This window comes from Rhinichthys klamathensis, unplaced genomic scaffold, assembly GCF_029890125.1.
Source record: "Rhinichthys klamathensis goyatoka isolate OS25496 unplaced genomic scaffold, OSU_Roscu_1.1 h1tg000030l_1, whole genome shotgun sequence".
Taxonomy (NCBI): Eukaryota; Metazoa; Chordata; class Actinopteri; order Cypriniformes; family Leuciscidae; genus Rhinichthys; species Rhinichthys klamathensis.
Genome location: NW_026606580.1, coordinates 2,472,293 through 2,536,464, shown reverse-complemented (window position 1 = coordinate 2,536,464; position 64,172 = coordinate 2,472,293). Strand labels below are relative to the sequence as shown.

Here is a 64,172-nt window from a genome sequence, read left to right as displayed (position 1 = left end):
AGAACTGCATTCTGACATTGATCCATCTTATTGCAGACTTCTGAATAATTGACCACTTTTAGGGTTTTCTCTTGAAGGCAGCCAGGGTGTCTCTTACCATAGCATTACCAACAGTGTTGCTTTCCAAGAAAGGACTGCATTTAGCTTATTGTGATCAGGGTGTAAAATACATTTCTAAAAAACACGACATCTACCTCCTAACATGCCTCATATGGGGGAAATAGCATAATTGTGTTAAAGCAACCCAAAATGTATTTAATTCTTATTTAGATGGATGTCTTTAAGAAGCCATATAATATAGTCCCTTTTTGCAGTAATGACTTTTTTTTTCCAGCAAGATGTGATGCAGTTAAAAATCAGATGTTTATAAATTCTTATTTACATATATACGAATACACTACTGTTCAAAAGTCTGGGGTCAGGAAGTAAAAAAAAAAAAACCCTAATAATTCAAAGTGACAATGATACAATTGATCACACGTAACCCTAAATAATGTTGTAAAGTGGGCTATTTCTAGTTCAAAAACTTTGTATTCATCAAATAATCCTTAAAGAAACGTTTCACCGTCAGCACATCTGATTTCAACATTGATAATAAGAAGAAATGTTTCTTTAACAGAACAACAGCATATTAGGATGATTTCTGAAGGATCATGTGACACTGCTGACAATTTAGCTTTCCCATCACAAGAAAAATTTACATTTTAAACTAGTGCTGCACGATTAATCATATCGCAATCGTAATCGCGATGTCAAGCCTATGCGATTATATGACGCAAAATACTGCGATTTTATATGAAATAAACAAATTAGGGCTGTTAACGCAGCATCTGTTATTTTTTGTCATCCTTTGGCTAGTTAGGCTACATGATCCCGCTCTTATTCATGCGAATGCTTTAAGCCATTCAGCGAGACAAGTCAAAAGAGAGCGCGCTGCATGTGAATGTCCTGACTCAAAGACGCGCGCCAGTATCATGCACGTGCACAGACCGTGCGCCAGAATACAGTTCTCTTTCCGCTTGAAGTGAACGAACAATAACACACACAATTATGCCCAAAATATCATTTGTCGAGTGACAATAAGAGCAGTCTTATGATGGTCGTAAAGAGTTGTGAGAGAATAAGGCTCGTGTGAGATCCGCGTCTCTGTCAGCAACTCTTAAAGGGCCAGCATCCAATAATGCTTTTAGTCAGTAAAGTTAATCAAAGAACAAAGGGAACAGAGAAAAACACTCACTGCTCTTGACCAAAGAACTTCTGTAGCTTTAAATAGGATTTTAGTCCATATAATTTATAATTTATGCAGCACAGACTGTTTGATAACTTGATTCAATTTCTGTATATGTCCTACCTGTAGACAGGAAGAGCACAGGTAAATATGACATTTATTATGGGTTTATGTGAGGATTGTTTGAAGTTCACTTAAATTAAAATTAAATTATTTTTTATCCAGACATCAATGGCTTATTGATCATTATAGGTGTTATCAATAATTTAGTTGTTGTTGCTAGTTTGAGTTGAGAAATACACATTTCAGAATTATCACTAATCTGTGTGTGCATTTTGCTTTAGAACCAAGCAAGTTGACTCATGAAACCATTTGTTTATTATATCGCAATCGCATATCGCAATATTGACCTCAATAATCGCAATATGACATTTTCCCCAAATCGTGCAGCCCTATTTTAAACTATATTAAAATGGAAAACATTTAAATGAATCATATTTCACAATATTACTATTTCACTGTGTTTTTGATCAAATAAATGCATTATCAATAATATAATATATAAAATATGATTATTACAATTGATTCCTGTTGTTCGTCATTGTAGGACATAGTCTGGTAGACTAACTTGATTTGCTTGAAATTTGTCTTCTCATCTACATTTTATAGAGAATGTGTGCAGAAATGTCTTTTACTATGAATGAATAAATTGTGCACTACCATACCGACAGAAATGAAGTTCCTGGTGATGATGCTATTGTAGAGAGTGATTACATCATGTATCCTTATTTAAAAAAAGATTTAGTATTTACAGCACCCAAGGGAGGACCCTTCTCTGCAGGGGGCAGTAAATTGCTTTCTGTAGTCATCCAATGAAGCCAAAATGTGTTAGATATTAAGGCAGCCCTTACTTGACCCCACTTGTTGTGTAAAACTCTCTCGCATGCAGAAAATAATATTCTCTTGCTGCAAATGAAATTCTGTGGTGCAAAATTCTCCTTATGAAAATTATGATTTTATTAAAGCCTTTCAGATTTCATAATAAAGCTTGTAACATTCAATATGCGTTTCTTTATATTGTTGTGGAATAATTTGCCGTAAGCTACAGCCTGCTTGTTGAATTTAAAATGGTGGCATCTTTAATAAAAATGGTGAGATTAGTACCTAATATAGTTTTTGTGCTGGTTTCTAATGTCCACATTTGTTGTTAACACATCTGTTTGGTTTTCAAAATGGTGTATGTCACAATCAATTATGCTAAGTGCTGAATAAAAGATTTTGAATCACATGGAGACAGAGCACTTAGTCTAACTGCGGCAGTGTGTTGTGGAAGTGAAGATGTCAGGGTAGATCTTGAGTAACAGGTTGAGGACTCCCCCCTTTGGTAGCCCTTTGCCTTGCTCGAATTCTGCCAAACAAATCATGCATCTTTGAATTGGTACGCCTCCTAGTATCTTCCTATGCTTGGAGAAGAATATAATCGAAAAACAATACAATTTCATTCTAGAGTTTAAAGAGGACCTATTATGCTCTTTTGCAAAGTCTTGATTTTGTTTTTGGAGTCTACCAGAAAAGGGTTTCAGGCTTGAATAAAAAAAAAAAAAAAAAAAAATGTTTCCACAAATTTTACATTGTTTCTGCACCTCTCTTCTAGAGGTCGACACGACCGATAGTTGATTTTTCCGATAACGATAACTAGGTTGGACCATGGTGGCTGATAACAGATTAATCAACTGCTAGTTTTTAAAATGGATGCTGAATGAAAATAAACATAACATATACAATAGTGCTGAACTTTATTGCAAACATTAAAAATCAGTACTGAACCATGAAAATGTATTGTACTTTTTAAATATAAAAAAATATTAATTATGCCTTGATCATACATGTTAGTTCATAGTGCTTTAACTAATGTAAAGAGAACTTTAAAGTGAAAATGTTTTTAGTAAATGTTGAAATTAACAATGAATACTTTTATTAGCCTTAGTTAATGTTAAAAATGGACTCTTATTGTAAAGTGTTGCCATTTTTTATAAATCCAAACAGTCTTGCCAAAGATGGCCATCTTTAAATATCTAAAAGGCCATAGCTTTGGAATGAGAGGCATATGTATATTGTATGTGTATATTCTTACACTTTATTTGCTTCTATTTTAGAACACTTGATTATCTAATCAGAATAGCTAAATATGTATTACAGTGACGATAAAAACAACAACAACTGAAATCGAATGCATTTCTGATTTGTTTGTTTCTGTTGGCTGCATGATGATACAGTTTGCTTTCTCATGTCACTAGCTTTAAATATGCAACTTCGCTGCATAACGAATACATAAAAACGACCAGTTGGATATAAACTAATGCAAATAGATGGTAACAATCGTTACATTACACATTTGGGTCGGGCTCGCGTATGTTTTTGTCACATTGTTTTAACCGCTTGAGGTATTAATGTTAGTCCTCTTAGCCTCGACGGCAAACATACTGCTGTTCTCCACTAATGCAGCATCTACTCAACAAATTAATTACTTTATAATGATAGGAAAACGCATACGGTTGTGTACTGTATAACATACTGTTTCATTGGCTGTTTTAAATCCGCATCTAAAGTGTCCCGCTCTGTGCAGCGCACTGCCTCGTGTGTTAAAATAAACACCAAGAGTGATAGTTTTTATTTCGCCTGTAGAGGCTGCTTTCGTACTGTGTAATGACAGCACATTCTCTCCAGCAAAGGACGCAACCCAGAAAAACTATCTGTATGGATTTTTGCCGATAATAACTGATTGCTAGCAAAACCGATAAATCATTCGACACCTTCCCAGTCTGCCAGTAACACTGTTTAGTTCCTGTCTCTCTGAAGCCCCTCCTTCCGAAAAGTGCAATGTGCTCTGATTGGTCGGCTAGATCAGTGTGATGTGAAATTATCAACCGCTTTGATTGTTTCTTAAATGCCATCCCGCTTACTATAACCGCGAGTTTTAACACACACTAACAGAACTCAACCAGGCCTCACCCCTTTTTTCGTGTATGCCTTGGGCGGGAATTATTTAAATGAGGAATATTGTGATGTGTAGCCTACTTTCCCTGAAGTTAACTCAATACTACAATTGAGGCGTTTCAGGGAGTTCACAAACAGTGCTGCTTATGCCTGGTTCAGATTACACGATTTTAGCCCGATCTTGGCACGATCCGTTTGACGTAAGGTGTCGTGGGGATTCGTAAACAACAACGGGCGTCGGGACGCAAGATTCGATCGTATCATCTCGTATAGTGTTAGGGCCGTTACATAGTCAACGCGAGCAAGCAACGCGAGCGACGCGAGCTACGCGCTCCTTTTCATAGTACACAAGCGTCACCGGCGATGCGTGAAATGCAATACACCGATCGCGCAGCAGGGGGTAGTAGAGTCTAGAGTCGGGTCACGTAATATTCAGATCAAAATGGCACTGAAGTGCATATTGCTGATTTTACATCGGCGGCAACAAAGGATGTATACGAACAAGCTCGCATAACTTTTCCTCTTCGCCCGCCATTGTATTCAAAGCTTCTTCTTCTGTAAACATAATAATATACCTTTTTATGTACATTACATGCAATGTCGCCCCCACCGACAACGCATAGTATTGCGTGTATCGGCGCGTCGCGTATCAAAAACTAGGATGACACATTTGGCTACGCATCGACGCATAATGGCGGCCGAAGCGTAGCGATGTGTAGCCTTGCGTATGCGTACCGATGCGTTGACTATGTAAGGGCCCTTATAGTGGGCGACAACCTACGTCGCGTCTGCGATGCTTCACGACGACATCACGACAAAAAGACTAGCATGTTTAATTTTTTAAAACGGTCGTCTACGACGGGTTCCATCACATGTATGAGGTTGACCAATAGGAGCACAGAAGCTTTTCCGTACACAACTTTCAAAAATGGCGAAACGAAAGAGAGACGATGGTGCTACTAGGTGGAGTTATGACATGGAGAAAAGATTCGTGGAGCTGTGGCAACTGTACTCCTGCTTATATGATGTGTAATCTGATTTCTTACCTACAGCCGGTGAGGTCCAAACAAAAGCTGCTTCCCTCCAAACACTGTATGGGAATTAAGAACGTGTCCATTGCCGGGTTTTCTTTCTTTTGTTTTTACGTTTTTCTGAACACAGGACAGCCAATACAACACTCACAGCTTCATCCATTGTTTACGTTCGTTTCCGGAAGTCACTCGCTAGTCGCTACTACCGTATTTTCCGCACTATAGGGCGCACTTAAAAGCCTTTAATTTTCTCAAAAAACGACAGTGCGCCTTATAATCCGGAGCGCCTTATATATGGATGGTGAACACACGTTCACCAAGACGGGGAGACAGCGCCGGGCGACTTACGCCACTATCTGCCAATGGATCGTGGATGCCTGGGCTAATATATCAGTCTCAACTGTGATCCGAGCTTTCACGAAGGCAGGAATAATCTCTTTATTTAGCCAGCTCACATACCTGTATTTACTTCCTGTTTTCGGTCGAAGTCCACAGTAGTTGATTGTCGAGTTCGCGCGCGCGCGCGCGATCAAACCTCCTCTGTGTGTTCAACATCTGATTCGGATGAACTATCCATTTGAGCAGATATTCTCAGCACACCACACAGCACCGTCATCGGCTGGCAGCTGACAGTCTGAGTCTCCACTGTTGCTTAGTTACCAATGATCGCGTGTGCGCACTAGACAATCGCCTACTGTGGACTTCGACCGAAAACAGGAAGAAAATACGGGTATGTGAGCTGGCTGAATAAACATAATTTTTATTTATATCTTTCACATTTACTGGAGTCAGATTCACCGTGTTCACTCACATGGCTTTGCACTTCTAATGACACATTAAGGTTGTTAAGAGGCTAAAAGCAGGTTTAAAACTTGTCCCGTTTAAGTCAACAGGGTGCAAATTTTAAAAAGAGGATAACACTGTGTAGGCAACACCGGTTTTTGTCGTTATCATCTGTACTGACAGCACTCCACATTTACAAAAAATGAGCTCAATGTTAAAATTGACCACCGGAGTTTTCCTTTAACGTTTGAACGTTACCATGGGAGTGATAGGAGTTGTCAGAACGCTTAATAAAGTTTGACTTTATCTGACTGTTTTGTTGACATCTAGTGGATGCATAACGCAAACCCAGTCAAACGTTTGACTGCAGTATCTTATGCGCCTTATAATCCGGTGCGCCCTATATATGAAAAATGTTCTAAAATAGGTCATTCATTGAAGGTGCGCCTTATAATCCGGTGCGCCGTATAGTGCGGAAAATACGCTAGTTTCGCCTTCTCGATGACATCAAGCGCGTAGTTAAAGACGGCACGCGATGACTGGTCTGGAAGCAACGTGTAGTCTGACATGTTTCTTGTCCACGACACAAGATTTTAGGAGTCAAAACCCCGTAATCTGACACAGTGACTATCGTAACAGACAAAAAAAAAAGTGTAATCTGAACCAGGCATTACTGATATAGAGAATAACTCCCTTTGGAGTGGCTGAATGCTTTGTAACTTTGCAGACCTTTCACGCTGAAATGGCAACATTACTCGCTAAAGAAAGTTAAAAATATAAAAAAAATGCCTGCCTTTGACAGATTTGTAATATATTGCAGTTAAAGGTAAATTTATATGATGCGACTGCGAACATCAACAAATGGACCTACAAAAATAACTGTTTTCAAACAGGTTTGATTATTAAGCCAATGTTGCTCTCTTGAGCTGGTCTTCTATCCCAAGCTGCATCTATCTGGTTGATGCATATGCACACTTTCGTTCAGACAAGTGTCTAGAAGTGTACAAGTGTAATGGCACCGTGCATATGCTGTTAAAGCAAACTGTTTTGTTAAATGGAATTACCCTTTGCTTGACTTTGAATTTATAACATTCGCAGTTACAGTAATATATCAGTAAAAAGTTATGCACTGTGGAAAACATTTCTCAACAAGCAGTTTCTCAGAGCTCACACGGCAACTACACAAAGCTGTATGATCTACGTTAAAGCATTTCGTTGTGCTCCCAATTGAGCTTGTGCAGTTTCCACTCCAGCTCGCGCTGTGGTCCCTGCCATTCAAATGCATATTTTACATAGAAATGTGTTTTTAACATTGTTTTTTTTCAGTACTGTGAAGTCACTCTTTGAGGTTTTCAGTGCTTCTGCAGCAGCACACATCCAAAGAATAAATGAAATTGATTAAATAAATCTTTGTTGATTGATTTTTCTTATTTAAAGGCCAACTACTAGAATTGTACGTTTTATTTGACCTTTTATGCAACCTTTAAAGGTGCATTGTGTAATATTTAGGAGGATCTGTAGACAGAAATGCAATATAATATACATAACTATGTTTTCAGTGGTGTATGAAGACCTTACATAATGAACCGTTATGTTTTTATTACCTTAGAATGAGCCATTTCTATCTACATACACCTCGGGTCCCCTTACATTGAAATAGACATTTTGCGCGGACATGTTCTTTCTACAGTGGCCCTAAACGGACAAACTACTACAGAGCGTGTTTCGTCACTATGTTATTCTTCTTGCAAAGAAGCTAGCTAAAGTCAGCGTGCAAAGAAGCTAGCTAAAACACTGACACAATGATGAACAAGTAACAATAATATTCACAATAACATATCGTTTTACTGCATAATAAAGTAAACCTCATTTCTTAATTTATCTTTGTAAAGAAACCTCATTGCTTAACTGGGTACTCTCTGCTGTCTCAGACGATGACATCTTTTCCTGTCGGCCACCCACCACTAAATGCTGCTAAAAATCACAAACTGCACCTTTAAAGGGGCTATACGTAGAATTCAGAAACCTTTATTAGCGACACCGGTGGCCGTTAAGTGAACTGCAGCCAGCAACTTACTGCTCGTGCTTCCATTCCTGCACACATAACGTACAAGAGACTGAACATGATTCATGATTCCATTCTCTATCTCTGAAGATGACATAGCGTTCCTGGACTGTCTCTGTCAGGACAGCAAAGGATGCAGTGAGAAGCAGTGACGACATTCGTTCTAAAGCAGTGTCCCCAGCTGCTGGAACCCAAAGGGTCTGCCATCATTGGAAGTATAATGTGTCTTACAAACTGCCAGTGCGGTCAGAGGGGCCGGCAGCCCAAGAGAAGTTATTTTCATCTCTCTCTTTCTAATTCACCGGCCCTCCTCCGGGTCCCTGAAATTCCAGTAAAACCCTTGGGATTGTTGAAATTCTGTATGTGAGTGGGATAGTGAAGGACTAGAACTGGTTGACTTGGGGTTTTTTGGACTGCAGACACAGTCCTGGACAGATGACAACCAGTCAAGCAAGCTACATCAAGGGGGTCAGGTCAGTCAAGTTCATGTTACACCACAGTGGGGAAACACGGCGGATTGTCCCCGATTCGCATTGCTGAGTCCAAACCCTCTGTGTTGCGAATGAGACAGGAATTAGGCATTTGATTTATTCAAACGTGTTTTGAAAGCTTCTATGCAGGCATGTCTGACATACCTGTACACCGTGTGCTTTTTATTACATTAGAAGGCTGAGTTTAAAGTCCCCGTGAACCGGAAGTTGCAAACGACTTTTCTCCAGTGTTGTGACGTATTTCTGAGAGAAACGGAATACTAAATGAGGCAAAATAGTGGGCGTGGCTTTTTTACAACTAGCACCTGATTGGATCTAGAAAAGTAGGTGTTTTCATTCAGCCTGTCTCCTGTCAGTTGGAGGGGCGTGGTTACGGATGTTAAGCAGACACCCAAACTGTAAAGCCTACGTCATCAAGGAAGGTCCTCCAATGCAGAGGGGAGGGGAAATTTCAGATTTTGATTAAAGATTACGAAGCCAAAAAATTTTTTTGTGTGGATTGACTTGCATGGATGAATTGTTCACCACAAAACGATCAATTTAGGCAAACAAAGTAATTATGGTCAATTTTGAATTCATGGGGACTTTAAAAGGATACTCCACTTTTTTTGGAAATAGGCTCATTTTACAACTCCCCCAGAGTTAAACTGTTGAGTTTTACCGTTTTCGAATCCATTCAGCCGATCTCCGGGTGTGACGGTACCACTTTTAGCATAGCTTAGGATAGATCATTGAAGTGGACAAGACCATTAGCATCTCTCTCAAAAAAATGACTAAAGAGTTTCGATATTTTTCCTATTTAAAACTTGACTCTTCTGTAGTTACATCGTGCACTAAGACCGACGGAAAATGTAAAGTTGCGATTTTCTAGGCTGATATGGCTAGGAACTATTCTCTCATTCCTGCGTAATAATCAAGAAACTTTACTGCCGTACCATGTAGGGGTGGGAATCTTTTACCATCTCACGATTCAATTCGATTCCGATTCTTGAGGCCACGATTCGATTCAAAATCGATTTTCGATTCAAAAAGATTTTCGATTTAAAACGATTCGATTTTATCCATAATGATTTCTAATCGGGTTTCTGATCATGATCTACTCACATCTGCTTTGCTATACAGAATGACAAACGGAGACCAGTGTTTCCTCTAGGATTTTTTCCAGCTGTGGTGGCAGGCCCATTTCGCCAGGGGGAGGGGGCGTGGCCCATGAGTGATATTCCCATTGGCCACGCTCCCTCATCCCAGGTGTTTAAACCTCCCCTAAGTATTATAACATTATAACATGAAAGGCTCGAATAAGAGCGGCAAAGCGATTATGCGCATCCTGTGCGCAGAATGATGCACTTGAAGCAACGCGAAGTCACAGCGCGCAGCGCTCCGGATTGAAAAGTTCAAAGCACAAAGCGAATAGATTATATCTATCTATCTATGCTTAATGTATTATATATATGCAACAGTTTATTGAGCATTTTCTTTTAACAGTTTTAAATTTCAGTTACAGTGCGCATGAAGAACAATTCATAGCGCTCTCCAGTGCTGTAATCTAACAGACACCCGGGAGAAAGGATTATGATTTAGAAAACGCTATAACGCGACGCGCTGTGTGAATGCTGAATGGAGAATGACTGAGGAGAGATGAGTTTCCATTAACTTTAACTAACGACTTAAATATTTATTTTTACCTCACATTATGCTCTTGAATGACTTTAGAAGTCTTGGAATATAGTGCGAACACTTTATGGTGCTTTACAATGTTTATTATGCCTTTAGCTTAACAATAACACAATCACATTAATATCGGACCTCACTGAGAAGCTGCAGCCGTGGCGGGATTATTTTAGGTGTGGCGGCCGGCCACGGCAGAATGAATGTAGAAGCATCAGAAGCTTCATAGAAGCATCCATATTTGCTTCCTCTGATTTGCCGATCACGTTCAAAAACCGGCTGCGTGCATGACGTCCGGACGTCCCGTATAGGCTATAGTTACAAAAATGGAGGCGAACAGCCAGCTGATTTTATTTATTTATTAAATCGATTCTTGGACATTTCGGATCGATTCTGAATCGTTGCAAATGAGAATCTAGATTCTTCTGTGAATCGATTTTTTGGCACACCCCTAGTACCATGAGTGCAGCAGGCGTAATGATATTGACTTCTTTATATTGATATTGACATACAATATAGTCATCAATTTTAAACGCTTAGAAAAACACAACGTTTTATTTTGTGTCACCAGCCTAGGTCGAGTTACACTACTCGAGTAACTGTGTTTAAATAGGGAAAAACGAGGAAGTGTTTGGTCGCTTCTCTTTTTGGCCCATATTTAATGCACTGGGCTAAGCTAAGTGCTAACATAGTTTTGCGGCAATACAGAGCGATATAGTGCACGCACTGAGACGAGAGAGGTATGTATCAACTCGTCTTAGTTAAAGGAGCTGTATGTAAGAAATGTATTTCAATTTATCATAAAATGGCCCTGAAATGTCACTAGACATTAAGAAATCATGTACATTTCAAATACTTATATCACTGACAACAGTAGTCTGGCCAGGATATTGTCATTTAAAAAGTGCAGTTGCAGCCCTCAACTGATGTTGATGTTGTCATGTTGTGTTTTGGTCTGATGCTCCACCCTCCACCTATCTACCAATCACGAAGTCAGTAGTGTTGCGGCATCCGGGTTGCCAGCTCTGCTCTAGTTACCACAGCTGCAGCTCGTCACGTTCCTGCTGGATCCTGCAGCTAGATCTGGCAACCTCGAGTTAGGGAGGAGGGGATACTGGATACTACAGTAATTTGACAGTGATTGCGGTACTAGTTTTGGCCACAATCTTACATACAGCTCCTTTAAGGGAATAACATAGTTTAATATGAAAAACCGGTGGAGTAACCCTTTAAAGGCAGACTGAAGTGCCTTGAAACGCACAGAATTATTCAATGTGTTGACGTAATTTCCACTGAAACAGGAAGACAGGGTGGGACATATCGAACAGCTCCTCCCCCTTTTTACAATAGCCAATAGTGTTTTGTTTAGATCAGTTTCCTCTTAATCGCTTACTGTTTCTCCTCCTAATCTCCTCCATATCGTTTAAAAATATAGCATTCTGTGCGGTATTCAAATGGGGCCGATACGTTTGCTGGTATGCACCGACTCGCGCAAATGATCCGCTCTGTCCTATCGTGTCTCTGGACCGGAACAGACTGTTTGCGTTGCGGTGGTTCACGTTAGGCCTACATTAACGTGAAACTAGACTTCATTCGCCTCAATGAAAAGCATATTTACACTGTCTGAATCGTCCCTATCCCCTATATTGTGCAATGTGCCATTCACCATAAGAAAATAATGATGTGAAGCTTAAGTGCATAGTCAAGTCATTGATCCATATTGGCGACAGAATTTTTAAATTCTTATCTTGTAAATGCAAATTTTGTAATTCTTTGGAGCACGCCACACAAGCTAATAGATAACAGTAAGGCTAACATTCATACTCAAATCCCCAAAACTTCAATTTTGATTTCATGGGAACTTTCAAAAAATTTCGTTAATTGAAAAAAGCTCAAATAAAATACAAATATTAAACAAATCAAATATAAATTCACACTAGATTATATTCAATACGTCTATATACATTTACTTGTATGTGTTTAATGCAAGTAAATTTAATTCAAATTTAAAAATATGCAACGGTTATATAGGAACAAATGGCAATGTTCGTTTTATTTTATTTTCTTCATAATATATGAAAACATTTCTTAATGTTGAATTGTTCAATCAGAGTTTTGATTCAATTCAATGAATCCAACTTTTGTTTTGCATTTTTTCTGCACAATAAGCAATACATTATTTATACAATTTGCAATAGCTTAATTTAATATTGCTAGCAAAATCATATCAAATATATTGTGATGAATAGTCAATGTTGACCAGCCCTAGTTTGAACTTCACATGGTATTTTAGTTGAATGTATACTGGTTCTGTTGAATAAGAAGCCTTATTTATCTCTGTTATGCAAGCAATAATTGACAACCACTTCAAGAGCAGAATTTATTTACAAACAGAGTTTGTTGATGCAACCAAAATAAATGCAATATGTGTTTATCTGCGATTCTGCATGCATGTTTAGTTGTTCTTGATGATGCTGCTGATGGCTTCAGCATGGATGAAAGAGCTTCTCCAGACTGTTGAACACGTCTGTACATGTTCCAGCAGATCGAGCCGCCTCTGCATCTCCCTTTACATTCTCTGTACATCGAATTGCTGTGGGTTGTCGAATCTCTATTGTGCCAGACTGTTTACCATTTTACTCTGCTCAACTTTGTCATGTCGCCAACGTTGGTTCATGCTGCCTCCCTCATTAATTGCCAACTCTTGATAAGAAAGAATGACTTCCAGTTGCTTTATGGCTTTAATTTCAGTACTCGATACCAGGAACTAGGAACCTTTCACTGGGAGTGTTGTGACATGGAAGGGCACTTATTATATTTGAAGTGCTTGAAGTGGCTGTTTTTAATGCTTATGCAACAGTTTTCATAAAGTTACCAAAGTCACACGGAGGTCCAGTAACTGAGAACAGCCTTTTCCCTACATCGCTGATGTGATCAGTCTGAAGAAAGCTATCGGGTGTCGGCCTGTGATGTGTCAGCATGTGTGATTTTAAGGATTAGGGCTTTCACCATGGAACATTGCTTGAGTGTTGCTAGGGAGTGATTTCCAGTTGGGGCATAGTTATTTTGGCAGTCCTGATCAGTGATGTACTTTCTGCAGGAGGCACACAATCATTTTGTGGTTTTGTACCCTTCACTTTAAAAGGGATCGGACTATCGGAGTGCTTGGTGAGTTTTTTTTTTTTTTTTTTTTTTTTTTGAGTGTCAGCTTTCTGTTGCTATTGTTGTGCATGTAAAAGCAGGTGGGAGAGGTTCAGAACAACCTTTCTGGTGTTAACAATGGTGTAACGGGCACACAACAGGACACAACCCTCTTCTCACGCTGCACTGGCAAATAGCTGCTCATATTTTGTGTATAATTGTGACAATATGGGAAGTGTCTGCATTTGTTTCCTGTCTGTGGGCTCGTGGTTTGGTCGGGACCATTCTGAAGCCACACCTTTCTCATGTAGTGATTGGTGTAGCCTTTGAATATTTGTTAAAGCTGATTTGTGGATTTTTATTTTTTGTGGTGTTAAAATACTTTCTCCTATTTCAGCTTAATATGCAGAGGTCAACTATAATTAAGACATTTGTGTGTTGATTTATCTTGAAAACTGTAAACATCATGGCTCTGTCAGGCTGTCAAACTTTGCTCTGTTGTGGCTCAACCAATGATGAGAGTTTGGGGTTGGACTATCTGTTTGTCTGACCAATTGCAGTTTGGAAAGTGTTCTGGAAACTTATTTTATTAGGTTTATTTTATTTAATTTTTTGTATTTTAATTTTAAATGTATTGTTTGTTTTTATTGTATTTTTTTTTTATGTTATATATATTTTTTTTTACTGTTATATTTTATATTTAATTATATATATATATATATATATATGTATATGTATATGTATGTATGTATGTGTGTGTGTGTATACATTTATATGTGAGTAATATAATATTTTTTATTTCATTTAGCTATACCTTTTGGTAGTATTGGCACAGTAATGGGATATTTCCGCTTAACTTCAATGACTGAAAATCGTATTTTCAGTCAATGCCAATTTCAGTATCAGTGTATCAAATTTCTCACTACCAATTTTGATGCAAAAGCATAAACTAATATACTTTGAACTTTATTTGAAAAGCTAAATATTAATATAAAATATAATTTTTTTAAATTCAATCCTTCATTTATTGATTAATTTTAAAGCTACTTTTTCTACTGTAACTCTTTATTGTTCAAAATGTACAAAATGTATATGATGAGTATGTACATCATGAATCCATCTTCAAGTGTTTATATTCAGACTATTTTAGACCGAGCAGGACGCCAACGGCTGCGGAGTAGCCCAGTACCTGTGACTCGTCATATACATAAACAGAGAAGTAGCTCTGGCTACAATGTTCTTTCGCAAGACGCATGCAGTTTTGTTTATTAACTGCTAGAGTGCCAAAACTTCCATAGTGTACTCTTTAATTAAAATGAAAATTGAATTACAAATAAATTAAAGCTTTAATTTTTCAAATAGCTCATCAGAAATTGAAGTTTTTACGAAGTGCACTTGAATGTTTTCAGAGTGTGCGCAGACACCTGCATGTGTGTCAGTCAGTAGCAGAGACATTGACTTGATACCGGCGTACTGCATTAATATTCAGACAAACTGTTGATATGAATTGTAGCATCACCTTCAGGGCACGTTTTACTTATTGTTTGCCTTTAGCAGACTGGAATCAGTTAGTCAGGTGGGTGTGGACAGTTCATGTGCCATCCGGTATGTGGATTGCCCCGCTCTGGTGTCACTCACGATGGGTAACACCCGTGACGGTAGCGCCTCCGACCTGCTCCACATGGAGAGAATGCACCTGACCCTGCCATCTCGCCTCCCTCTTTCACACTTGCACTCTCTCTCCTCGCACTCTCTCGCTCTGTCGCGTTTACTCAGCCAGGATCTGGAGCCGCTTGCGCTGTCTGACTGTAAGTGCTCATCCGATAGGGAATCTCGGAGTTCCATGGGGAGCAGAAATAAAGGAAAGGGCTCTATATCCCTCAGGACAGTTTCAGAATGCCTCTTTTGTTTAGACAGGCCTTTTTTGTTATCTCGCATAACGCTTTTTTTCTCTCTTAAAAGGAACTTTTCTGACAAATGCAATTCTGAAGGTCTTTAATGACTTGGGCATAATAATGATGATTTTCTTTTATTTTTTTCTTCCCTCTGCAGGTAAAAAGAAGCTACCACTCAAGCTTCCAAAAGAGGCGTTTGACAAAACCCCACCTGCTCCTACGTAAGATTTTGTGCAGATTTCATTGAATTGATTAAATTGAAAGATAAATAGACTTTTATTGATGTCACATTTATATTCATAAACTGTGCTAAAAACTGAGGTTTTTTTTTTTTAGTCTGTGTTTTTGAGGTTCACTCTGGGTGTGCAAGTACAATAGATTTCATAATTAAGGCTGGCTTTAGTTAGTGAGTCAATTACCGTGTCAGACAAGGACACTCAATGGGATTTCTTTGTTCCACAGACCCCCAAGAGACCTGGACTCCAAAGCCTGTGTTACCATTGGAGATAAGGTGCGTTTCATCATCCTTTCTTTTCTTTAATTAAGATGGATAATCTTATGTAACTGTATCTTCATCTTTTACTTTTTTAATTGAATCAACCCTGTTTGTCTTCTGTCTTGTATTTTTTATGTTTTTTCCCCTTTTCATTTTGGTAATTTTTTTTTGTTTTTTTTTCAGAAAAATTATTTGCAGGGTCTTCTGCATATCTGTTATACATAAATCTGTGCATTGCAAAAAAAAAAAAAGCCCCTATGGGAAATTGTATTTAATGCTGCAAGGTTTCTCTTCACCTGCATCTCTCACTCGTCTGTATTTTAAAGCACTATGAGAGGAACTGTCCTTGGGTCACCTGTATGCAAAGCATTGTGACTTGTAATTTGCATTCCCGTGCTAAGGGGATTCGACTTATCTTTTTGAAATGTCATATTTTGCATTGCTTTTATGGTGATGTAACCCTGTCCCGGGCTCGATACGAAAGCTTGGCTTGGTGAAAGACCAGCGGGTTGTAAAGAATGGCCCAGTGCACATTACAGCCCTTTTGAATACGTCTGATTGTAGGCAGCCTGGAATGCACTTTACTGCCTCTCAGGCTATAAAAATATTTATTTTAAACTCATCAAATAAGTGAAATTTTCCATTGGCAAAGATTAAAGCTTTTAGTCTTGCAACCCAAGAGTAAGTAACATCAGTTTTTTGATAAAGTCAGGTTTGGGTGTAGGAGCTTTTGTGAAGAATATCTGAAGAACCAGGTTTGTTGCCTCCAGGTTGAAGGCGTTTGTTGTGATTGCTAGTGATAGGACAGGGATTGGAAGCATGCATTCCTGGAGATAACATTTTCCTTTCTTCATACCTCATAGGAAACAATCAGCTTATGCACATTTGTGCCATTTTCTTTTTAGATGTCTTTGTCTGTCTGTTTGGAATATAGGCTCCAGTCTGTTAGTGTTACTGTCTGTCTCTGTTTGTCTCTCTTTTTTCTTGGTTTCCTTTTATCTGCCATTCTGTGTGCATCAATTTCGGTAATATACCAACATTTGGTATATACCAACACTTTTAACACTCGTGTTTGTGTTCTAAGCAGAACTTTGTGGTGAAGGCAGATGATTTGGAGCAGATCGGAGAGTTGGGGCGAGGGGCGTATGGAGTGGTGGACAAGATGAGACACGTCCCCAGTGGTGTAATAATGGCAGTAAAGGTGAGTTCACACAGGCCCATGCTAGCTAAACCCATGTGAGGAATATTTTTGTTAGTAACTGTCCAAAGTTTCTTAAACTTTGGACATTGTCATAGTGGTCAAGATTTAGCTTTCCTACGTGTAGCATTTACCTAGCATTGCTTAAAATGATTCAAATATATCTACAATTAATACGAAAACAAATTTAAAGTAATTTTCTGGCTGAGTGCTAAGCAACCTGGCAACTTGCCCCATTTAGATGTGCGTTTATTAGCCTTTTAAAATAATGTCTCATTCATTCCATCATAACTATCAGTTTTATAGTATTATATTTTATATATATATATATATATATATATATATATATATAAAAATATGAAATGAAAAATATAATATTTATATATATATATATATATATATATATATATATATATAGTATACTAATATATAAATATATATATATATATATATATATATATATATAGTATACTGTATATAAATATTATATTTTTCATTTCATATTATTTATATATATATATATCATATATCATATATATCATATCTTATATCATATATATAATATCATATATCATATCATATTATTAATCATATATCATTAATCATATATCATATTATTAAACATATATTATTAATCATATATCATATTATTAATCATATATCATATCATTAATCATATATCATATCATAAATTAAACACTTTGTTAATCTTCTTTAAGTTAACCTTTTTTCTTTTTCAAAAGTGTTTCTTGATATTTTTATATTCATAAAAACATTAAGCAACACCATAAGTGCACTTCTGCTAGAAAAGTGATTGTTGTGAGAAGTCTCATTTGTTCATTAAGGCAGCATTTATTTTTTCAAAATAGCAAAGACCGTAATATTGTGAAATATTATTACAATTTCAAATAATTTATTATAATAATCTATAATATATTTATAGTTTTCAGCAGCCATTATTCCAGTCTTCAATATCATGATCCTTCAGAAATTATTCTAATATGCTGTTTGGATGGTAAAAAAAAATTATATATATATATTCTTTTACCATTATCAATGCTGAAAACAGTTTCTAGATTCTTTGATAAGTAGATATTTCAAAAGAACAGCATTCATTTGGAATTAACTTGCCATCATCACCCACTTGTTTCCCGCAGCGGATCCGGGCCACAGTAAACACGCAGGAGCAGAAACGGCTGCTAATGGATCTGGATATCTCAATGAGAACAGTCGACTGCTTTTACACCGTTACCTTCTATGGAGCCCTTTTCAGAGAGGTTCGACAACACGCACATTAAACACTGAACACATGCACTGAGCAGTCATGTCATTTACCTGTTAGCATTTGCAGCTGTTTTAATACTACAGCACAAAGTACCGGTAGTTCTTGTATAGACCAGAGGCAGAGCATGTCCAGTTATCTGAATCGATGTCCTAATAAACGTTGACCCCCCAAAAAATCCCACAGGAAGTCGTACAATGGGAATGTGTTTCAGTCATTTCCTGCTGTCTCATTTTTATGTAAGGTTGTTGTTATGTCTCAAACCCCAGTTGTAAGCTGATTGGCTCGTTGTGTTGTCAGGGTGATGTGTGGATCTGCATGGAGCTGATGGACACCTCTCTGGATAAGTTCTATAAGCAGGTGCATGAGAAGGGCATGAACATCCCAGAGGACATCCTGGGCAAGATCACCGTCTCTGTAAGTACCACCTGATTTCCTGCATCTCTCAATGGCAAGCTGTTGCTCTCTGGTCTGCATATTTGAATTTGTCTACTGTATTTTCTGGACTATAAGTCGCTTTTTTTATCATCTGAAACGTACCGCGACTTATATTCCGAAGCGACCCATAATGCTATTAACGTCAAGCATGCAAAACAGAGCACATAAATGCACACACATGCGCATGATAAACAAATCCGTTCTAGCATAGGTGCCACTAGTGTCACAGGACCTGCATACTTCACTTTTAATGAAATTAAGACTTAAGGAGCTAATCGTAGACACAAGACCCGTTGACCTGAGCTAAAGGAGAAAGCTGTTCACAGTGCAGTTATATATCCATTAGGACTGGCAAGCGATTACATTTAAAAAAAATAAAATAATTAATTACATGATGTGCTGATTAATTAATCGCAAATCGAATTTTGTAAAGTAATTACTCCCAAATGATAATTATAAAGTCATTATTGTGTTGAATGAGAAAAACATTAAATAGACATTACAAAAAGTAGGCTAGTTATTATTATTCAACATAGAATTTGTAACACAAATTTTTAGGCTACAACAGCCATGATTTTATTTTCAGAATCTGCACCTGAATTGTTATTTAGATTATTTATGGACCAAACCAGTTACCAACATTCTTCAAAATATCTTCCTTTATGTTCCGCAAAGAAAGTATGTCGTACAGGTTTGAAACGACATGAGGGTGAGTAAATGTACATTTCAGGACAAACTATCCCCAAAATTGAAATGATGTTTTTCAATGAAATGATACTCTAAAAAAGAAACTAAAACTGCCAGTAGGTGGCGATAAATGTCTAAACGAGTAAGCCATACATTCAATTGATTTGTTCAAAAGGCTGATTCATTCAGGAATGAAGTAAATGGCTCTCTTTATGAATGGAACATTGAATCATTGGCTCACGCAATTGATTCACTCAAAACGCGGGTTTATTTAGAAACTAAACACCGCTGTGTGATGCTCAGAGACGCACAACAGTTCTGCTCTGGCTTCATAAGGTATTAGTTTCGATTGCTAAATTGAGCAAAAACAGACAATATAACAAAATATGAATTACTTTATTGAACTGTTGTATAAAATCAATATCACATTTCACTCGTGCTATTCGGGACAAAAACGGCACTCGTGTGATATTGCTTAACTTTATCCAATGATATAAATATGAGAAACTCATACAGAGGCATTTTTGCTCTGATATCTTGAATTTTTGGGCTACATTTTATAGGCTACATCACACAGTGTTCACTTTTGTTTCATAAATTCGTATAGGCAAAGCATTTATAATAAATATTGTTTATATGAACAAACACCTCTATAAATTATTATGCACTGCTCTTTTACATTTATTAATGTAATAATAAAATGCGACTTATCTGTGTTTTTGTTTTTGTTGTTGCATTCCCACTTTTGAGATCATTTTAACGCTGTGTAATTCCTGAGCCTGTGCAGTTCTGTAATGAGCCTGATGTTTTATGTTCCCGTTGCAGATCGTAAAAGCATTGGAGCATCTCCACAGCAACCTGCAAGTGATACACAGAGGTGAGCCGGGACTAAAGTACAATATCGTATATTTGCTTTTTAATGATGCCAGCAACTGATTTTCCAGTTTTCTGTTGTGTTTTTTTGCAGATGTGAAACCCTCTAACGTCCTGATAAACATGCAGGGTCAGGTGAAAATGTGTGATTTTGGCATCAGTGGGTACCTCGTGGATTCGGTGGCGAAGACAATGGATGCCGGCTGCAAGCCATACATGGCGGTAAGCAAAACAAAAGAGGAAATGCATATTTTATTGTCTTATGCTGTGACTTCTATTTTTTTATGCGCATCTTTATAGTCAATTAACGACAGTATACAACAAAATTGTATTAATCAACATTTGATCAATTATTATTTTTTATTTATATATTATTATATATTGGTTTATATTATGTATATTCATAATATTTATATTTTATTATTTTGTCTGTGTGAATTTTTTATAATAAATATATAAATGTACATTTGTTAGTATATTCATTATACACATTTATAAATATTTGTTAAATCATTTTAAGAAAGTTAAATGGTCAATTTTGATTTTAAGTCTTTTTAATATGAACATGTAGGGTCAGTTAAACTGCAGAATTTTTTAGTGAAACGGAAAAGCGTGAAGCGTTTTTGACTGTTTGCCATAAATATTGAATCAAGGTAATTGATTTTATATTTCGCAATTGCAAGTTTATATCTCACAATTCTGAGAAAACAAATCATAATTGAGATAAAAAGCTGAAATTATTGGGGTTTTTTTTAAATTGTGAGTTTATATCTGTCAGTTCTGACTGTTTTTCTCAGGATTTTGAGGTATAAACTCAGAATTGCAAGAAAATTCTGAACGACGAGAAAGTTGTAATTACCTTTTTTATTTGCGAATTTGTCTCACAATTGTGATCGTGAGATATAAAATTGTGCGATATAAATTCACAATTACCCAGTATTGTATGGTGGAAACAAGTTTCCATTCAGTAATGAGTTAAATATGAGCTGTTCAAAAATTCAGCCATTCAAAAAAAAAAGCACACATTGAGACACTGATGTGGTCGAGGCATGAGACAATGCGGATCTAGAGTTCTTCACACACCTCGTCTGTGTTCATGTGGTTCTGTATAAAGGTGTGAATGTTGTGCATCTAAAAAAAGAGACGTGTCGTAAAGAGGGGAATATAGTGCAAAGCAAAAGTGATAAGTATATTTTATTACTTTTTTTTATCTCTACCTCCTCTTATCAAACCACACTTCCTCTTTTGCCCACAATCAGAATGACCAGTCATTTTTCTTTTTCATTCACAGCCTGAGAGAATCAACCCAGAGACCAATCAGAAAGGCTACAATGTCAAGTCTGATATCTGGAGTTTAGGAATCACAATGGTATGTGACCTCATATACTTTTAACACTTGTTGCTTAATTAGTAACACTTCATAAAATGTTTTTATTATTGACATTATGCAATGTTATGTTTATTAATGCTTACTAGATCATTAATGTGTATCCAAACTTCTTGAATATTAGGCCTGTCAATTAATTGTTCAAATATTTAGTCACGATTAACCACATCATTTCTTTTTATAGTTTACACTTTAACATATTCAATTTTAATTAATAAAATTTATAATAGGCCCATGTGTAAATGATAGGTGATAAAACACTTTATGACTTTATGGACATAAACAACATGTAAAATATATTTATGTTTGTGTGAATGCCAGTGTTTCGCTTGAGCTTTAAAGTCACCATGAAATCAGTGGAATATTTCAGTATTTATTATGAATGATTTATCTGTGCACATCATCTTTTTTTTTTTTTTTTAGTTCACGTGCCCTCAGATTCTTTAATCTAAATAACTTCCCCTCCTCTTGCAACATCTCTTTTGATGTGTTTTTCGGTTTGAGTGCGGGACACTCACATGAGATCACAGCAATAGCAAACAACAACCATCCAATCATCTCCTGATGGACAAAATCAAGTCCCGCCCTACATTTTTTTTTCTTTATCTGTCACAACAGGGAAGAAAAGACTATCGCAACTTCTGTTTCATGCTGACTTTAATTATGATTAAATTTGACCTTACAAAAAATAAATAAATTACCCATAAAAAGCATCTTTCTCTATTATTTACCGATCGTTACATAAAAATAAAGAAGTTCCGCTGTGTCTGTGTAGCATGGTAACATTGTGTACGATTTTTCACCCTGTCAGATCGAGCTGGCCATTCTGCGGTTTCCCTATGACTCATGGGGAACGCCGTTTCAGCAGCTCAAGCAGGTGGTGGAAGAGCCGTCGCCCCAGCTGCCTGCAGACCGCTTCTCAGCCGAGTTTGTGGACTTCACGTCACAATGGTGGGCGAGCTCTTACACACATTTGCTAACTTGCACATCAAAGCTCAACAATAAGCGATGCCAACTTTCACTGGGCCAACCACAAATACACAAGGCTCCAGGCCATCCTTATTGTTGAGAAACATTCATTTAAAAAATAATCATTTGGGTGCTGATTATGCAACACTTTTTTCAACTAAAAACGTAAACCTTTTTATGTGTTTTGGCCGTTCATTTACACGACAACAGCGTTTTGGGGGCATGAAAACGCAAACTTTTCAAAACGGGTTTCAAAATGTGTACGTTTTTGAAAATGATACCATTATCGTCTCCGTTTAAACTACAAAAACACGAATTTGTGAAAACGGTGACATCATGCCGATGCGCATGTGTATTACGTGTTCAGTCTATAGCCGTGTAGTGTTTCTTTACAAAGTGACATCTCTAACTACTGGCCTGGCAGCAGAATACAGCGTTTTTACTCGTTTCCGCAGATCCGTGTGAACGGGACCGTTTTGACATCTGTGTCGTGTGTACGCAAAACATTTCAAAAACGCAAAGGAAAAACGTTTTTTTTTTATTTATTTTTTAGTACATCATTGTCATGTAAACATTAGTTTTGAATTGTAAGTGTTATTAAAACTTTGCAGAGTTGGGATAAATTATACTTTTTTTTTTCTTTTTCTTTTTCAGCAACATTTTAAATTGACCAAGACATTTATAAATGTTACAAAAGATTTCTATTTAAAAGAAATGCGTTTCTTTTGAACTTTGTTTTAAATAAAAATAAACACAAAAATATTAAGCAGCACAATAATGTGGATAATAAAAATAAATGTTACTTGAGCAAAATATGGTGATTTCCGATGGATCATGTGACACTGAAGACTGTAGGAATGGCTGCTGAAAGTTCACCTTTGCCATCGCAGGAATAAATGACATTTTAAAATATATTAAAATAGAAAGCCTGCAATAATATTTCACAATATTACTGTTGTAGTGCCTTTTTAAGCATAAGACACTTCCTTCAAAAACAAACAAACCTTTGCACCGTGGTGTATATCATCACCGTGACATTTTCAGGGCACTAAACTGTGTCCAAAACATTTTTTAATGTATATCACATTTTTGATACATTTTTTTTTAAAATAAATGCAATATAGTTTCATTAAGTGACTGAATCACTGAACTGTTAGATCTGTATACACTTCTGATTGGATCGTCTGAGATGGATATTAGTACCATATGTAAATGGTGTATAAGTTCACACAGGATGTTTTCTTTGTGGCTCGTATTTGTGGGATTACCATGACTCGAGATTCTGTAGAATTGCATTTCTCTGGAACAATGCTGACACCCCACATAGTTTCGTGAAAGTGAAAACACTGTCAGTAAACCTGTAGCGTAGACACGCACACACACACGCACTATACATACCTTGACTCTGCATTGTGAACTGGGAAAGCGAACAGGATGTAGAAACCCTGATTGCATCCTCTCTTTCACATTGTGAGGGGAAGTACTGAGGCCACAGCGTGCTGCATTGAGGTTTTTGCGCTCTCCTGCTGCACTTGTGATGATTTGTTGTGCATTTCTAACATGCATTTGCTTTGCTTTTCTCTGGTTGTTTTTCAGCTTAAGGAAGAATTCCAAAGAGCGGCCAACTTACGCAGAACTAATGGTGAGTGTGATGCTGACAGTTTTTCATTTTCTTTTATAACAAGCACTTCCCTGGATTGTCCTTTAGATGTCAGACTTGTGCTTTCAATGCAAAGTTGTACCTTCTCCTTATTGGCTTGTAGTGAAGTAGATATACGATTCTGTTTGGTAATTTATCTAAAACTATTGTAATAACTTTCTAATACTGTATATATTTAAGCTTAAATATTTGTATTTAAATTCAGGGATTTTCAAAACCTCAAATTGTGATAAAACACTTGCAGCGCGTCAAGTGTAGTGTATATATTTTTTCATTTTTACAAACAGTGGGGTCCAAAAGTCTGAACCCACTATAAATAATGTATTTTGCACTTAGAAAGACCTAGAAGTAGTTCACAACTATACATATATTTGTTAACCATTTTTGCATTGAAATATACAATGCAATTTGCTTTTTGTGTGAGCACAATATTGATATTTCAAATCTTTTCCACACCCAGCAACATCCCTTTTTCACCATCCATGACTCCAAAGACACCGACGTCGCTAGCTTTGTGAAGAGCATCCTTGGGGACTGAGACGGAGTGCATTCAAAACTGACGTGTTACCGTATGGGGGGGAGGGGGGAGATGGGACAATTTCAGAAAAAGCACCAATAGCAAGACTAACACCTGTAAGACACGCCCACCTCAGCTGCCAGCAGTGCACAGGTACTCAGGAGGATCTGTGGGGTGGGGGGGCACCAAAACTGAGGGTGGGCGGGGCGTTTCCTAGCAACACACGAAGTAGGGCATGGGACAGGAATCTCAGCGCGTGTGTGTGTGCATGTATGTATGCGTGTGTGTGTGTGTGTGTGAATTCTTTGCCTGCATGTATGTGCATACATCTGCATTAAAAGGTTTTACAGTCCCAAGTCAAACTTCATCTATTGTTCAATCCCAGTTCCTCCTCCAGCTTTACCTCTCAATCCAAAAAGAAAAAGCAGTTTTAGCATCAGGTGAGTGTGTTATAGATGTCTGTTGAGTTTCCCCAGTGGCACTTCAATGTAATTCTCAAAGTATTCAGCAATGTTATCCACCCCCACGACGTCCGGTTCTTCAAAAAAAATCAAAAAAAAAAAAAAAAATTAAAAGAAAAAAAAAGAGAGTGGTATTGATATATTTATCTATTATCTAGATATGTATATATACTCAAAAAATATTTCTTGAATTTGTTAAATGAGTATATGAGGATAATATTGTGTTGGCTGTAAGGAGTGATGGTTATTAAAGTGTATGAATGGAGCATCTTTCTTGTTTTCCTGGATTTGCAAAGACTTATTTGTGCATCTGTCACTGAAGGCTTATCAGTTTATAAATGCTGTCTCAATCAGACGTTAACAGCCAGAAGTGAAAAGCCCGCGGTGGTTGGTAGCAAACACTGCTTTTCACATACCCTCCATGAACTCTGTGTGTGTGTGACTAAATGGGTGTACGCTTGTGTGTGCTTTATATGCTATTCCTCTATATACCAAGGTAATTTTGGGCAAAAGGTATCTTTTGGCTACATCTAGACCTCTCTGTTCTGAGCCAATCAAATAATTCTCACTCTTTTCAATTGCAATCCAACTGGAAATTATATTATTATTATTATTATTATTATACACAGTGCATATGTATTAACAGTAATGAGGTGTTCTGCAGTTTCTGTATGTGTTGTAACTGCTGTTTTTCTCATTGGAAACTTGACAATTTCTTTTTAATTTTAAAGTGGTGTGCAGGTATGAGCGTGTGGTCATTTGTGTGCATTAAAGTGAGCGAGAGAAAGTGTGTGCGTGCATGCATGTGAGCGTTATATAAAAGTCTGAACACACATAGCTGACACTTCTTTCAAAGCCTCACTGTGACTCGGAAGCCTGATTTTGTGCCTCTCTATAGATAAAAAGCAAAAAAAACAAATAAAAAAAAAAACACCTACATTAAAACAAACTACAATAGCCACGCTGCTTTGTCACTAAGACATGCTTTGCTTTCCACATGCTTCAGATAGTGGAGGAAGTCTGTTGCGTTGCTTTCTGGGCTTCAGGTTTTATTCTCGTATCATTTCTGTAAGGTGAAGATGATGAATGTGTGCGTGTTTTTTTTTTTTTTTTTTTTTGTCTTGTGACCACTGTATACAGAATGGATAACACTGCTGATTTGCCTGTAATCGTTATATTGTTTGATTCAAACATAAAAGTTCTCTTATATCTTCGCTGCTTCTTTTTAATATACTACATTAAAATGGTCAGGATTTAATTTCTGAAGAAATTAATCATTTCCTTGGTTTATAGTTACATTTTTCTGCATGCATAATTTGTGTACAATAGAATCATATCAACATGGTTGTGGTCTTTTGACAGGAGAAACACATTTATATATATATATATATATATATATACATAGTATATATAGTTTGATGTGACATTAGTTTTGATTACAATAGTACACAGGATCATATATACATTGTGTGTGTATGTATATGTACACACACACACAAACTATATGTACCATTATGGGTTTTTTGTTGCATTGTGACATTATTTTCACATTTATTATGTGAACAAAATTAATGCTCATTTAAATAGTTACAGTATTTTTACTGCAATACAAGAAAATGTGGATTGCAGTAATGAAATCACCATTGAGAATAATCTGAATGATCATATAAATACGGTTCATTCCTCTGGTGTTGATAATATGGGGTTAATTGTCATGAAAATATCACGATGCAAAAATATCCTAAAATGAATTAATATTGTTTGTGAAATATAATTTTATTGCTTTGGAGTAAAATGTGACCTGGACACGTTTCCCTAAAATTCACCCACTAAAAATGCAAAAACAGGCATGTTAATGAACTCCTGAAACACGTGAGAACTGACTTTACAGTTTAATGATTTCTAGACTTTTCTGTCCTCAAGTGTTCTTCCTCACAAAGATGACCGCTGGATGCCACCCAAATCTCTCCACTCCGTCTGCCTCATTCATCCTAATGAATGTTCCCAGCCATCATATGTTTTAATATTCGACATCAGAGAGTGGACATGACCATGAGATGACAGTACAAGGATTTACCTTCAGCACAAGCCTTTTGAAAGATATTTTTCATGCATGGCTGATGGAATAAGAGATGTCTTTCTTCTACACAATTCTCTTCATTTCTCATTTGTCTTCATTTCTTTTACCTTTCAAGTGCTAGTTTATCAGTTTCTTGTTACTTTATTAACTTTGTTATTTTTATGATGGTCTTCCTTTTAAACAGGTGCCATTAGTATCCTTCGTAGGCCTATGTTTTTTTTTTTTTTTTTTTTTTTTAGAATGCGTTTTAAGTGCATATAGTTCACTCAGTATATATATATAACTGTTAAAATATACCTTTTTAATGCATCAACAATCTGGTAACTATTTTTTAAAAGAAGTTTTTATTATGCTTTCCAAGGCTGCATTTAATCAGTTCAGGAAATATTATCACAATTGTCTTATTTCATACATTTAAAAATTACATTTTGTTCATGTGATGGCAAAGCTGAATTTTCAGCATCATTACTCCAGTCATCAGTCTCACATGATCCTTCAGAAATCATTCTAATATGCTGATTTGGTGCCCAAGAAACATTTCTTATAATTATTATAACTATTTTAAACACTTTTGGTCTCTCTCACCATCTCTGTCCCACACAGGAGGAGGAGGGGGGGGGGGGGGGGGGGGATTAGAGCTTTGTGATTTTATGACTTGCCATTCCAGAATGTCACACATCTTTTCCATTCGTTTAGTTGATGTGACAAGAAGTTTGACTGAGAAGAACCCAAATCATGATGTCCTGCAAAGAACATCCATCCATCTCTCTCTCTCTGGCATTTTACATCTTCAAAGGTTGTCTAATCCCATCCAATTATTTTTCAATGGTTGCGGATGCGAAATATATGGCTTTTGAGATTTGTTTCAACCGTCAACACACGCCTTTCAAAGACATGGCGATAAACCTGCAAATGCAAAATGACTGACAGACTAAACTTTTCTGATTAGCTGTTTTTATCTGTAATATAGTATAGGGAAGATTTATATATATATAAAACATGCAGCACTTTTAATGCAAACTTCATACAGACAATTGGGCTAGCAAATAAATGCTACAATATAGCTTTACAAATAAATGATTTTTGTCAACTCGAAAGTAAATATGCCTCATACAATGTATCAATTTTAATACATTTTGAATTTGTATTTTGTGAATAATTTAATAAATCCATTTCTTTTATTGCAATAAAAGAAACAGCACCACATTGAATACATTAACATAAAAGGAAATTAAATTCACTGTCAACGTCTCCCCCTCCCCCATTGCGTATTGTCACATGTTTTATCTATTTTGGCCGATAACCGCCCAACAGATTCCATCTGTTTTAAAGAGGGTGAGCAGAGTAATTTTTCAATCTCTTTTTGCTTAATATAAGCCTACTTTAAAATATTGTGGTTATAGTGCATTTCAAAGTGTTTATTGCTAAGTTTAGCGCGGCATTATAGGCTACCTCAAGTAATCGCGTGAGATGTATCTGGTTGCCATCATGCCATGACAACTTCACGCGCTCGCTGCTCTCTGTAGTCATAGTAAAAAAAAAAATCACTTCAATATTGTTAAATGTGGAAATATACGGATTGTGAATTTGTAGGTTTATACTGTAGAAAAGCTAAAATATTAAAATGGTGAGTTGGTGACTGACCAAACCGACTGGCTCGGTCTGGACTCCCCTGCTGGAAAAGCTGGTTTTAGCTGATGGTCTCCCAGGCTGGATTTAGAAAGGTTTTTAACACTATTGTTAGCTGACCAGGGGTGCGTTTCCCGAAAGCATCGTTAGCCAACTATGGTCGCAAGTTGGTCGCAAATCCCATTGAACTCTATTGGTAACGACGGAACTTGCGACCATAGTTGGCTAACGATGCTTTCGGGAAACGCACCCCTGGCTGGTTAAGCTAGCAGACCAGATAAAACCAGCTGAACACCAGCTTGGCCAGGCTGAAAGACCAGCTTAAACCAGCTAACCAGCCTAGGCTGGTTTTAAGTTTGTTTTCTTTTCTTCCAGCAGGGTACTCCAAGCTCAGATGTCAAGCTATGCCCATGTTCCAAAACTACGGTAGGTTTTCACAGTGATGCCATAGAAGAACCATTTGCTTCCTCAAACAGCCTTTTAGTGATTTTAGAAATCTAAAGAACATGTTTCCACTATAAAGAGCCTTTTGTAGAATGGAAAGTTTCCATGGATGTTAAAGGTTCTTCTTTGAACCAAAGCTAGATGCCAATAAAGAATCTTTTTTTAAGAGTGTATGCGCTCCTCTTCTTTTGCTTTGATGTTCATTCCTTTATTTGTTTTCAAGGCTGGTTGTATATACGCTTTATTAATCAGTGCATCATCAAAAGAGATGCAGAAAAGAGTTCTTTCATGAGATATCATCAGTAGGAGGTCATATAATTATTATGCTTTGTGTTTGACCCTTTATGCTGTGGTTTGATTCTTTCTCTCCTATGACAGGAGAATGACGAGCCAAGTATCACACTAGGTGTCAAAAAATTGCGTTTCAAGGAGGTGCGTATTCGTCTGATTGTTAATTAAAGGGTTACAGCTTTCCATGTAGGGGTCTCTATAACCAGCTCTATCAAGATACCCACATGCTGACTAAACTCAAGTTTTAGGAATATGTCACCTGCACAATACAATGAAACACGTGCCCTGGGAGCCGTTGCTGACGTTTCGGTCTGTTGGGTGTTGCTTTAACCAAGTGTTCTCAGAAAGAATAAAACCGATGATTTCATCTCCTCTTACTAGAATACGAGAATACGGCTTTAATTAATCACAAAGCTTCGTGTGGACGTTGATGTGACTGATCCAATGAATCTCCACAGATAAAGAATTCAAGGAAATGTGAGGACATGTCTGTTCCTGTTCCGATGCTGTAAAAAACCTGATGGGGAAAGTCACAACTTATGGGGTGGTATATAGGCATTGCGTTTTGTGGGTTTCTGTTTTATCCAAATCTGAAAACGCTTCAGGACTTTAAAGTTAAAAAATGTTGTCAAATCTGTCCTAACTGTCATAGAGCACATTCCCAATGCACAAGCTGCTCCTAATTCAAAGTAAAATTACAAAAGTAAAATTACAGTCAAACAGAAGCAATACTACACTGCAGTTATTTATACCAAAAATAAATAAAAATTATAGTTCAATTCTTTAATGAATTGCAAACAGTAATGAACAACGTAAAATGCTTTTGCCGAAACTTGTGTCAGTAGTATTATTAATATTTTAAATGAGCTTTTATTTATATCTTGTCAGTTTTTTTATTTTAGTTTACGTTTTAGTCATTGTGCTTTCATCTTTTTTATAATTTCTATTTAGCTTTAATTTAAATTTTATTTCTGTTTTAGCAATTTTAGTACTTCAGTTAGTTTATGTTAAAGTTTTTTAAGTACATTTTTAAGTCTTAAGTTTTCATCTAATATTTATATTTTATTTTATTTCAGATTTACTTTAATTAACATCATTTTAATAGTTATAATTTTAGTTAAAAAATAACAATACTGTTTTACGTAGGGCCTGAATCATTCGTATGATTTACATAAACCGAACCAAATTATTTGCTAAAATGAATTGGACTCCTCAAGTTAAAGGAATAGTCAAACAAAAAATGAAAGTTCTGTCATCATTTACTCACCCTCATGACGTTCATAAACCTACATGGCTTGTTTTCATAAGATTTTGAAAAAGTATTTGTCCATAGTGGAGTCCAATGTTGTAAAGGTAACAAGGAAATATCTTCTTTTGTGTTCTGCAGAACAAAGAAAGTCCTACAGGTTTGGAACGGCATGAGGGTGAGTAAATGATGACATTTTGGGTGAACTAGCTTTTCTGCTTTTAGTTAGTTACACTGCTCTTCTATTTTTATGTAGAAAATGTTTGTTTACAGTGTTGAACTCGGCAGTAAATGCACAGTGAGTTTATTTTATAACAGCTTTTTCTTTGTAACAAGACAAAAGTGAGTTTTTAGCTTGAGGACGTTGGGGCCTTTTTTGTCAGCCTTTTTTATCGTCATTTTACCCCCGATTATTTTATTTATTTATTTTTGCAATGCTCCCATGCAGCTGAGGACAGTTGCCATTAATTCAACAGGTTCTAGGAATGAAATGGGAGCTTTGACTTAATTTTTCTCATAAGACAATGAGAATGAGAAACAAGGCAGGCAGCATAACCTTTGAAGGTTTCTTTTTTAAAGTGTTTTACATCTCTAAAGAACCGGTGTGAGATAATGAATGTACAGATTGTATTTTTTGCTTGTCTACTGCTAAATGGATTTGTGTGCGCATATTTTAGATAGCAGTGACTGATTTTGTGAAGTTAATGAAAGGGCCCAATAAAAAAGGATTTTGCACTTTATAAATGCTTTTTCTTCTCATCCTATAAAGAAAAAGACTTTGAGAGACATGGGCTTCAATCGGGGACATTTGACGCATGGCTGGGCTCCTGTGTTTAATCAAAAGCTTGGGCTTTGACAGACTTTTTTTTTTTAGCAGAATGGGGTTTAGGCTGCAGTCACGTAGCATTGTGAGCTAGTGTATACGGTAAAGCAGCCACATGAACTCACTGAACTTGAGCGTATTACACATAATATAGACAGCCCAAAACAGCAGAGACGACAGACAAAACATGCTAAAATTAAAGCCTGTCTGTCCAAAAACCCATGGGAAGCAAAGGGAGTGAGAAAAGATGAACTTATGTGGCCCTTGTGTTTGTGATATAACGGGACACTACTTACAGACACCTGTTTAAGAACCCCCCTAGGGAAAACAGAACAGAACCAACATGAATGTATCATTAATTCAAGATTTTAAGGTACAGCATAATTCGAGAATTTATTCTGATTCAAGGGGAATCAAAATGCCATACTGACTGACGAGAGGAGGAGCTGGGGATGGAGGAGGGTAATTAACTCCTGAGAAACGCGATAGCTGCTGATAATACTGAAGGAGCTTATACTGTATGTAGCCTATACAGTGATAGGCGTCGTATTCCTATAGGTAGGCGTGGATCAGCTGAGAGTCACCTGATCGAGCTTGACTAACGTGACCTGCCAGAACTGACGTTACGCTTAATGTTTTTTCGCACACTTTCACAAATAAATCCAGATAAAGGGTAAAGAGGAACCATTTAGTGATGGAGATCTTCATCTCACATTGGGTCTCATTCATGAAACACGAGCAGAACGAATTTTTGTGTAAATCGTGTGTAAAGTGGTTCTGGCGTAAATTTTCGGATTCATTAAAATGTTCGTAATTTCCAACTGTTAGTTGGTACGAAAGAAATCTACACCTGCTCCCAGCCACGCGTAAATAGTGAGTTTCACATCCGAAAGTTTTGCTCATTAATAACTAAGGCTGCATTTTAATTCACCTTGTGTGTACATATTTACACTCATTTTGAAAAAATATTATATATAGTAATTACATACGGTTTTTCTTTTTACTTCTGGGACTGTTTGATTAACAGATGAAACTCCATTAACTGCATCTGTAATATGCTGCCAAGCTTCCTTTTTTTAGGACCTGATACGCCATGTAGCCTACGCTTGAAAATAAAATGTGGTGTTTTGAATGAACTTCTGATAATAAAACGTCGATTTCTGCATCTGAGAAATTTTTCTTTTTCATTCGTTTTTGAGAAGACATGTTGAAATCCTTCGTTTGGTGTCATAATATGATGCCCATATATAGTTGTCAGTTGGATTTAATGGGCGGGATTTATGGTAATTGAGAATGAGCGTGCACGCGCGTCCCATTTACGACTGATTGGAATTCATTAACACACACACACATTTCACTATCACATTTGACGTTTACGAAGTATTTGTGAATCAGGAGATGAGTTTTCGGGAAGGTCTCTTTACGCGCAAATCACTCTCATATTTACTCGGATATTTACGAATGTTTCATGAATGAGACCCATTAAGTGTAAACAAAAATAGATGTTTTGTGTTTAAAAATACCATTTCTGGTCAATTTTTCAGGTAATAGCCCTACTACACTTTATTGGCATGGATGGGTCCATAAAAAACCTTTAACATGCGTGGAAGCTTTCCATCGCACAAAAGATTATTTTATAGTGGAAAAAAGGTTCTTTAGATTATTAAAATTTGCACTAAGAACATAGTACTTTAAAGAACTGTTCACTGAAAGGCTCTTTTAGGAATCCAAAATTGTTCTTTTATGGCATCGCTGCAGAAACCTACTTTTAGAGTGTTTGACGTAAAAAGGAGTTAAATATGAAAACATAAGTGTTTGCATGAATAAATAATATTCATGGTGTCAGTTCAGCCTTCCATGTTGCTCATGGCTGTAGCCTATAATTTTATATTGAATTTTGACCATTATCAAGACTTTGTTTAGAAGAAATTAACAAAGCTGAGCGGTTCTCACAAACATTGAGAAACCAATTAAAAGCCTTTAAGTTTGAAGATAATGAGAAACAAAATCTGTCAAGTGTGTTTAAAAAAAAAAAAAATCTGCTTGTTGGCATTGAAACATCAACTTGTTTCCTCTTACTTGTGAGAATTCACGGATTTGAGGGGTCATACACACAAGACGTCCAGAGGAGGTGTTCAAATATGCACACCACTTCTGTGGTTGAAAGGGGACATTTGAGAATATGCTTGAAATTTCAATTCTGTGAACAGTTTTCAATTTTACAGAACAATTTAAAATGTACATTTTCATTTGCAAATTTTACATTGTTTCTATGTATATAATCAACATAGTTGATTGTAATATTTACTAGTTTGTTTGAGTGTGAAGTAGGGCTGGGCAGTGTGATACTGTGTAGATTCTTTTTATATTGTGGTATAATTGTGATAGAATTCTTACACAAGTGTCTGCAATAGTTCCCTTTTTCAACAATGCTGAGGTTACTGGGTGTAATTTGCATTATGTATTGCATTTGATGCATTTCAGAAAGCAGCAATAAAATGCATGGTTTCACATACTTGTGTTGCAGATGTCAGGCTTTAGTTTTGACACAACACACCATGATGAAGACATAAGAAGTCTTCGGCCATGGCCCATGAACCAAACCGGTGAATCGCAACATTACAATCAAGTTCAACCATGATTATATTCACAGGAACAATGCAATATATATATATATATATATATATATATATATATATATATATATATATATATATATATATACATTAATCTAAACTTAAAGGACAAGTTCGGTATTTTACACTTAAAGCCCTGTTTCAAGATCGTTTCTGATGAAATAGAACGGTTAAGATTGAAATGTGGACACATGCTGCTGTCCCGAGAATTTTCGGTTTCTGTGGTTGCACCCCCAACCAGGTTTTATCGTAGTTTTTGTACAATGTCAAGTCAATGGAGTTGGACAAAAACTACGATTTTGGGAGTGCATGCGTAAAACTAAAAAGAAGCACATAGCGCAAAAAGCGCAAAAAAAGAAACAAAATATGAGTTGAGATTTTTTACAGTGCAGTAGACACGGTACAGTATGTGCAGTTGCCAAGAAACATTGCTATTTGCCGTATACAGTATATATTATATACACACATAATGTTGTAAATGAAACCACACATAAATACCACAAACAATGTGTGTATACTGTATGCTATTTTTTTTTCAATGTCAAGCTGCTTATTATTGATTTGTCTATGAAGTTCCACATTTTTCTCCAAATTTTAGAAAAAAGTCCAATTTTTGAAGTTTTTAAGTTGCCGAAGTATGGAAATGTAGACATTAATAGTTATGTAATATGTTAAACATTTTGGTGTTGAATTTCCTGTAAAAAATAACTATTGCGTGATATCTTTTTTTAGTGACAGGAAATTGTGGCTATATACCGTCTCCCCAAGTTTAATTGTCGGTTTTTGCAATGTATGTGTTGACCTGTGAGGGGCCGTTTTTGAATTTTCATAATTATTAATGCTATTCAATGGCTTTGTACTCACACTCACACCTTTACACACATGTGTAACATTCATCATTGTGAGTGTGCTTCTCAGTGGGACTTCTCGTTGCGTGAGGGGGCTGGTTTCCTCTCTGTGCCCTGGTTTGGGTTTCACAATATAAAGGACCGGCTTCCCATACTGACAGCTGATGATGTCATGGAAACTGTTATGATTGCACTTAAAAATGGGAGAATGATTTGTAATGAAGTGCAGCTCTCTCACTCGCCTTTTTCCTCCCCTCAATTTCTTGAGGAAATGGGGGGATGTGGTCTTCTTTAAGCATTTTGAGTTCATTAAAGCCATCTACCTGAGCTGAACTCGTATATATATATATATATATATATGTGTGTGTTTACGTAATCCAGAGCAGGGTGCTTTGTGGGACCCTGTTCATGTTGAATTTAATTTATATATATTTTTTAAAAGTGGGCCTCCAGTAAAAGATGGTTTTAATGCACATTTTACATCCGTTGCTGCTTTTCAGGCAAGACACTGTAAATTGATTGCAGTACAAAAGACCTATTGACCCGCGACACAAGGTCTCTGCAGACCTTTATATCAAACTGGCCGGTTCTCATGCCAGACCGCTCAAACAGAAAAGCATGTTGAGAGAGGCCAGGGGGCTTATGGGACTTATGCTTATGGGACATTGTTAAAGAAAAACTGAGCGGATATTCTTAATATTTGCACAAAAGATATATGACATAAGGTCCTTACATAAGGTAACAGCCAGTCACGGAAAAACTTGCATGACTAATTTACATATTAGACATACGTAAAAGCATGCACAACCTAATAAAGTGCAACATTCAGACTCTGAACATAAATATCCCATTCATTTTCTCCAAAGAGGAATTTATTTCTAACAATAATATATAAACCTTTTATAATAGACCTACCATGAGCTGTGAGAATTAGTGATGATATGCTTTATTTGTTGTTGTTTTTAATAGCAAATAATTGTAAAGTACTAAAACGGAGCTCAGCAGCAACCACTCAATCTCAAGAAGTGTTGAGAGTGACAAGTCAGTCCCTTTACATTCTCAAACTACTTGTATAATATCTGAATATTTTGTAATTAACTTAAAGCTGCATTCCGTAACTTTTTTTAGGTAAAAAAATATCCAAAATAAATGTTTGAGCAAGTACATAACCAGCCAGTGTTCAAAACTATCTGCTTGCCGTAGCTCGATTCAAAACGGTAGCTTGTAATAATGTTTTTAATTCCAGTGGTACTGGTGGATTTCCGCGGGAGATTCGAGCATGTCTTTGTGTCATTACGTCACATCTGTACACATAAAGAAGAGTCTCGGCTAGTCGGCTATATTGCGTGTGAGGATGTTGGAGGTGGATATTTATAGCCTTTTCTCACAGCACTTGATATAATTAAACTTATCAATTTGATGGCGGATACATAAAGGTTCAAACGACAATCACCAGTGACAGATTCAGTGGAGATTCATCTGTTGTAAAATGCAAAAGACTTTGGACTTCGGAGTGGCTACAGTTAAAAAGAGACTGCAACCGGACCCATGCGAAAACAAGGATAATATCGGAAGGGCATTAATTGTAGTCACGCAATGCTGATGTTTTTAACATTAACAATTTGAGAACAAAGTATAATTTGCACGGTTTTGCGTGATATGATAAGCGATTGTTAGATTTAATCAGCGCGTTTTACTGCAATGCTTTTTTCCCCTTAGTTGGTCAGAACAAAAGTGGATGTTACTTACTTGTTCAGATTACATTTACCGGTGAAAATTCTTATGTTGGTCATACTTCCAAAAAGAATAATCTGTGATTGCGAATGCCAGTATCGACACCGGCGCGGTGACTGACAGCCGCACACTCTCCTCAAAACATCGGATTCATCCGCGCTGTGCCGTGCCGAGGCACAACCCACGTAAAGCTGATAATTCCACAAATAACTGCAATTCCAGATTTCGAACAGAGATGGCGACAAAGAGGGAAAACTACGGACTGCAGCTTTAAAGTTTAATGTTTTTATACTTATCAATAACTTTATATAGTTTAATTAAGTTCTTTGTTCGATTAATTAATTCGCAATGATTCATGCCATTAGAAGTTTTGAGAAGAATTTAAGTACTCAGACTTGTCTTTTATTTTCAAGTTTTTTAAAATTATAATCAAAGTTTGTACTGTGATTAATATCAGAGCTGTTTGATAGAACTTCTTTGAAGATTTAGTTTTTTAATGGATCAGAGTAATTGTAATTTTGAATTAGTTTTCTTTTTATTTCTATTTAATTTTGGGTTTGTCTTTAATTATGTTTAATTTAGTTTTCGTTTTGACTTTGTTAATTTGGTGTTCGATTTTTTTTGTTGTTGTCAGATTTTCTATAGTTTAATAATTTATTTAGTTATTTTATTTTAAGGGCTGCCAAAACAAATGCGCTAACTGGTATAATTATAAAATGTATAGAATTTCTCTAGTTGCATTTTGATATTTAATGCAGACATACCATGCATGACAAACTAAAAATGATTTTGTTTTATTTATTTATTTCAGTTACATAAATAATTCAAATAAAATCAATTAGTTGTTGTTAACAATAACAACACTGCCATTGACTAAATGAATGGTAAAAATACTTCCAGAACCAAGGCTACTCATGGTTAGTCACTGTCATGTGCATATGAAGGCCTTGAGTACAGATTCGGTGTGAGTTTGTGCTAGAAATAGCAGAAGATGTGTTTTGTTGATAAAGAGCGTTCACATGGTGGAGGGAGATGAGTTCGGAAGAGGGAAAAAAGGAGGGGAGGCCGAAGCGGTGGGGTGATCACCACGTTGCACCTGCAGTGTCGTTGTTCCTTGGGAAAAGGGAAAAAACAGGATATGGTGCTCAAACAACATCCTGTTACAACACTTCGGGCTGTTTGTGCGTGTATGTGTGTGTGTGTGTGTGTGTGGATCTGTGCGTTTGGTAATTCATGCCTCCAGTCCTGAGCAAAAAGAGGGAATGACCTGAATTAGAATACGGTGGGGACGATGGTGAAAGGAGAGTGGGTGGTCTTGTCTTTCCAGATTGGGTTTCATCAATTCTCTCCCATTCACCTCTTATTTCATTATACCTAGGGGAAAGACAATGAATAGAGTGTGTGTTTGTGTGTGAGAAAGAGGGAAAGAGAAAAAAGCCATCAGAGAGATAAATAGTGAGTGAGTGTGTGTGCATATCCTTTGCTCTTAATGATAGTCTGAGTAAGTGGCCTTTTTACTGGAATCAAAGCCTTCCTTTTGTGGAAAAAATGCTTCATGCTGTAAAACTGCTGTCTAAAATTGGCAAAAAAGGTGAAAGAATAGCACCATCATTTCCTTGTGGCGATAAAGTGAGGCATTACTGCACGTTTACACGGACTTCCTACTAGGTTCTTATAGCAAGAGACTTCCTTCTGTCTGTGTTCAAAGGAAAAGCGGGATATAGCGTCAGTCATCACAACAGTACGTGGTAATGATATAGTAGAGTTTGAGAGTTGAACCCAATAGAGTTTGGGTTAATTATGTCTACATGGATGCTTTTCCTACCTATGCCTTATTTTTCTGCAAAGGAAAGGCCCGTGTGAAGGGAAGTGTGTGTGGTGGTTGTGTTTGGCTACGGGAAGGCAAAGTGTTAAAGTTATTTGCTGAGAGGGAGTGTGGTGTTTAGGGGGCATCCTGTTCACAAAAAAAACTGTTCACAGTTTCCTGTCTCATAGGATGCCATAAACAACAACGAGAGGGAGAGAGGCATAAAATGATGTGTTTGAAAGATATAACAGGTTCACTAGTCACAAATAATAATAATAATAATTCATTACATTTATAAAGCGCTTTTCTCGGCACTCAAAGCGCTTTACATGGAAGGGGGAATCTCCTCAACCACCACCAAATGACAACTGAGCATAATTCAAGATATACCTATAGGGCTTTTTTTTTTGAGTCAATCAAAAGAGCTTTTTCAATGTCACTTTTTTAATGACCCTTGCAGATCATTTTTTAATTAAAAACTGGTTATTTGTTATTTTTCCGATATTTTATATCTTCTTTTCGAAACACTAATAGCTGTGGTGGTAAATCCAGTAATCATTAGACTACATCATTATGAATTTTACTAATAATATTTTAATAATTACAATTAATATTGTTATTAATATTGCTATACTTTCTATAGCACGGAAGCATTAATCAAAAGTGACAGAAAAGACTTTTACATTGTTACAAAAAAGGCCTATATTTTAAATATCACAGTTTCCACTCAAAAAAAAAAAGAGAAAGAGAAAATATTTTTTCCACTCAAAAATATTAAGCAGCACAACTGTTTTCAACATTGATCAAATTTTATATGAGCAGCAAATCAGCATATTATAATGACTTCTGAAGGATCGTGTGACACTGAAGACTGGAGTAATGGTGCTGAAAATACAGCTTTGCCATCACAGGAATAAATTACATTTGTAAATATATTAAAATGTAAAACAGCTATTTAAATTGTAATAATATTTCAAAAAATTGCTGTTTTACTGTATTTTTGATCAAATAAATGGTGAGCATACTTCTTTCAAAAATATAAAAAGAAAATCTTACCAACCACAAACCTCTGAACAGTAGTGTATATTATATGCAAATATGCAAACATAATATAATATGACATATAATATGAAAGTATTATAAAACAAATATATTAATATTTGTATAAAACTAATATTATCTTTTTTATAATACACCAACATAAAACTGGCTTTTTTTCAAATGAAAAAATATGCCTTTTTGTTCCAGGTTCTGTATTACAACACCTACCAGCAGGGGTTAATTGAACTATGTTATCCAGCCAAACCTTAATTCGGTCTAGACTCTTTTTTTGCTGCTGGTCTACACTCTTTCTGCTGTGGCCGATGCAGGCTGGATGAACAGGACCAGCAGATCTTTCTTACAGCAGCTGCAGCAGGTGCATGGCTGAAATACACACACACACACACACACACACACACATTTATGAATGTTTTTTGGCTTGCTCACTCAGTCAAACCACAAGACTTGATCCTCGTCATTTTGGCCATCGATTACAGCTCGTAAAACACGCGATATAATTACACAATTATTAGCTGAATTAAGCCAGATGATGTAACAGAGCGAAATGAAAGCTTGTTCTTGGATCAGCCCCAAACCGTTTCCTTTGGGAGCTTCCAATGTGCCCCACTGCTCTTCTTGATGAAAGGATTGATCTGTAATTGGGATAATGAAGGAAATAAGCCTTGGCACCATCAAGTTAGGCCTTGACGTCTATCCATGCCAACTCTTTCCCTCTCTTCCTGCCTCTTTCTGCAACTGCCCTCGTGTTGACTTATAGGACGGCACTGATAGACATGTTCTGGCACAGAAGTACCCATCAGATTTTTTTGTCCAATCTTGGCGTATTCCCTGTTTTTCTCTCTCATAAGGGTGTCCATGATGATGACTAGGTGTACGTGATGATGCATGTGTGCCAAATCATTGTGTCATTCAATGCTTGTGTATGCCATCCAGGTAGTGCAGCTGTCCTTGTCCGTCTGAACACACATCCCTTCAAGCAGACGAACTGGACTGGTACAAAAAAAAGTAGGACAGTGATTTTGTCCTTTGGGGATCGATTGGATCGTTGTCGTTTGCTATTGCTGCAATCTCATATGAGTGACAGGTTGTCCCAGGTTGTTTTTGATGAATTGTGATGTATTTCAGTGTAAAATAGTATATTTAGAAAAGAGAGAAAGTTGAATTTAAGTAACTTTTTACTGAAAATCCTCCTGACATCCACTGTATCTCGAGAATTTATGAATGTCTGATGAATGAACATTATTTTCACTGTCTCAACGATCCAGTCAAAGCAATAGCTGAAGTGGGAGGTATATACTTGGAGACTTATCTTGGAGAATATACACTTGTTAAAATAGATTTTTGTTGCTTGTACAGTTTACTTAAAAAAATGAGCCAGTGCAACACAATTCCTAATAATTTTTGTACTTAAATTTGTAAAATGGGAAGTTTATTTTATCCATTTGTGTGGTAAAATTGCTGAATTGTTTTAGAATTTATGCTCTTTGATGCGTCTTTTTAAACACTTGTTTGTTTTTGAGGGAACAGGTCAAGAAGAGGTTGACACGGAAAAAAAATCCAAATGTCTTGGATATTCATGTAGTCTGTCTGCTGTTAACTCCCTTCTTGATGCAGTATCACGTAACAGGTTTCTCCGATCACAAAGCTAAGATTTTCTAACCATCCTGGTGGATTTAAAGCCCACAAGGCATGGATCCAAATCCAAATGTGTTGTTATTCCCTCAACCCATTACGAAATATCTGGAAGCTTTATGAACGTATCAGTTGTGGTGTGGTTGTTAAGTGCTTTGGCTTTCAGGCAATGGCTCTTATTACAGAGATACTTACAAACTGCAACACTACTCTGTGACAACAATTCCTCATCTAGTACCAAAAACAACAACAACAGCTTGTCCTTAATGTCAAATGGGTCAGAAATCTTGACACCAACACAACAATAGTGCTTTATCGGAAAGAAAGTTAACAAAGAGGGCAGCCTAGAACAACGAAACGAGAAGTTATTTACGATATATAGAAAAAGGAATCTATGGCCCCCAAAAAAGGGAGGGAATGTGAGTGAGAGAGTCACCAGGAACCTAATGAGTGTGTGTGTGAAAGGAAAAAAGAATCAGATCTGATCTGAACGCTCAGTTCAGTACCAAGGGCATTCTTCCTCTTCAAGTATCTGTGCTGAGAAAAAATGTCAACACTTTCCATGAATAGGGGTGTAATGTCAATGAAATGTCAATTCAACGGATTATGTCCAAATTATGATGTTGTTTTATGATTTTAATTGCTGCATAGACTTTAGGTTCAGAGGTTGCAGAGGTCAAAATCACAGGCATGTGATAAAGGCATTCGGTGTGTTTACAACTATTATAAAAGATTAATCCTGTGTTAGATAAATGTTTATCCATTATATAGATTTGTGCTTATTGCTTAAAATAGTACAAAATGTATGTGACCATAACTTGTACCCTATTTGAGGAAAGTGTCTCATAATGTTTCAATGAGATGGTCTTTATGTGTGTGCGCAGTGGAATGAATGAATGAGAAGTGTGTTTACAAAGTCTGTGTGTCGAGAGGAAAAAAGAGAGAGGATTTCGTTTTATTGACTGGACGCGGTTAGGCCCCTGTATGGAGGGAAAAGGAGAGGAATTTCCCATGCGGTCTGCGGTGCTTTTAGGAAGCAAAAAGCTTTTAAAAAAAGACCTCAGCGGAAACTGGGAGAGGTGGGGGGAAGTCAGAAACGACAGGCCAGGAGTTGGTGTGAAATTATTCCTGCCATGAGAATTCCACACACACACACACACACACACACACACACACATACCGGATAAGAATTTTCTTTACATCTTTAGTCAGTGGAGCTCACAGGTCCATTGGCATGATTGCAAGACTTCTTTCCGAGCGGCTCTTTTGTATCAAATGTCTTCATCTCGTATTCTTTCCGTCGACTTGTGCTCCATGTAACTCAAGACAACGCAACACAATTTGCTGAGGCATGTGCTAAAACCCAAGCTGTATAGTGAAGAGATAGAAGAGAGGCCTAGTTTGAAATAGAGTAATGAGTGTTATAATGCTTGTATGAGATCATGTTCATTTCCATTTGTTTGTGTCTTTGTAGTTTCCATTTTATGGGCCAAGCGATCGTATTCCGTGAATATGTCCCATTTTAGCCGAACGCTTATGAAGTGCTTGCCAGCGTCGCTGGCATTTCTAGCTTAGAGCCTAAATGCCTGGGTGGCACCGCTAAGTTAAGTTAGTAACCGTTCATTTTAATTTTACAAATACATTAACTGATGTTTTTTTTATACAACTTGATATATTAAACATGTATTAATAGGCCTATACATTTGTATTTTAAATAAATTTATGCTTTTTTATACCCCAAAGATGCATTAAATGGATCAAAAATGACAGTATAGACATTTAAAATGGCATTCAATTTCAAATAAATGCTGTTCTTTTGAACCTTCTATATTAAGAATCCTAAAAATAATGTATCATGGTCTACAAAAATATGAAGCAGCACAACGTTTTTCAACATTAATAATACGAAATATTACTTGAACACCAAGTCAGTATATTAGAATGATTTCTGAAGGATCTTGTGAGTAATGATGTTGAAAATTCATCACAGGAATATCATATTTTATAATATTACTGTTTTTACTGTATTTTTGATCAAATAAATGATGCCTTGATGAGAATAAGAATTCTTTCAAAAACAAACAAAAAAAAACTTTTAAATGGTATGCGCGTACAAATTAACTAAGACTATTAAATGCTCTAAAAAAATGTGATTGTTAGTTCTATCTAATCTAACCCAATTACCTTGGTTTTAAAGTTTTAGTGTTACCTCAAACACGTGGTTGTTGATGTTAAAATCACATGAGCAGTCGAATACTTATAGTACCTTATATTTACAATTTCTACAGTGGCATTTCTAAAAAAAAAATAAAAAAAAATGCTTAACTCGATTTTACTATATTTGATGGCCCTCTAAGAATACATTAGCTGCAACACTACTCTGTGACAACAATTTCTCATCTAGTACCAAAAACAATTGAAAAGAATTGAGCGCATGGTCTTCTTTGATTTTAGTTTTCTTGCTTAAAGGTGATGTAATTTTTTATGTTAAAATACCTCTATCCCAGCAGAGACAGCTGTAAGTAAACCATTAGGTATATTCTACCATAAAGTGGTACTATCATAATACTGTATAGTATGTTGGAGACCAAAAACACAGCACTAATGCCAATGGCATGAGTTTGGGATGGTACTATCTGTTTAGGCAGCCAAGGTTGGTATTTGGGAAACCTGCTTGAACATTATTTATGAGTAGAAATTACACACTTTGCCTTTAACACGTGCAACTGAACTGAAAGTGTAAAGTTGCCAGCACGGGCTTCCCCTGAATACCTCTGTCATCTGCGTGTGTTAGCTTGCTTTGGTTTAAATGCATCCGTTTGGAACCATTGAAAGTAATATTCCCAAATCGCTCAGTACCTCCCAGCACTACTACAGTTATATGAGGTCATAATCCATTACCCCGAGAGACACGGATAGCAACATGTGTGATTTACAGCCTCCTGAAAGCTCTGAACTTCTCACTCAGTCTTCCATTGATAGATTTGGGGTGAGGGGATACATCTGATATGACTGTAAACACAATTGCCATTAAGTCGTTCCTGATAGACAGCCGTTGACCTTTGCTAAAACCGCAGGGCAAGAGGGCTTAGAATATTTCATTGTTCTCATCAGACTACTTTAATGGTCCTATGGGTTTAATGATGGGGTTGAGCCTCTAAGTGAGGTACAGTAACAAGACCCCCGGCATGCACATAGAGAGCTCTTTATCTATGAGCCAAGTTGTTTTTGCCTATTTTTGCTATAGAGGACGAAACAGGATCTGTACCTGAGAAAAGAAGCTAAGGAGGTCTGGACAGCTGCAAAGATGCCTCTCGTGGAAAGTCAGAGTTAACAAGTGCAGGCATTGGGTACCTTGTTAAAAGGCGTGTCACGTAAAGATCGTGCCAAGTGTGTGTGACTTGTGTGTTTATTTTTTGTGGTTGTTGCATATTTTCCCATGTGTATCGACATCTTTCCATGATAAGCCTTTCCCAAATTATATACAAGGCCACACGCACCCTGCCAATGAGACCTGCTTAGATCAGCATTTTCCATGCTAGTCCAGGATGGTTTATGCTGGTGATCTGGTCTGGTGCATAGCCACGCTATTTAGCACCAAAGATTATCAATATAAACCCTTCCGTTCAAAATTTTGAGGTTCGTTCGATTTTTTTAAACGATTTTGAAATAAATTTCTTATGCTCACCAAGGCTGCATTTATTTAATTAAAAAACAGTAAAAACAGTAATATTGTGAATTATTGTTGTTACAATTTAAAATAACATTTCTATTTTAACAGTGTAACAGCGCAGCGCTTCTGTGTTGTACATCACACGTAGGCTCACTATTGGCCGACGCTGGTCATGTGTGTGATGCGTGTGACGTGTGACATACAACACAGAAGCGCTGCGCTGTTACACTACGTGAACTCACTCGAGGCCCAAAGAGAAGGAAATTAATAGTTGAATAAAGTCGTTATTTTGGGAAGGTTTTTGCGCACAAAAAGTATTCTCGTCGCTTGATAAATTTAAGATTGAGCCACTGTAGTCACTTGGGCTATTTTAACAATGTCTTTCATAACTTTTCTGGGCCGGCAAGTTTCAATCCCTTTAGAAGCCTATGGAGGAGTGATCCAGCTCTCAGATTTAATCAAAAATATCTTAATTTGTGTTCCAAAGATGATCGAAAGTCTTGCGGGGTTGGAACAACATGAGGGTGAGTAATTACTGACAGAATTTTCATTTTGGGTGACCTATCCCTTTAATATGCCAATGTGAACACTAAGAGGACAATGACTAAATTTTTTTTTTTGGGTCCGGACCAAACGAACCAAGCGAACCGAACTTGAACACACCCTTCGGGTGTATTCACACCTGCCTTGTTTGGTTCGATTGAATCGAACTCTAGTTCGTTTCCCCCCTTGGTGCGGACCTTTTGGGCAGGTGTGAATACAGCAATCGAACTCGGGTGCGGACCAAACAACCGAACCGAGACCCAGCTGAAGAGGTGGTCTCAGTACGGTTCCAAACAAACTCTGGTACGGTTCCAAACGAACTCTGGTACGGTTCGTTTACGGTGTGAACATGAACCGACCCAATTGCTAGAAAGCACTGCGCCTTTGAGTTAACAGGCTTCCGTAGTCGGAGTTGCGTTATGGGAAAGTGATCTGTTGTAGCCTACTACATTACATCTGTTGCGCGTCTTTCTGCGCGTCGTGTGTGTGCATCATTGGAATGGAATGAATGAATGAGTGTGTGCATCAGGACATTCACATACAGAGCGTTCTCTTTAGTCTAATCGCGCATAGATGCAAAAAAAAAACATTTGCAGTTCATATAATGTAACGATAGTTACAATACAAGGATGATGCTGCGTTAATTTACGTTAAGCCTTTTTTGCACTTCCTGATTTCCCTACTTGAGAATCCTTGTCCAATGAATGGACGACCTTAGCACACGTGTGGTTTTGTTTACAAATTTTGGTTCACTTGCAAAAAGAGCAGTGTGAAAGCGAACCGTACCAAAAAAAAAAAAAAAAAAATTATTTGGTCCGGACCAAAGCAAGTGAACTATCGGACTTTCCTGGTGTGAATATACCCTTAAACTGCTGCAAAAGATCCTCTACTCAACTCTCCTTGCTGCAACGTGACAGTATGGGACACTATATGACCTCAACTATCCTTCCGTGTTTTGTATTTATATCGAGTTGCCATGGAAATGTAAATGGCATCTAATTGGAAGCATTGGCAGAGGATCTGATGTATTGAGATAAATGGTGTGTGAGAGGGGAAGGTGATGTCTCTCCAGGTCATGTGGGGGACAACCCAAGAGAGATGTCACACGGTCGGCAGTGACGCTTTCTCCCTCCATCCAGAACAATACACGGAACCAGCTGCTGCTGTGAGAGTCACTACAACACCAAGAACCCGACTGAGAACCTGTTTACCCGTGTATCGTCCAGCCGTGCACAGGCCGGACATACACGCACATCAGTTCCGTCACGAGTTTATCAAGCATCCTCTTCGGTGTGTGCAGGCTGACTGCTGTCATTGTCACCACAACTTCTCACCTTCTCTTGTCTAGAGTAACAACAAAGCCAGCGGAACTCTTTTTGAAGGTCTGAACAAAGAGACCTGAATTACATTTTTGTTTTTGTTTGTGTTTACAGATGCATGGATGTATACATCAAAGCTGATCATCATATCTGTGGCAATAGAAGTACATTTCATATCCCACTTCAGTGAAGTGAGAAGCCTATCGGAGATTTATTCCTATGGCTGGTGATATTTGAATTAGCTGCAGCTGTACTCTTTAGTACGGGCACAGTTTCCATGAAGCCCTTGAGCTTTTAATATGTTAAAATTTCAGTTGCGGTGAATGGCGAAGCAGATGCGAGGAAAGCCTTTTCCCTTTAGCTTCTGGTACCAGGCAATTTAATCTAGCGTTCAGCGTTAGTTCAGGCAGGCCGCGTAGTCAAGCTCACCTATCAGCTGATACAGCCTATCAGCTGATCCGATTCATACGCCTTCAATTAGTTCTTTCAATCAAGGGCTTTATTTAAAGTTTTTTCAGTCTGTCTGCTTAGCTGCTTCCACTGCATGCTTGCAAACATAGTTTCTCGCATACGATGAGAGTACTCCTATATTTTGCTGTACTCACTCAACTGCTGCTGATCATGTCTACCACCGCACTTGATGAAGATCCGTGGCAAGTTGAATCCATTGAAGAATCCCAGCAACAATTAAATCAAGCAGAGGAAGCCTTTCAAGACGAAAGCAACGCTTCTGTCCGTCGGAGCTCTCGCCTCGCGAGTAAATCTTTTAGTCCTCCTAGCATCATTGATTGGCCACTGCCGAAGTTACTGGAAACCTTATATAGACACGATATACCGACACCGACTGGAGCTACGCATAAAGAACTGTTTGCTTTGCTCTGTGAAAAGATTGACGTCCCAGCAGCAGATCTTCCTCCTCCTCCTCCATTCTCTGGCAGGAAACAGCCGCAAAAGAGAAAGAACTCCGAACCGACTTTTACTTCGTCTGATGTTGCACCCAAGCGGGCAGGTGGTCCAGCCGTCTCAAACCGAGCAGTCAACTCTTCTTCAGTCCAAAGCCATGATCCAGTGTTATCAGCATTGTCCAGCATTCAGTTTTCGCTCTCCGACATGAACTCCAGAATTCAGGCTTTGGAGTCCGGTCCATCATCTAGGTCCTCGGCAAATCTTCTCATCTCCGGCCAGTCTTTCGAGAACTCCACTTCAAGCAGGGCGCGGCTGCCCGTGTTTACTCCGCAGCTGGATGATGACGTCGTCAATGCGGCGACTATTCCGCGAAGAACGATGGGAAGTGCAGTTCCCGTGTCTTCAGGCTCTCCATTCTTTCCGCCGGCCGCGGCGATTTCTCATCAGTTGAGAAGCCAAATCGTGGCAGGTAATGATGTCAATCTTGTAAAAATATTACTGTGCTCAGAAATGAGTGAGAAGCGTGTCGTTGATTGCGGCGATGTGTCCGTTATGCTTAAAGACAGCGATCCCCGGCTTTCAAAGATGTTAACACTTGCTGAATTTAACGTGGCATTTGGGGTTTTCAGAGATGTCATTTGCGAAATCTATCCGTCTCGTAGAGCCGAGCTGGACACATATTTAGCTATTATTTCTGACTTGGCTTTGACTTATGGAGGAACTCTCTTCTATGACTATCACAAATCTTTCTCTGCAAAAGCTGCGATGTTTATTCAACGTTTTAATCAGAGATTGGACTGGTCTGTAGTCGACTTAACCCTCATAAGCAGACATTTCACTGGTCATCAAGCTCTCTCCTGCTCAATCTGTGGCTCTCATTCTCATACTCTCAATCTATGCCCAAAATCTGTGTCTCCTCTAACTTCTAAGCCTGATTTTCAAAATGTTGACTCGAAGGTAACACCATTCGCTACTCCTTTGTGCTATAATTTTAATGAAAATGTTTGCAAATTTTATAATTGTAAATATGTTCATGCTTGTAGTTACTGCGGGGACGGCCACCCAAAATCTGTGTGCCCAAGACGAACCCGCTTTATGAAAAGGGAGAAAAAGAAATAAAGCCATCAACCCCAGTCAATGTTCCAAAGCTGGGACAGGCACTAAAAAATCATCCTAACCGCTGCTTTGTCAATTATTTATTAACGGGACTTATTCAAGGTTTTTTTGCAGGATTGTTATGGTTGCCTAATCTTTCTTTTTCCTGTAATAATTTGCTTTCTGCTGTTAAAGAACCTGAAATTGTTGATATTTTGTTGGAAAAGGAAGTTAAGAAAGGATTCCTGATTGGGCCTTTTGAGAAGTCTCCTTTCCCAATTTGTCGGATTAATCCTATAGGGATCGCTACTCGGAAATATTCAGGGAAGAAGCGCTTAATTTTCGACTTGTCTGCCCCCCATAATGACGCTGCTCAAAGTATCAACAGTCTTATTCCTTTAGCTCCGTTTTCTCTTTTTTACGCAACTGTTGACGATGCAATTAAATTCATTAAAAAAGCAGGTAGGGGTGCTTGGCTCGCAAAAGCAGATATTACAGACGCCTTTAAAGTAATGCCTTTACATCCATCACAGTGGCATTTATTTGGCATTAAATGGAGGGAAAAATTATATTTTTCGGTCAGGCTTACTTTTGGTTGTCGCAGTAGTCCAAAAATATTTGATACACTTTCAGAGGCGCTATGTTGGATTCTTCTTAATAACTGCAAAATACCGCACGTGCTCCATCTTTTAGACGATTTTCTGCTAGTGGATTATAAAAATGCAAAGCCAGAGAGATGCATTTCGGCATTAAAACACACTTTCGCCGATTTAGGTGTTCCCCTTTCTGAGGAGAAAACTTTGGGCCCTCTTAAAGTTATTGAGTTTTTAGGCATTACATTAGATTCTAATTTAATGCAAGCCTCGTTGCCCCTTGAGAAATTAAATCGCATTAGAGAAATCATGAGAAATGCTCAGATGGCCACACGTTTTTCAAAAAGAGAATTGCTTTCTCTTCTAGGCCATCTTAATTTTGCGATGCGTATAATTCCCCAAGGCAGGTCTTTTATCGCCAGACTCCTAGATCTATCCAAATCCGTTAAAGATCTTAAGGACATAGTTACCCTAGATGCAGGCTGCAGATCAGATCTCAGGTTCTGGTCGTTGCTCCTTAATAATTGGAATGGCATTTCTTTTTTTTTTCTTTACGATGATCTGGAGTCTTCTGCAACCCTTAAATTGTATACAGATGCTGCGCCTTCTGTCGGTTTTGGGGGGGTTTTTAATGGTCAGTGGTTTGCTAGTAAATGGCCAAAGGAGCTGATATCCATGCCTGATAATATGTCTACCGCTCTGTTTGAATTATATCCCATTGTGATAGCTTGTATTTTGTGGGGCAAACAATGGTCCAGAAAACAAATTCTGTTTTTTTGCGATAATGAGGCAACTGTTAATATTATTAACAAGGGTCGCTCATCAGTTCCGTTTATCAACAGATTCGTCAGGCGCCTTACTTGGGTATCGGTCTTGGATAACTTCATTTTTCGAGCTGCTCACATTCCAGGCTTAAACAATCAAGTTGCTGATTCACTTTCTCGATTTGAATTTCAGAAATTCCACCTCCTGTGTCCGGGTTCAGCATCAACCAGCTTGGTCTGCCCTCCTTTCAGCCAAACCGTAATAGATTAGACATGACCCTTCAATCTTATTTTCATTCAGCAGCTAAGTACATGCGCAGTGGTCTAGCAACATCGACATTAAAAATGTATGACACTGCTTGGTCTCATTTTAGTTCTTTTTGTGCCACCTTCTCTGTAAATGTACTTCCTGTCAATGTTTCATATGTTAGTGCTTTTATAGTTCACTGTTTTGAGTCCCGAAAAATGCAGCCTTCATCCATTAAAAGTATGATCGCCGGCATCCAATTCCACCTGCGCTGCTTGGATCCATCTACCTCCAGCTTGCTTGAAAATTCATCGATTCGTCTCCTGCTTAATGGACTTAAAAAAGAGAAGCCTAAAGGCAATGATCATCGTCTCCCTCTCACACTTCCACTTTTGAGAAAATTAATATCACATCTGAGAGCGGGATGCTTTGGGATTTATACTGATATGATGTTAGAATCTGTTTTGCTTACTGCTTTCTATGGCTTTCTCAGAGGTGGCGAGTTCTCAACACGCACAGATTCCTTTAATCCGTCACATGACCTCACAATTTCTGATGTTTCAGTTTGTTCTCACCACTTCACCATATTTCTGAAACACTCAAAATCTGATAGGAACAGGGAAGGAGCTTTTGTTTACGTTTCTGAAACTAATTCTGCTTTTTGTCCTCTGTCTTCTATGTTGGCTTATCTGAGGAGTCGTCCTCAAGCTCGTCCGGAGGACCCATTATTTGCAACGGAGGAGGGGAAGCCTATGTCCAGAGCCTGGTTTGCATCCCGCTTCCGCCTGCTTTGTCAATACTGCGGGCTTCCCCCAGGGCGTTTTTCAGCTCATTCATTGCGCATAGGGGCTGCTACAACGGCTGCTTCCTCTGCTCCCGTTTCCACCCTTAAAGCTATGGGGAGATGGTCTTCGGCAGCTTATGAACGGTATCTCCGGCCAGATACTCGAGCCATTCTTGAGGCTCAGAAAGCTATGAGTGATGCTTGTGATGATCTGTAGTTGAATAAATATTGCTTCAGTAATTAATTGGCTTTTTAATTACAGCTTCATTAGATCTAGCTTCATTTCATGGCTATCTTCTCGTAATATTTTTTAGCTTATTCCTATAAACTAAATAAGGTTGGCTTCCTGAATGCTCATTCGATCCTCTCCTGGCTCTTCGTTTTTAGCAAAAGAGCCAGGGATGATTGCCTGGTATGGTCTGTTGGGGGATTTGTTTGCTGCTTTCCCAGTTTAAATGGGAGATTGTCCCCAGAAGCTGCTGCTGTTACCCGACTAGCTTTCATGGAGCTCATGAAAAGAATGGGTAATTCAGAACAGAGCCATACCGCCAAATGTAACTTTAACAATCATGCAAATAAAATTTTGGAAAATAATTGTTTTTTGGTTTTCTTGACTCAAGTGGTCCTGACTGAAATCTAGCGTTCAGCGTTAGTTCAGGCAGGCCGCGTAGTCAAGCTCACCTATCAGCTGATACAGCCTATCAGCTGATCCGATTCATACGCCTTCAATTAGTTCTTTCAATCAAGGGCTTTATTTAAAGTTTTTTCAGTCTGTCTGCTTAGCTGCTTCCACTGCATGCTTGCAACCCACCTCCTCCCCTAGCTCCTCCTTTACTCTGTTTAACTTAATCAGTGTCATTCTGTTTTCACTGATGCATGCTCTGTTCTCAATTGGGGGATTTGTTTGCTGCTTTCCCAGTTTAAATGGGAGATTGTCCCCAGAAGCTGCTGCTGTTACCCGACTAGCTTTCATGGAGCTCATGAAAAGAATGGGTAATTCAGAACAGAGCCATACCGCCAAATGTAACTTTAACAATCATGCAAATAAAATTTTGGAAAATAATTGTTTTTTGGTTTTCTTGACTCAAGTGGTCCTGACTGAAATGTATTTATTAATTTATTAATTTACCTGCATACTTTACAAGATGCTTTACAGGTGTACTTGGAAGTCATTTTTGCTGTATTGCTAACTTTTGCTAACTTCATCCACACAAATTCTCTCCAAAACACTCTCCAAAAATGTATCAGATGTCAGATTTCTGATTTGCTAAAAATGTGTAAGCTGACTTTTATTTGATCATTTATTTAATCAAATTAATTACATTTTATGCTGATTAATTATTCTAATTAATTGCATATATTCGTGCAATTTAGTGCTCCCAATGTCTTTTTTACATATTGATTTTTAATATATATTTTTTTAAACATTTATTTAATTGTTTGGATAAGTTGCATTTGGAACTACATCTGTTGTCTATTTTTAATTATTAATTTTTTACATTATTTTTATGTAATTAATTATAATATATGAACACTTTAAATTGACAGCCTAGTCAAAACCAAACGACAAAGTAAAAAAAAAAACTCGTGGTTTCCTAGTGAAATGTGCTATGTGATCATGTGCAAGGTAAAGGCTTCTATTCAGGAAACCGATTGGAGGGAATCAAGAAATGTGTACACAAACAGACTCCCTCTCTCTCTGTTTCCTGAACGTAGGATGTGGCCCTTTATATTTAGATCACAGCTGTTCAACATAATAAAAATATTCAAGGCCCCCTGTGGCCAATGAGTGGTGAGACCATACACAATTTCTTCAAAAATCATAAATGCAAGTATTGTACTACTATGGGTGTGTAATATACCTCTATCGATGTGATTCGTCAGTTAATATGCTATATCTTAGAGTTTTGCAAGGGATAATGAACAGTAAACTGCATATTGCTAAAATAATCTTGAAATATTGATCAGGTCAGACTAGAATAAGAGTTTGGATGTCAAGTTTAGTGGTCATTATATTAAAATTTGACTAATTTGAATCTACGTAATCCTGTTTTTACACCGAATTTGTCGCCAAAGAATGGCTTTCAAAAGACAGACCCTTTGCAAATTGTGATAAAACACAAAGTATCCGTAAGTTTGATCTGTGATCTACTGGCATCTGTTTTAAGCATTTAAGCAATACGGGCGGATGAAAGAGTGGGAAGTCTATGGACATGAGGACATGTGTCTTTGCTTTCACGAGGGTCAATGATGTCTGTCCCACCATGGGATTTCCCATTATAGTGTCTGTGTGTGTGTAAGAGGAAAACACCATGTTGACCTTAGCTAAGTGTGTGTCAGTTCAGACAGCTGCTGACTGCAATGTTGGACAGCTGTTAGAGAGAGAGAGAGAGTGAGTGAGTATTGGATTGTGTGTGGGTTTGAAAGGGACCATATCTGTTTGAGACTTGCTTGATGTTTTTAAACGTGGTGTGTCCCGTTTTCAGTGCGGTTCCGAGTTTCCATGCAGGCCAGATAGGGAAGTATTTCAACCAGCTGGGCGGGAAAGAGGAGACAGCTGGGGTGAAATCTGAAACAGCATCAGACAAGCTTATTAAAAATAAAACTTTCATCCCTTTAGAAGAGTTGTTTTTATCATGTAAAGGTCATTCAGGGGGGAAAGTGCGGTCTTCCTTTAAATGTCTTAAATATACTCCGCGACCTGACTGATTTTAAGGTAATCTTCAGAGATTTGACACCCCCCAAAATAAAATAAAAAGTCTGTCATAATTGGTGTTCTAAACCTGTATTGCTAAATTTAGTCAGTGGAACAAAACGTTTGAAATATATTTTTTATCAATTATTTTTGTATGAATATTTTGAAAAATATTTACATTTATGCATTTGGCAGACGCTTTTATCCAAAGTGACACATTGCAATTCAAGGTACACATTTTCATTCTTATGAGTTCTTAAGCAACACGGGCGAAGAAAAATATACCTTTTCATATACCTCTTTTATAGCTTATGTAAATCATTCATTCATTCTTAAAAGTCATGGGACTGTTATTGTGTGGAGAATAACTGCATAAAAATAATGTATTCATTCATTCACTAATTTCTATTGCATTGGAAATACTATTGTGATTTTTTTTATTATTGATTTTATTTGAAATTATTTAAAGATTCTCTTAACAATAAATAAACAAAATGATTTTTAAAGGGTTAATACTGGCATTCCAGGAATTATATCTGAAAGTGAAAGTTAAAGAGCAAACTGACATCTCCGAAATATCTTCTTGTTTTCCCACATGGTGTTCGTGATCCACAAAAACTCCCTGCTTATGTAGATGACATCTGTCTTCTTATGTTCTTGATTACTGTGGATTTCGCTGCTCTCAGTGTCCAGAAATAAACCTCAGTGGACCTATTTGGGTATATAGTGAAGAGGGATGTCTTTGCACGGAAACTCCTGCTGAGGTTGTAACGTGAAAGACAGTGACGTTCTCCAAACCAATTGTCCAAAGAGAGCATTGTTTCGAAATGAAGCCTAGAATCATCCTCAATCCAGAGGACAGGGTTGAATGACAGTCTGAAGCAGGTCCTCAGGTTCCTTTGGGAGTATCAAACCTTTGTCCTGGGAACCATTTAGCTTTAAAAACAAAACAAAAAAACCTTCACAAGTGGCTGAAATCTGATTCTTGCTAAAGACGCTCTATCAGCCAATAAGTAACCATCAGTTCTGGTCAAGCATTGGTCAGGCTGAACTCACATAGATAGAACAATGAAGGAGGTTAGCATCTGTTATCCATTTTCTGCACAAAACATGTCCTAGTGAACTCTTTGTGCAATAACCTTGCTGCTTTACCAGTAAAGATATAATTAGGATACAGACTGAAAATTCAAGGGTAATTGTTGTTTTCACAGACCTGTTTTAGAATATCTTTGCTCAGCAATAGGCCTTGAATACGATTGCTGTGTACACTTAACCTGTTTAAAAGCCTATTTTCATTTTGAAGAAGGTCAAATATGCAATTAAATTAAAATTCACAGCATAAAAGCATAAAGTTCCAGGAAACAGACTATAAGGGGATGGTAACACAAAAAAATTGCAGTTTGATTCATGGCAGAAGTGACCGGTGAGAGCCCTTCAGATTATATAATTAAGAATGACTCTTTAAATATTAAGCCCATAAAGCATACTGTATCATATTCGATGCACAACTTAAATGCCTTTATCAACTGATTCAAAACTTTGCTGAAAAACCTGTTGTACTTCTATCTATATGCCTTCTGCCATTTGATTGACAGTTCATACTAAGGTAAAAGGGCATTTAGTGCAATTATAAAAACATCCCCCTTCAGGTTGTGCTACTGCGGTGAAATCTGCAAACACAAGAATGACTTTTATGTCGTTAGTAATATTTCAAGATGAACTTATTTGGCTGAAGAAACTTAGAATAATCATTTCAACTCAATTTTCATATTTTTGCACAGCACGTTTGGGCCTCTGAATAAAACTGAGTATGAACTCCTCCTCGTGTACAAGTCCATATTCTCCTATATATCATGACGGCCAAATTTCATTAAAAAAAGGTTTAAAAAAAACTATTCTATTTCATAAAATTGTAATTTTCTGACTATCATTTAAAATGTCAAATTGAGAGTTTGTAGAGCTTTGAGAATGAAGATGGTCCACATTAGACATTCTACTGACTATAAATAAGTCAACTACTGTACAAATAGAGCTCTGTAAGTTGTTTACGTTCATTATTATTGTAATGTTATGTGCTTTGAGACAAGAGATCATTTAATTTTGTGAAAAATTGCAGAGTTTCCCATGTGAGCCCTGCCATTATTAATGTGGTAAATAGTCCTCGGCCCCTCAGATGTTAATATTGGCGATGATCTGGCATGACAGGAATTCTGCTTTATAGCAAGCGATACCAAGAACAATTAAGCTGTTGTGATTTAATAAAAACCAAGCCTGTTGAAACTCATCTTCTGCTGGTTTTCTCCCAGACCCTTCACACGGACTCTGCTATGGCTGCACGGAAGCGTACTGTCAGCTTGTTTTAATGTCTCATTAACTTCCATTAGCTGGACACTCTAACGGCACGTTAGCACTGCCATTGTCATGGAGACCAGAGCAAGAGCACCTCTCAGCTCTTGTGTGAGCACAGCACTTAATGAGATGCTCTCCAGAACTATACGCTGCTCTTGTTTTTCTTCCTTGTGGAGAACGTAAGGGGATTGCTTACTAAGCTATGCGATTTTCTGTCAGACATTTCGTGAGACTGGAAAATGGAGTAGCCTATAGTGTACAAAGAACAAAGTAATAGACAATGACTGCAAAGTAGCCGGACAAAAAACTGCGCTGGCTTTAGCAGAAGTGAGTGACATTCTTGGAAATTGAGGAGCGAGAAAAGTTCATTTAAAATGAAAAGAATATTTAAAATAGCAGCTAGCAAATTAGCATTAATATTTCAAGGGCTGGTGTTTTAAATTGAGAGGTGGGAAAAATCTAAGATATCTTGTCTGCTTAATTTCTGCTAACACTTTATTTTGATGTTCCCCCTATACAGCCATTCTACTGATTATACTTATCTATGCAAGTCAACTTATTCTACTAAGTTTACTAATGCTCTAATGAGAGTTATTGACATAGAGCTGCTTAGTAATTCCTGATAAATTAAGGATCTCGATTTTATAGTTTCAAACAGAGATAACGATTCTCCCACGATTCTAAACAAACAACTAAACAAAATAACTTAATTTACTAGAGGTTCTGACAAAATGTCAGCCTGTTTAAAATGTTTAACGAAGACATTCTATATAGATCAGTGGCGCAGACGCAGATTTGAATGTGTGAACAGTGTGATTTTGTCAAATGTTTAATAGACAGGCGAATTGTTGTCATTTATAAATGCCCTATACTGTTTTTTTTATATATATATAATTTATACAGTGGGGTCCAAAAGTTTCCAAAAGATTAAAAGGAAAATGCTTAATTCTTTTGTAATTCAAATATTTGAAAAATTACAAATTATATTATTATTAGCATAACGATTTGAACGAGTCACAAATGTGCTTATTTGTAATGCAGGATTTCTTTGTTTTATATCAATGCTTTTTAAAAACTTTTTTTTTTTTTTTTTTAAATAATAAAACTTACTGGTTAAAAGGTTTAAATGCAAAAAATATCAACTATTTTCAGTTTTTCAGCCACACTGCAAATATATGATAATACACAGTATATTTTACTGCTTGAATAGAAGTAATTCATCCTTGCATAATGTAAGTAAGGATGTGGGAACATTTGAGATTGACTGCTGTGATGAAACTAAGTCTTCTCTCAATTTCCCTTTCACGTCAGCGTTTGAATCCTACACCCTCCTTACACACACACACATTGATCATGTATTGCAGAGACCCAGGAAGCTCTTCCGCATGAAAGCACAAGTAGGGGACTTGATAGTGTGTTTCAGCAGAGATAGACGGACACACACACTAACACAGGGAAGCTCCGTGTTCTTTGGCCTCTCCTGTTACCTGCTTGCTGATTAGATGTGGAAAACCAACCTTTAGCATCTCGAGCACTGCTCTTATCTAATGGGATTCTCTCTATACACAGTCTGAGCCAATGAAGTTTATATTACATTTACAGGTTACATTAACTTAGTGGGTGTGTTGGTCTGTTCTGCATGGAAAAAGCACTTTCATTTATCAACAGAGGCTTGTGTAAATAAGATGAATCTCATAGTTTGCTGAGCTGGTATCAGTGCAATATATTAAATTCCCATTTAGTTTAGCCTCCCAGTTTTAGAACCACGTTTTCATTCACCGGTGTGATTGTCTTCACTGAAACATGCAGTAAAAGACCATGGTGTCAGGTATCAATAAATCCAATCCATTTGCTGCACTTCTCACAATGACCAGCAGTGCAAACATTTACTTAAGGTGTTTTTATCTAATGGTACTTAACAGGAAATTAATATAGCAGTGCCATGTACTGTGATATCAAATGATGGAAAATTCAAGTGAGCTGTTAATATGAGTAGAATTGCCTTGCCATTTTACAAATATGATTACTTACAAATAATGCAATAGCCTTAATCTGGTTCAGACTGGTGCTCTAATCACTTCCAGTCTTACATGTTACTGGTACAAATGATTGAGAAAACATTCAACAAAATGTTTTTTAAGCAAAACATTAGAAAAATATATAAATATAAGTAAATAACATTTTTGATCAAATGCTGTGTGGGTCTCCGTTTTCAGTGATAGTCACATGACTAGTGGCTGTGACCAGCAGTAGGCTTTTTAGGATGGAAAATTTAAAAGATAAAAAAAGTAATAGAGAGAATCAATTACTTATGAATAATTTATTTTCATTGAGAATAACATGTAATCATGCAATCAATAAAAAAAGTAACTGTAGTCTGATTAGTGCTAATGGATTAAATGTAATCAGATTCCAGGAATTAAATCATTTTAATCAGATTATATTCCATTTAAAAAAAAATACTCATAATCAGACTACAGTTACTTTTTTATTGCATTATTACTTAATATTCACAAAATGCCAGTAAGATATCCAGAATTCATTGAGTCTCCCTAATTATTCTCTTTTATCTTTTCTAAAAAAATAAAATAAAAACCAACACATTCTCATCCCAAGGCGTCATCTAACTGATAAAATAAAAACATATTTCTTATAGATGCATGTATAGAAAGTCTTCTTGTGGAAATGCACATACAGACCGGCCACTAGTAAGACAAGTCAGTTTGTATATATATTTTTTTTTTTCAATATTGTACAAGATTATACTACTTAAATCAAAGTTACAAACAAGTTAGGTCAAAAGTAATCCAAACGTATTCAAAACGTACTTAGATTACATTACCTAAAATGTGTAATGTAATAAATTACATCACGTAATTTGTATTGAGTAATAGAATACAATTTGTGAGTAATCCACCCATCACTGTATACATGTTTTTATATTATATTTAATTATAAATATGCTAAACAAAACAGAACCATTTTTAATAGTGGTCTCAGATTTTTGTACCACACTGAGCACATGGCCATGTCGCATTACAGTATATTTTTAAGGGTACCTGTGTGTTTTGCTTTACTCTAAACATTGCATTGCATAACATACAACAGAACCATGCATCAACACTTAACCCCACCATTAAATGAACAGCTGTCCATTTTCACAAAAAAAGTACACTTTCCTTTGCATTTCTGTTTTTGAAAATAACTGTAAAAGTATTCCACAAGGATGATCATTATGCATTTGCATATATATTATTATTATTAAAGAAAAGTAACCTGCAAGAAAATGCTAATATTTTTCATGTCTTCAGCAGCCATTACACGTATACAGGTCAAATACTAGCATTTTAGCTGATATATGCTAATGGCTCGGCCAAAAAGTGTCATTATGCATTATGTAACCCATCATAGCACTTTCACTGGCCCGCCTCTTTCGTGACTTTTCTTCACAGTTTCTCGCTGTCTCTCTCCTGAGTGCTGGTGAGTGCAGTGTTTACCTGACCTCCCTTGGGACTGGTTGCCATGGCTGTGTGTGTGTGTGTGTGTGTGTGTGTGTGTGTGTGTGTGTGTGATGGTTGATGGAAGGGAGATTGAGCTGATGGTGAGAACAGCAGTGGAAGGTCAGGTGATGGGAGCAAACACTCATACTAAACCATTAGTGCTTAAAACCGCTTTACATGTCGACATTAATCTACCTCAGACCTGTAAAGTAGGGACACTTTAACAAAAGTGTACAAGATGCTCCTGTTCTCATCTACCAAGTGTGTGTTTACATGTGTGAATGCTGTATGTCCGTGTGACTCTGTTTGTTACAAGCTTTGTGCGTCAGAAAAGTTTAGCTTCATAGAGAATCCTGCATTGTTGGTCGAGTTAAGCATTGCTGTTAAGCACAGTCTGAATGTGCATCATCAAATTTCTAATACATTAGTTTCACATGTGACTGCTTATTCTGCTTACCTCACCTTGTTCTTACCCTCCCACTCCTCGACCCTAACTGTGGCATGTGTTGCCGTGGCGCTGGCTATGCTATTATTGGATGGCTAATTGGTTGAAGAGAATGGAGGAGGCCTTGGTTCATTCAGTGCCACTTTTACACGGAGCCAATGACGACAAGTTCAGATGATGATTCACTGACATCCAAGAGGAGGTCCAGAGGTGGCCCGAGTCTCTCATTTACACCTACACAATGGTCTCATACACTGAAGAATAGAAAGAACATTTTTTATAATTGAATTGCCTCTATCATGAGTTTCAAATGATCAACACACGTGCAAGAGTACAACATGAGATATTATTTGAAATCTTGTATTTGAGTGATATATATAAAAATGAATAGAAATTAATAAATTATGATGGATATTATCATAAAAATCAATAACCCCCCCCCCCCAATTTATTAAAGTTCCATAAACAATTTCAATATTGAGTGTAATGCCTGGCTCACACTACAGGAGTTTTAAAATCCTAACCGATTGTGAAATCTGGTTGCAGCTCACACTTAAGGAGAATCTTTGCAGATTTTCTTCCCTCAAATCTTAAACATGCTCACACTACAAGATTTGAAAATCGCGGCGCATCACACACTACACAATGTTATTAAGATTATCGTGCCAGAGGACGTGATCTCACGCAGCAGATCGGAAGCAGAAAAGTGGATGTAAACAAAATATCTGTCCTTCATATCAAGTCATATTCGTGAAAAGGTTGCCGTGACCAAGGAAAGAGAATTAAAAATAAAATAAAAAATCATCCTTTATCTAGGCTATTTCTAATTAATGGCGTCAGCTCTGGTCAATACAATGAATCAATGCCATTGATCTCTATGAAGTGAAGCATCAGCTTCGCGTTGCCCATGCGCCGCATTGCTGCTCAGCTGAGCCTTGTAAAGTGGAGCTCAAAGTTAAAATTAAATATTAATTAACAGCTTGTTTCATTACATCTATATTTGAATGAATCCGCATTTTTTTTTACATTTCCGTTGAATGAACAGTTTAAAGACCCACTCCGATGAAAATAATGTTTTTCTAGGTGTTAACATGTTCTTGTGGCATTTTTCTGATGTTAGAGGACATATCTTGAGAAAAATCAGCTCAAAGTTGTATTTCTGAGTATTTCTACATTCAAATGGCTGTGAATCAGTAGCAGACGCTAAAATGCTGGCTAAAATCGACTGGAGTTGTGACGTAGTAACTCCACTGGGCGTCTCCACACGCGACGTCTTGGAGTGAAATAATGATCGGTGATCGGTGATAACTTTGGATAATAATAATTAACGTGTATATAATACTGTTGCCCCACCGGTATTTGGGATGTATGCTAGCGGGAGAGACAGAGCTCTCAGCAACGGGCAGGGGGAGGGTCGTCTCCGTGCCAACGGCTCCGCCCACAACGCAGAGGCGAATTGCTAATGAGCTACTGCCGCTCTGCTGAAGCGAAGTCCCAGAAAACGGCACAGGTTTTGTGATTTTGGCTAAAAATGGCATAATCATAATTTAAAGACCACTGGGAATGTTTAAAAATAGCTCAAAATATGATCGGAGTGGGACTTTAATGACTCACTCAAAGACAGTCCTTTGTCGCCACCTAGTGGCGTAACAATGTAACTGGACTGAGCGAGTGCCGAGTAAATGGTAAAATATAAGCAGAAGCCTTTAGTAAAGAAAGATTCAAGGATCAAAACTAACTGTTATATAACAATGGCCTAAAAAGCTTATTGTCAGGTTTATGTTCTGTTATTATTTTATGTGGCCCCTTATTTGACATTATCTTCTGTTTACTATACTTCGTTTCAATGGGCTTTTTAGTTTCGGTTTCATTACTGAACATGTACTCGTCTTCGTTCCTGCTGACCACAGCATAACACTTATTTATTTAGCAATAAATAAATAAATGAAGATAATACCGCATATCGCGCTGTTGAGTCACTCAAAATTACAACAATGGAAATTCCTTCACCACGACAGCCCTACTTGTTTCTTATTGGCTATTGAGACAGTAGGCTACTGACGTACTGGTAATCACAATCTTGCTCATCCCGATAAATATCAAACATGTTTGATATGATCGGGGCGAGCCCGATTTGTGTGAGAGCAGATCGGGGGGTGCAAGATTCGATCTGTGAACGCCTCACATTACCAGATAATCTGTGCCGAACATCGGAACCGATCAAGGTCCTCGACAAGATTTTTTCTCCGATTCTCGGGAGGGGTAAATCGGGCATAAATCGGCCTAAAACTCCTGTAGTGTGAGCGAGGCTTAAGACTTTTAGAATAGAATGAATATTAAAACGTGACCTGTAATATATATTAGGGGTGGAACGGTACACAGAAGTCACGGTTCGGTTCATACCTCGGTTCAGACATCACGGTTCGGTACGATTTCGGTACAGTGGAGGGAAAAGCAAAACAAAAATGCAGAAGACATTGTATTTTTTAAATAAGTTTTATTAATAAAGGCATAGAACCAGTTTATTTGTAGTGCACTTGCAATAGTTTTATATAATTAGTTTATTAATTAAATTAATAAAAAGACCTTGCAATATGTTTGGTAATTGTACTATTAATTTAAAATTATTTTGCTATATTTCAGATCAATATATTTGTTTTCCTTAATTTTAATTAACATTATTAATTGACAATGTAACATTATTCTCATCTGAATTATAAATAATTGATTTCTGTATAAAAAAAATTATTTCCATTACACGAGAGTAGATGTTAAAACTCCATGCTGATTTGTACTTGGCTTTCGCCAAGATAAGCAAAACTAACTATAAAATAATACTACCATTAAAAACATTCGATTTTCTTTTTTTAATCAATGTAGAATGTGTAAGATTAGTGCTCCGAGGACAAGAAATGAAAACCTATAAAATATGATGAATGTCCAAAAGATGGGACCCACTGACTGTTTTGAAATGGAGTTGGATAAATGTTTTGCTTTTAAAACAGTGTGTGTGTGTGTGTGATTTTGGTTGGGTGACAGGTGTAGGTTACAGTTTGACAAGAGTTTACAGTGTGACAAAAGCACGATGTTGTGTTTTATTGCGAGTGTACACAAATATAAGTAAACACTTTGCAGGTTTAATGATCTGTATGAACAAAATGACGGAGTATGTTTTTTATGTTTCCACTGTTCGATCGCGCGCCTCTCTCTCACTCACACTCTCTCTCTCACTCTCTCACACACACACACACACACACACACACACACCAGCATTGCAATCTTGACATCGCAGCCTGTTCATTATGCGGTCACGGTCACACCAAACGCGAATAGAGCGTCAAATTCGCGTCTAGTTCAACGCTAGTCCAAAGCGAATAGGACGCGCGTATAAAGCCAACATTTGAAGTGAACGCGCGTTCAGAGCTAAGCCGATGGTACAGATTATGTGTCCCTAAAGAACCCGCGTATCTAACAGTAGTTCCGCAATACATTAATTAATTTGCACGCGAGTTTTATTTATTTTTATACCGTGTATTCTCCGTGTAAATTCGTGCACCGAACCGTGACCCCCGTACCGTTTCGGTTCAATACGAATACATGTACCGTTCCACCCCTAATATATATATAGATCATATCAAAGAAGTGAATAAAACATGTGCAGGCCTGTTCTCTTGCTCGTATGTAATTACAAACCTCAGGCTTTACTCTGGGCTTATCAGATATTTAAAGATGACCTATTCTTTTATTCATGTATTTATTA

General features: G+C 37.2%; 1 protein-coding gene across 1 annotated transcript; it reads left to right on the top strand.

The window, feature by feature from the left end:
* The first annotated feature begins 15,028 nt into the window (after window positions 1-15,028).
* On the top strand, window positions 15,029-26,481 carry map2k6 (mitogen-activated protein kinase kinase 6). The gene is made up of 12 exons (XM_056245456.1): window positions 15,029-15,212; window positions 15,457-15,520; window positions 15,762-15,810; window positions 16,883-16,996; window positions 18,151-18,270; window positions 18,576-18,692; window positions 20,226-20,277; window positions 20,368-20,495; window positions 21,565-21,642; window positions 22,472-22,611; window positions 24,226-24,271; window positions 24,750-26,481. The coding sequence occupies exons 1-12, from the start codon at window positions 15,044-15,046 to the stop codon at window positions 24,825-24,827; spliced, it is 1,155 nt and encodes a 384-aa protein (XP_056101431.1). The 5' UTR covers window positions 15,029-15,043; the 3' UTR covers window positions 24,828-26,481.
* The last annotated feature ends 37,691 nt before the right edge of the window (window positions 26,482-64,172 follow it).

Coding starts and splice junctions, on each gene's coding strand:
- map2k6 (XM_056245456.1), top strand. CDS start 15,044: ATGGGTAACACCCGTGACGGTAGCGCCTCCGACCTGCTCCACATGGAG. Junction 20,278..20,367: donor CCTGCAAGTGATACACAGAG/GTGAGCCGGGAC, acceptor GTTTTTTTGCAG/ATGTGAAACCCTCTAACGTC. Junction 20,496..21,564: donor GCTGCAAGCCATACATGGCG/GTAAGCAAAACA, acceptor TTTCATTCACAG/CCTGAGAGAATCAACCCAGA.